The sequence below is a fragment of the Rhinichthys klamathensis genome, unplaced genomic scaffold (assembly GCF_029890125.1).
Source record: "Rhinichthys klamathensis goyatoka isolate OS25496 unplaced genomic scaffold, OSU_Roscu_1.1 h1tg000104l_1, whole genome shotgun sequence".
Classification (NCBI taxonomy): Eukaryota; Metazoa; Chordata; class Actinopteri; order Cypriniformes; family Leuciscidae; genus Rhinichthys; species Rhinichthys klamathensis.
In genome coordinates this window covers 3,501,550-3,562,905 of record NW_026606643.1, presented here as the reverse complement: position 1 = coordinate 3,562,905, position 61,356 = coordinate 3,501,550, and the positions used below count along the sequence as shown (strand labels likewise).

At 38.8% G+C, this 61,356-nt stretch overlaps 3 protein-coding genes and 1 pseudogene across 3 annotated transcripts; 2 read left to right on the top strand and 2 right to left on the bottom strand.

The window, feature by feature from the left end:
• Window positions 1-1,548: 1,548 nt before the first annotated feature.
• On the bottom strand, window positions 1,549-16,147 carry rbm18 (RNA binding motif protein 18). Its single transcript, XM_056253381.1, has 6 exons — window positions 15,955-16,147; window positions 15,116-15,229; window positions 7,162-7,288; window positions 6,625-6,705; window positions 2,810-2,898; window positions 1,549-2,636 (listed from the first exon to the last, which is right to left on the bottom strand). Exons 2-6 carry the CDS (start codon window positions 15,220-15,222, stop codon window positions 2,474-2,476), a joined length of 567 nt encoding a protein of 188 aa, XP_056109356.1. The 5' UTR covers window positions 15,223-15,229; window positions 15,955-16,147; the 3' UTR covers window positions 1,549-2,473.
• A 6-nt stretch (window positions 16,148-16,153) lies between these two features.
• mrrf (mitochondrial ribosome recycling factor) lies at window positions 16,154-32,799 on the top strand. The gene is made up of 7 exons (XM_056253380.1): window positions 16,154-16,275; window positions 21,892-22,067; window positions 22,389-22,541; window positions 25,857-25,975; window positions 29,258-29,349; window positions 30,991-31,150; window positions 32,205-32,799. Exons 2-7 carry the CDS (start codon window positions 21,908-21,910, stop codon window positions 32,280-32,282), a joined length of 762 nt encoding a protein of 253 aa, XP_056109355.1. The 5' UTR covers window positions 16,154-16,275; window positions 21,892-21,907; the 3' UTR covers window positions 32,283-32,799.
• A 12,889-nt stretch (window positions 32,800-45,688) lies between these two features.
• Window positions 45,689-53,462, top strand: anxa3b (annexin A3b). The gene is made up of 13 exons (XM_056253379.1): window positions 45,689-45,732; window positions 45,883-45,930; window positions 46,019-46,106; window positions 46,246-46,340; window positions 46,434-46,547; window positions 46,667-46,757; window positions 46,841-46,920; window positions 47,024-47,080; window positions 47,223-47,316; window positions 47,501-47,596; window positions 47,994-48,052; window positions 48,143-48,265; window positions 53,053-53,462. Exons 1-13 carry the CDS (start codon window positions 45,718-45,720, stop codon window positions 53,113-53,115), a joined length of 1,023 nt encoding a protein of 340 aa, XP_056109354.1. The 5' UTR covers window positions 45,689-45,717; the 3' UTR covers window positions 53,116-53,462.
• Window positions 53,463-56,587: 3,125 nt separating this feature from the next.
• Window positions 56,588-58,186, bottom strand: LOC130087056 (uncharacterized; annotated as a pseudogene).
• Between the last annotated feature and the right edge of the window lie 3,170 nt (window positions 58,187-61,356).

Here is a 61,356-nt window from a genome sequence, read left to right as displayed (position 1 = left end):
CAGGTTTGCAGCTTATTGTTAAAATGAAGGGTTGCATGAAAAGCCGCGTTTCCACCGCAATTGCCCGGAACAATTTGTCCCAGGAACTTTTTTCCCAGGAACTTTTTTTGCCCCAGACCGGTAGCTTTCTGCGTTTACATCGCGGTCTAAAGTACCGGGTAAACTGCGCGCGACTGCTCATTGCTTGCTTGTGACGGACAGTAGACTGTAAAAGACAGTAATCAGTTTTGAGCGCCACATTTATAATAAATATGGAAGAGATTCACACTGTGCTGCAGTTGTTTGAGATGTATTGGTTTACTAACCAGGTAATTAACAAAACGGCAGAAAAGAGACGAGCACTGATACTAAAGCGTGTTCAGAAAGCTCGTAATGCTAACGTTAGATCTAAAATTAGACAGCGTATGTTATCAGCTATTGCGGACATTGACCGTGAGAAGGCTGGGACGAACGCGCAGAAAATTTCTCTTCCGCAAATACGCTTAATAAAGCCTGAATCTCGTCGTCGGTCCAGCTGCCTTTTTTATTTTTATTAAATTCCATATTTGCAGACAGACAACTCTTACTGCATGGAACTTCATTACTGCATGAAGCCACGAACTGCAATAGATTCTAAAAATTCCGGTTAAAATAAAATGCTGCGCGGAGTTATCCAATCATAATGCGGCGTGAACACAACCAATCAGCATGTTCAGCGCACAAGCCCCACCCGCGAAAGTTCCTGAACTTTGAAAAAGTACTACCTCGCGAGCAGGGACTTTCGGAGGGGGAAATATCTACCCGGAACTTCATTTAGACCCTGGTTCCTGCGGTGTAAACACACCGAGTACCAGGCCAAAGTTCCTAGTTCCTGGGTAAAGTTCCTGCGGTGGAAACGCGGCTTAAGAGATTGTAAAGGAAAGCGTTCAGGTTGAATGCATAACCCAACTATTACTCTCTTTCATTTGTATTTGAACTGATTGTTCTTGGTTTGGAAATGTATTCGAATGAAAGAGGAATAATATTGACGTGACCTCGCGCCCTTTAACATCATATTAATCGACAGATTACACGGCGGAAACTTGGCTCGTTAGTCGATGTGACCGATTTATTTTATCACGCAGGAAAAATTATAGTGTCGAAAAATAAATAAACACAGTAATTTAAGAATAAATGATAAACAAATAAAACAAAAAGCAGACTAAAAGACCTCTTTTATTGGGTTAAATTCGCAAAGACCGCTAATAACTCATGTTAATTCGAATTCAAACCCGGTTTTAATTTAGAAAACAAAATATTTTAGGGTTAAATTGACATTTAATTAATTGAATCCTACTTAAGGCAAGAAATTAACTACCGTAGTATATACTCACTAGGCCTGTTCGTAATTGAAAACGGTCGCAGTTTAATTAATGTATTAAGAAAACGGTGATAGAAAAAAATCCACTATATTATCGATCATTACAGACAGCTCAAATCAACGCAAAAGCAACACAGCAAGATCTTACTGTAATTTAAATACGCACACGTCCACTTTAAGTGAAAGCACAAGAATCCAGTTTGAACATCTCAAGGACCATTTCTTTTATTTTTGAACACAACAGAAGCGAAATCTATCAAAATACCTGGATATTTACACTGGAACCAAACTGTCCTGTTGTGGTGCCCCACTCCAGGTCATGTGATAAAAGCCCTTATCTCTTTAGACTTAAAAATGCAAGATATAATAGTTAAATAAACAATGCAGAATATTGTGCTTCCTTGATATAGGACTCCAACAGGGTAACAAAGAATGGTAAAGTCTGATTTGTATGTAGATTTTGGATCATAAGACTCACAACAACGTTCGCAAGCAGCACATGGGGCAGTTTACTTCGTGGATTAAGAAAAACACACAAAAACACTATATTCTGGAAGAATATCAAGGAAGGGATGTAAATTGAAAAGGTACAAAAACTCTTAAAGGGATAATTCAGCCAAAAATGAAAGTTGTCATGATTTATTAACCCTCATGATGTTTCAAACCTGTACGACAAAATAGTATATTTTGAAGAATATTGGGGTTCAAACAACATTGGACCCCATTCACTTTCATTTTTATAAAAAAAAAATCAGTCATTTATCAAAAAAAATCCTCTTACAGGTTTGAACTGATATGAGAGTGAGTATAAATGAGTAAATGATGACAAAATATTGATCTTTTGACTGATAAATCCCTTTAAACTGAAATTAGTTGGGTAATATCAATATCAAAAAAACGAAATTCACTAGAATTTTGTGGTTAGATTCTGCTTCTATCAGCCGGTCTTTCAGTAAAAATACTCCTCCGCTGGCCGAGAAACAGAACAGCACTACAAATCAAAGGTGTTGGACTCGCTCTTCTCATGACGTATCACAGTCTCACGCTGGCCAAGACACAAGAACAGCTCATCAGCGCACATCTCTCAGTCTGTTCGTGTTGGGTGAAGAGACACTTGGCCAGTTGTTGAAGAGGTCATCTCCTGAATTTGCGAAACTGCTTGCGGTAGGGCTGGGACCTCTTGTCTCTGTTATCGGGGGGCTTGTTGTAGATGTACGCAGAGGGTCCGGAATAGTCATCCGGGTTTTCTTCCATCATCTGCAGCTTGGCTTCAATGGCACGAATCTTTGCATTAACACTTTAAACAGCAGAGGAAATAGAAAAGGAAACCTTCTTATCCAGTCCAAATGGGTCACTTAAGTCAATTTGAGGCTATTTGGAAAGAGTAGATGAGAACAAAAACAAAAACAGGAGGGAATCTGAAGGAAAAAGAGGGAAAATGAAAGGAAGCTGAGAGGTAATGTCCCAAACCTCAGTGTGGTTGGCATCTCCTCTGCTTCGCTGGACGAGGGATCTAAACTGGCCGGCACATTTTTGTCTCCTCTGAAGGGTTCGAACTTCTGAAAGCCAACAAACACACACCAGGATGGATATAAGACAGTTTGTACACGAGACACTGAGACAAAATGGGTTGTTTCATTTAAACACATTTGGTTGCATTAGAGAGCAGAGAAAGAGAGCTGGCTGCTTATTAGTCCTATGCTCTCATGGAACAGTGTGCGAAAAGTTGGGCTACGCAACGTCATAAACATTCATTCCACTCAAAAATGTCCCTCCAACCACCCTTGCGATCATGAGGATGATAGCAGCTCATGGGAATCTGTGGGGAATAAAAACAAAGAGTGATTAGAAAATGCTTTCAAATTGGAGATGATGACACATATTTAGAAGTTATTGAAATGAAAACAAACAAAAAATCTTTGGATTCCACACGGTATTAAAGCACAAAAAAGGACAATGTGAAATTGCTTTTGCAATGCCTTTAACTTCCAAAATGTGACGCGTTTATTAAGTTAACCTGATTAACTGGCAAATGGTGTGGGCTGGGACTTTTTATTTCTTTTAAGGATTGGAATTTGATCTGTTGGGATCAATTTGTTGGATCTTCATCTTGATATTATTAGAAGTGCTTGCTGTCCCAAAGTAAACTTTGGCACGTAACTACTGTACATGCTTAATAAATGATAGTTTAAAATGTTCCTTTTGAGCGGTGCTATTACTTTTCAAAGCAATCAGACCCGGTGGACGATAAAACAGGTGGAAAAAAACATGGGACTTTCATTGAATGACCACATCTAGGGACCAAATGATCAAATATATCAATATCACCCCTCTTTGAAAGTAGGAATACCTGAGCACAGGTATTTTTTTTAAACACTTTTTACAATTTATTAATTTAGGTTTAATTCATTTATTTTTTACTGAATAACTGCTGTGAATAACCATACATTTCCTGTACTTTATTTCAGCTTTATATTTTTTCAGATGCAATTTTTTTTTAAACAACAAAATATTTTTATTTACAACAACACACTGTAAACTGCATATGTTCTTTAGCTTTTCATTTTTTTTTTTGTTAAAAAAAGGATGAACTTGCATGACCTTTGTTAGCAGGGCAAAAACACCAATTATAATAATTTTTCCTTTAAAATTTTTTTTTAAAAATAAATGAATATATAGTCTTTTGAGTAATCCATGTCCTCCTCCCATTCGTGACTGTACACAAGAAGGTTGCACGGGTCGGGTAAGCATAGTTTCTTCTAAAAAATTTACAAATTATGTTTTTTATTGCTGGCACAGCCTTGGTTACTTTAGCAGAAAAATCTTGTGTAAAATAATGAAATAAAATAATAATGAATAATGGAACATGATTCAAAGTAAACTTGGATTTCTTCTCTTGTAAAATCACATCTTTCAAATACCGAAAACCATAAAGCAATGTTCTACAGTCTGTTTCTGAATCTATACATTACATTAAGTTACAAATTTCCCTTTTGTTTATTTTCCTTTCGATCGCTACACTCCACCCAAACAACTGCAAACCATATATACACCACATGATTCGACAGCTCCAGTGAACCCTGGGGCTTCGAAGCGCACAGCTGATACACACACACACACACACACACACACACACACACACACACACACACACACACACACACACACACACACACACACTCTGAGACCTGTGGGTGAGATCGGGCAGTGGTCAGGGGGACCTGGAACCAGAGCTGCCTGCTGCTACTTGTTGTCAACAACCCTGCACTGTTGACCTTGACCCCGGCCTGGTGTCCCTTTCCCCTCAGACGGGGAGGGCCAGAGGGGCGGGATTCTCAACCATACAGGATTTCCTCACTCCCAGCGGCAGCTGCCTATTGTTAAGGAGCAGGGAAGCCTGTGGAGCCCCTCTCTATAGCTTAACTATAGGTGTGATGATGCATGATCTTTATGGACTGTTTTGAAGTAGCAGCATCCTGATATTCCATAAAACAACTATAGAAGCATAAATGAATGTCATGGATTGACTGAAGTTACAGTACAGACTAGAAATGTACGCTTTCTGATGAAAAAATGTGAGTGTGGTGCACATGCAGAACTGTCCACACTTTTCTAGACTGACTGCTCCAACTGCACGTTATATGCTAACCTGTTTAGGTTCACCATGCGTGAGACTTTAGCAATGGATGATGTGCCATTAATTATGCTTTTCATGAGTGCAGTATTCAAACTCGAACACAAAAAACTGGGAAACGTTGGCCTGAGCTATGGTTGTTGCCGCTGTCACAGTGTAGTACCACAGTCAAGCAAGGAATACCACAAAATGAGAAATGACTGGTGGGAAGGTATTTATTTGAAAAAATGCGCTTCCAGTGCTGAGTACTGTTAGTCATCCTTTTACTATCTTTTTTATTCATACACTACACTTCAAAAGTCCCTAAGTAATTAACACTGTTGTTCAGCAAGGACACATTAAATTGATCAAAAGTGACTAAAGATCATTTGAGGCCATTTCTGAATATGCGTTCTTAAGCGATCTCGTGTCTTGTGTGCTCATACGTCATCAACCACCGTCGAAGTTCAATAGGGTTCAACAGTTCCTGCCCCCTTTTGTCAGCGGTGCTGGTTCCGGAAGTATTTTTTTCATTCATTTTTCCCATAGGGATTAAAAAAAGTCTTTGTTAAAGAGTTATGCCATGAACCAAGACATATCAGCTACGAGGTGAATCACAACAGTACAAAAGTTTTCGAAAGACTGTACTTAACGGCTTTAGTGAGGGAAAAACTACAACCCCATGAAGCATTGCAACAGCATTATCGAATTAAAAATTACGGAGAAATATAAAATTTTCATGTACAAATGTTTATATATATATATAAACAATATGTTTTTAAGTTTAATGCAAAATATGCATATTATATTTCTGTACAGCATCATGGTAATGTAGGTCTTCTGCTGTAAAATACGATTCTTTTAAAATTATTTCTTTTTCAACATTTATAATAATAATGTAAAATGTTTTTGTGCATCAAATCAGCATTTTCAGAATGATTTCTGAAGGATCATGTGACTGAAGACTGGAGTAATGATGCTGAAAATTCAGCTTTACGATTAATTTTTTTTTTTAAAGTTGTGAATTGTAATTTTTACTGTATTTTGATCAAATAAATGCAGCTTTAATGAGCATAAGGGACGTCTTACTTTCAAATGGAAGTGAATAACTCAACTTTTAAACTTCTCACTAAACTTTTAAATGGAAGTGAATATTTTTAACAATTTATTTATTTGTGAAAAAAACAGATACTAAAGTAGGATTACAAATCAGAATCAAGAAGTTATCTAAATAACCATCTATCTATATCTTATTTTCAATTTATTTTTTAAATCAAGCTCAAATAAACAAAGCTCAAACTAATTTAGCAAATATTATATTAAAGAATGTTCATTTTATTTCAGCAATGTTAAGTGTTATTTACTTTATTTAAATGAAATAGTGTGGTATATTTACACGCTTTACATCATCCACCCTGCTCTCTAAGACATCAGCGTCAGTCATTCAAATGTCAGAAAACAAAAGATCTGTAGTCTGAACAATGCCCATGATATTCTGGCTTCTAGATATGGCCTTCCTTCAATATAAGTCTATTGGATTTTGTCCTTTTTTATCATCTGTCAGGCAAAAATCGAGAGTCTGATCGCTTTGAAAATTGATTTTAACAAACCACTAACCTACGAGTAATTAGTAAAACAGTAATTGCTATTTGTGATACTTACTCACCTTTACCTGAGCATGAGCCCAACGCACCACTAACTTCTTAGAAAGTGCCAATTTTCCATTCAGACACTGAATAGCCCGTTCAGCCTCCTGTGATGGACAGAAAACACATTTTATGCTTTTATGATGATCACAATCATGCATGCATCTATACACGTCACTATTTCCCTCCTGATCATCCATCTACATTTGAAACCCTCTCTCAAAGATCGCCTCTCCCGAAGTCTCTGGATTCCAAACCTTCCTGTGTGTGTGTTTGTTTGCTACTTTCGGCTGTTGCTGGAAGCATGGCGTAATGATAGGGAACAATAATGGCTGATGATGGATCACTAGCTTTCCAAGCTCTCATGAAGGGTGTGAATGAGATCTATAAACACACATTTCCCCTTCAACAACACCCTTGGGACTGCCTCATATTACACTCTTTATCTCATCAGCTGTCTGGGTGCCTCTTAAAAACGTGCATATCATTTCTAGATCAGAACTGACACTTCCTTTGGTATTTTGGGTTGTTAATTAGATGTTGTAAAGAAGAACGAGAAGAACCTCTTTGGTGTGGAAGTTGACGAAGCAGTATCCTCTTGGCTGGCCCTCCAGAGGACCTGATTTATGGAACAGGAAGTCAAACTGCTTGACTTTGCCAAACTTCTCCAGGAGCTTCACTAGGTGGTACCTGCAGGAACACAGAGTGAGGTATTTTTACTTTGAAGTCCATTTGCCTTTTGCAAAATACCTCCAAAGAATAGGAGTTCAGCACTCACGATGAGATTTTCAAGGACAATGGATTCACGAGCAATTGTATTCATGACGCTTCCTTTAGCAAATGGCACAAATAACTGTACTGACCGAGAATAAAAAAATGAGTGATAACCATTATTAAAGCCACAAGGGAATAATGCATGTCATGGAATCATAATTCTTTGTAAGCAAGGCTTGATCAGAATGACAGGTCGCTTTACACCTTTTTAGCTGGCGTAAATCTTTTATTCACACAATACAAAGGATACAGCAGGGGGACAATGAGGATATAAAAAAGCGGAAGACTGAATTCCCTCAGGAGTTTAATTTAAGACAAACAATTACGACGAGTGCAGCTTCTATAACCTGCTGTACGGTAATAGCCAATAGAAGACATGGGAAATGACTACGGTTCGCCTTAAGCACCTTATTATTGCCAAAAAACACTTACTGATTAAATTTGTGTTTTGGACCCCATTGACTTTCACTAGATAAACACGTCTGTAATCACACTGGTCAATTTTCAAAAGCAACTGGTCAATTTTTTGATGCAGCTATGAGTACAAGTATAAAGAGCTTGTAAAACAGGATTAATGAATTTCTTTCCAAGAGAACTTCACGCTGAACCTGTGCTATTCAAACAAAGAGAGAGTATAAATAGGCCTCTTCAAACAACCATGTCCACAGCATTCAAGAGCAGTCTAGCATAAGACCGAACATTTGCAAGTACCTTTGCTTCAGCATGTTCACCTGTACGTCATCCAAACCGTTAACGTTTAATGTGACTTGACGCTGCATGAACAACTCTATTTGCACCCAATGTTTTTTTAGTATGTTGGCAAAACCACTTTTAAAGAACGCAATATCAACAGTCAATGACATGATGATAATTTTTATGTCAAGATCAAATATTTGATTCTAAAGCACATTAAAAAAATGTTTTTTTTTTTAACTTTATGCCCTAAAAAATATCCGGGTGAAGAAGAAAAGCCTCATTAAAAGGATGCAATTCTTAAAAAGAAAACATTAAGTTTTGCCTCTTTTTTTAAAAGGCAGTTTTTAAAATATAGATATATTATACATTTTTAAATCCTTGGTGCAACCAGTGTGCAGGAACATGAGGGGGGGGGGGGGGGGCAGGAAATAATATCACACGATATTGTGTCAAGTTCAGTAAGTCTGTATCCGAAATCTCCCACTACTCACTATATAGTGAGCTCGCCATTTTGTAGTGCTGTCCGAATGTATAGTGATGATTATTATACCCTATATAGTCCACTCAATGTATCCCAGAATGCATTTTGAAAAGTAGTGTACAACCGATGGTCACTAACCCAAGCCCTACATACCATCATGCATTGCGCTGATCGTAAAAGACCTATCAGCATCATCTTCATCTTTAACTTACAATTTGACGACGTCTCGCTAGCGTAGCAAGAACAGCACGTCGTTTTCTGTGTCTAGAAATCCTGTTTCTTTTGCCAATCCGCAAAATCTTCTGAATCACGAGAACAAACAAACAAAAAAGATTAATATTGAGTGGCATCTCCACAGAGTCTAAAAGCTGTTTTATTAAGAGTATTATGAGCAAGATATTTGATAACGTAGATCTGTTTTTTTTTCCCTAATGTCGACAGGCAAGAGAAAACTGTGTGGCGCGAAAATGAAAATATATGAAATATGTGTATTAATTTTATTTATGTTTATAAGTTATAATCATGTGTGGAGTAACGCATTATAACAGAAACGGACAGAAATGACTTTTAATTTTACAATTTTGGAGAAATAAGCTCAATATAATGTAATGTATTTATAAAAAAAAAAATCTATTTAGCCCAGAGCTGGCTCGGCACCAGCTGACAGATGATGGCGCGTTTAACGGCGCCGAGAGACGATCGAGTAGTGTCCGAAAGTGGTGTTTCTATTATGCTGGTGAGCTCACTATATAGTGCTCTACTCCCTACCCCCTACATAGGGGTTAGGGAGTAGTGGTTTGAGTGGAGATTTCGGACACAGCCTAAGTCTTTATCTTGGCTGCTCTTACTTGTCATTTACACTCTAGTACAGGGATAGGCAACGTCGATCCTGGAGTGCCGCTGTCCTGCAGAGTTTAGTTCCAACCCTAATCAAACACACCTGAGCAAGCTAATCAATGTCTTCAGGATTACTAATGCTTTTAAAGGCAGGCGAGTTTATATCAGGGTTGGAGCTAAACTCTGCAGGACAGCGGCACTCCAGGATCGATGTTGCCTATCCTGCTCTAGTAAATATGAATTATCTTGTCACTAGTGTTGACATTGTCTCCAATTATTCATCTTGACGTAGCGTGATGAATGTGGCATCACACGGGCATCACCTAAACCAAATTCTAGAGATTCAGTAATGCAACTCAGGAAGGCATCCAAGCATTTCCTACAGCTGAGCAAAGGCTGGGAAAGCTACCCAACTGAGTGTCAGGAACGTGCAAAAGACGCGCTCAGGATAAACAACAATGCATTTGTGGAACTACTAGCTTCTAGCATGACAGCCAGAGTGGTCTGGGAGTTGCCTCCTAAACCGAGACAAGGAGATGCCTGGGATTTCTTTGTTGTTTCAGTTGGTTGAGGTTATTTTTAGTCCTGGAAAGGTAGGAACGCAGATAGAACTGGGGGTCCCGGCTTCGGTATTAATGTTTTCCCCTCCTCTCCCAGGAGCTTTTCTCCAAGTAGTATTTCGCACTTTCCCAGCCACCACCCTCTCAGGCTTGGGCCACGGGATCTTCCTGACTTGCTGCAGATTGAAGAGTTGATAGTGGCCCGACTCAAAGAGACAACCTGCAGATTTTTTTTCAGACCACAATGCACGTCCCCAGAGGGCAATAAAATGTGCTGTGGGCAGGAAGAAGGGGTCCGTCTAAGGAGCTTGGAGTATTTTGTGAAAGTGTTGACATAAGCCAAGCATGTCATCTGTTTGGGCCAAAGTCGTCGAAACTCTGCCCACCCACCTGCAACGTCTCTCGTTTCAGTATCGCTGCGCAGAATCAAGAAAACAGCATGGATATCAAGGTCAAGGAGCGATTCCAACAGACACGTGTCTATTTCAGATGATTGGAGGGTGTGGTCTAAGGCCAATGCCGTTTTCCTCCTAGGCCGTCCCATCGGATAGGGCCTGCTGTTCTTTGCTGCCGTAATAACGGACAATGCAAAGCAGAGCTCCAAAAAGCACAAACAACCTGCGGCACATGGTAGATCCATCACCGGCCCTAAATGGGCCCCAGTGGAGCATGGACAGGTCAATATGTCAGCCTGTTATTACGACAGCAGCCCCTGCTTTGTGTGAATTTGTCCGCCACACTACAGGCCTTAACTGTGGGAAACGAACCCTGAAAGAAAGAGTTTGTATGTTTGTGCATGCATGATGGGGTGGAGCTCTGTAAATGTTGACGGATGTTTTCATTAGATGGAAATGCGCAGAAATGTTGTCATCACTGCCCTTATTATGGGTCATCAATCTTCAGCACCTGCCATAGGAATGTCACTCAAACTACAGGTTTAAAGGGTTAGTTCACCCAAAAATGAAATTTCTGTCATTAATTACTCGCCCTCATGTCGTTCCAAACCCATAAGATATTTTTGATGAAATAAGAGAGGGTTTCTGAACCAGCCATAGGCAGCAATGTTACGCCTCTCACGGTTCAAACTAAACAAGGCCGGGCAACAAACTCAAGCTCATCTTCTCTTATATCGAAATTCTCATTTTAGACTTCTAATACGTGACTGGTGTTTTGTTTTGCTCTATCCTCTGCGCTTCCGCATTCATCAATACGTCATGCGTCGGGTCAAAGGTCACTCTTCCACCAGTGATTAAAGTTACAGTGATTATTTGAGGTTGTGGATGATCCTGACATTACTCTGTACACACAGTTCATCTGGAAAAAAAACAATTTAACATTTAGTATTATTGTTTGGCACTAGATTATTTCAACAATTTGTATAATTATAATTTAAACAAAATTGGTTTATGAGCTATATGAGGCATACATGTTAAATAAAAACTATGAAGTGAACAGAATTACATTTCAAGAAACTTCCATTTAAAGCCACGCCCACTTCCGGATTTATCCGAATACAGATACAGTTATTGGCTAGTCTCATATCACTTCCCAGTTCCCTATAATCGGGAATTCTTGATATCAGGACACTAATAAGTAAGTTTCCAGTTTTAGAATGATTATGAGAAAGAGACAGCTCTAGAAGTGGCCGATTCCTCTGGAAGTGTACATCGACTTCGCTCACTAGCGGATTGAGACACACCCTAGACAGAGATTTGGAGCAGGGCTGATTTAACAGGTGGAAAGTATGAGACTTGTGCAATTTAAGCACTGTGACTTGTCATGGTGCCCAAGCACTGACTATCAGTATCATACATTTATAACACATTTCAGTGGAAAAGAAACGAGAGGAATTGAGCAACTGCTCAAATGTGTCCAGAAACTGTAATTTTCCATCTAGCTGCAGCTTGTGATTAATGTAATGATGATGGTGAAACTTACAGTCAAGTAAGGTAGATGGATTAGCACTCAGAAGAGACTGTTTACACTGAAAGAACAGAATGATTTTCTTTTTTGTCCGACTGAAATTTGTTGGTGACTACTTGCAGAACTGTAAATGTGAACTTCGCAGGCTTTTCCAAAACGGTGATGTATTGAGATCAATCATATTAAATAAATAAGGCTGTTTGTAAAGTGGCGAGCTGGAATGAGTGACAAATAAGTGTTTTTTAAATGAATTACTCTTACATCAGAATCTAAGCATCACAGCTGATTTTTCCTATGTTTTCCAAAATGTTACTTTAGCTTGCTACTTTATAGAAAACTGACAGATGATAATTGCTTTTACATATAACATAAGAGAGACAAATGGAGTGTTCGTATTGTGTTTTTGTTTTCAATGCCAAAAACTACTGGGTAAATCTCACAAAAACTGTCAACAAATGTCATATTTCACACATATTTTGCATTAAAGGTAGGGTAGGTCGTTTTTGGTCTAAAAAACTTTTTCCCAAATTTGTTTAAACTTTCTATATATATCAATGCATAATTAAAATGTAAGTACTCTGATAAAAAGAGTATAAAAATCGAGTGACTCTAGACAGTTTAATCTGCACTAAACACAGCTCATTATTTCCTGCCGGGACGAAACAAAGGATTGGCTTAGGCGACTGTCACTCTCTCGCAACCATGGCAACACCCCCGCTGCTACATGCGCTGCCCACATGCGCGCACTCGTTTGACTCGAGGTGGAGGGTAAGAGACTAGTAAGAGACACAACTACATGCAAAACACGGCGTATATGTTATGAATCTTACACGAAATTCACCTTCATCACAGTGTAACTGATTGTAATGGGAAAACGTGTATCAATGCAACCTGTTTTTAGCTTTGCTTTATGTTACTAGCTCGTTAACGAATCAAACTCAATATATTTTAAACTTTACCAGTATCGATATGCTAGCTTGATAGTGAGTACTAACAGCCATGTTAGTTGTTTATATTCATAATGATAAAGTTAGGTATTTTATTACATGCGAGTCTGACATGATGTCACTACATGCACTGCTCCTCTCCGCTCGGCGCTGGTAAGCGCGTCCTCCAGCTGTGAGCTGTCGGCATCGCGCGTTCATGTGTTTTGGGGGCGTGGTTTTGGAAGGAGCCCAGAATGGAGGGGGTGGAAGTGAATGGAGATAAGTAGCTGTGTTTATTACAGCCCTGAGAGGACTACAGACACTCGATTTTTATACTCTCTTTTCCAGAGTACTTACATTTTAATTATGCATTGATATATATAGAAAGTTTAAACAAATTTGGCAAAAAGTTTTTTTTTAAATCCTACCTACAATACCTTTAAGACATAAAGCTTGTATTTTAGGCCACTAAATTATTTTTTGCATTGTGAGATAACTTTTATTATAATTAAAGGAGAACTCCGGCGCAAAATGAACCTTTGGTCTAATTACACATTGTTACCTAGTCAACCGTTATCTGAGATTTGTTTTCATGATTATCGAATGTAAATAGTTTTATCTCTACAAACAGTTTAGCCTATATAACGCTAGTATATAGGGCATAGTGTAATGACAAATAAAAATCGCTTGTTAATACTTATTACTTATTAAAACTTATAATTTTTAAATTATCAGCAATGGCCGATAAGTTTTTCTGTTTCGCCTATAATTGTCTGAAGCCGCTTTTATTTAGACAACAACAAGACTCTTATTTTGACAGTGACAAGAAAGCCAGCGCCTGACCTTTAAATTAGTGGATGCGTCCGAAATCACATACTCTCTTGGGTAGGTTCTTATTTTGAATGAGAAATTACTTTACGACCACTAAAAAAGTAATTTCTATATAGTACGAATGTGTGTTGTATGAATGTAATCTGGATACATTCACCATGTTGTTATCATCATGTGACCTACCGGTGTCAGTTATGTCACTTCAGTGTCATTCATAAATGCTCTCCTGTGGCCTCATGGGATAGTAAAGTGTCCATCGTACGCACACTTCAGAATCTCACCCGGAGGAAGCAGGTCATCCGGGAACTTTTTGCTTACTCTATTAGAGTACTAAAATTAGCATTAACTGGTCTTTATTTGAGAAAATATTTTTCCAGTACTCACAAAGTTACCAGATTACTGACTGTTGGTTAGTTAATTTCTTTTTATTTATGTTTCAAATATTACTTTATTTGTGAAAAATACCATAGTATGATTACAGAATCAAGAAGTTAGTAAAGCATAAATTCATAAAGTTCAACTTTTTATATTGATTCATTTTACAATTCAATTTCTAATTTAGTAAATATGTAAAATAAATTTAATTGTCATTGCAGCAATTGTTATGCATGTTAGTTAAATTAAAATGTTGAAATAACAGCCACCCTTCTCTCTAAGAAATTGGTATCAGCCATCAAAAATGAGTTCGGATCACCAAACAAGGTTGATAAACAGGTGTAAACAAATCCAAACTGTCCAAAAGGTTATTGTGCTGTAACCAGTTGATCCATCACACTGAATCCCTCAAAGCTTTTACCTCATCTCCTCGGTTTCTTCATAAATCTCTCTGGTGATCCCTCCACAGCTGCTACAGTGCAATACCTAAAGTACCTTTCTACCTCCCTACTCAACTACTACTCTCAATTATCCACTTACTTGGAAACCCCAGGAAAAAACTGCCTTTGGGTGAACGCTGACCTCACATAGCAGGACTTCACCACTGTGTGTGTGTGTGTGTGTGCAGCATCTGCAGGACCCTGAAGTGGAACTCACTACTACAAACACTCCCAGCATGTGAACTAATTAATCTTCCCAATCACCAGCCTGTGGGCATCACGGCTGTTTTCATTCAAGCAGGTTATTTAAAGAAAAACAGAGGAGCGAGAGGGAAGGAAACGCCTGTCTAGACGCCAGCCCGGGCAAGCCGTACATTTTCCAGGGGCGCTCTCGCATCGTGTGCTATTTCTCTCGCGCTTCCCTTCCGTGTCACCCGGCCACCCCCTCTCCACCTTGAGCAGCCGCTACAGGTTCACAAAGTAAACACGCCAGGTGAATGAGAAATGATGGCAGCCCCTCAGCAAAACAGGTCTCCACGGCCGAGCGGCTCTCTTTAACACGGCTTGTCGTCATCTGCTCATTCTCCAGCACAAAGACACGCTCGGCTAATCAATCACCCGGGTCTGCCTCAGAGGCAGTGCAGCACTGGGTTTCTGCGCAGGCAAACACTCACTCTGTGATTTTGGGGTCAATGTTGCCGATCCAGAGCCGATGACCGTCCTGTGCCGAGCCACCTGACAGGATGGAGGCATTCTCCACAGTCTCCGAGGCAGACTGCATTAGGGGCCTGAGGAAAGTCAGAGAGCTATTTCAGTCATGTTCAGGTAAGTGTGTGTGTGTGTGTCTATCTATCTATCTATCTATCTGACTGTGTCTATCTATATATCTATCTGTCTCTATCTATATATTATCTACCTATCTATCTGACTGTCAATCAATCAATCAGTCAAACTATCTATCTATCTGACTGTCTGTCTGTCTGTCTATCTAGCTAACAGACTGTGTCTGTTTGTCTGTCTGTCTGTCTGTCTATCTATCTATCTATCTATCTATCTGTGTATATCTATCTATCTATCTGTGTCTATCTATCTATATATCTATCAATCTATCTATCTGACTGTGCATCTATCTATATACCTAACGTTATATCACATAACAGCTCAAATATACATAACTGAACTGAACACTTCCATAAAACTCTAATTTCATATCAAACGTATAATCACCCTCTGAGAGCGCGATGCATGCAGAACAGTTACAGTTTAGGTCTCTTGGTGTGAAATTAGCCATGCCAATTAAAATGAAGTATGAACATGATAACGTCAATATGATATTTTACAAACCATTTGTCGTTTAGAAACAATCACAGATAACGTTACTGTTATAAAAAAAATATACTGATAAACAATATAAACTAAAGCCGAAAAATAATTAATTATACACATCAATGGCTGTTGAGCTAACAACTAGCAAGCAGTCTTAATAGTTTACATACGTTAGCAAAACACTCACCCTGCTCTCGTATTCCTCTCCTCTGCTCTCTAAACCTAAACTAAATATGCTATGTGCAAAATCTGGTGGCACTGCCTCAAAACCTAAAATTCATCTCGTTTATATGCCACACGAACGAGTCAGACAAAAACATTGAGTGCAGCCAGTTAGCTTTAGCATCCCTAACATCAACAACGGCGCCATAAAGTGACGTTAACAACATGTTCTGATGACGCAAAACACTAAAATGCGATGACATGTGCCCTTGAGTTGCTCATGTTGTCAAAAAGTGAGTGTACTGCAAGCCATGCCTGCTAGGACACATTTTTCTACGTGAGGAATGTAAGTATGTGTGAATTACACTTGTATTGTTTATCACGCTAAATGGCTTAATGTATTTTTACTCGCTGTGTCTGTTTGAGTTTGTAGCGATATGTGGGGTTGATTTCTGCACTGCTCATAATGTAGCTAGTAGCATCATGGCTCTGCTGTGTTTCACTTCAGTCCCCGTTAGCTGACAGATGCTGGAGTACATTTGTCATGTACTGCAGTCTGTGGTAATGCACACTTGCTTTAAAAATCAACAGTTTGTCTGTGCTGGAAAAAATAATAATGGAAAATTCTTGTTCCTTGTTAATTGGGTAATGCTTGGAAACATTCTTATTAATGACAGACAGGGCATAAATGGAAGGCAAAGTAAAGCATGTGTTGTTTTTTAGTTTCAGAATAGGATATTCATATATCATTGGTAAAAGGGTTGTTTTAGGTTGCCCTACCAGATTTATTTCACTTTTACTAACAGTGTCTTCTGTTCTTTAAATGTTCCCTTTTAGGCACTTTCCTCTCATATATGATGAATCATAAACTATAAATGGCTCACTTCTCATCACTATGTAAATTAGAATCATATTTAATTAGCTAGAGATTTTATAGGAAAATAAACTTATTGAACTGGGTATACAGTAGAAACATTTAAATAAATGCATTTTGTAAGTTTTTAAAATCATAACATTTGTTAAATTAACACTCTTCATCCAGTTTTATATAGAGTATGGATATATATTAATTAAAGGCATATATCATGTCATAGTGGATGAAAAAAAGGTAATCAAACTTGTCCTAAGACAATTGTTCAAAATTCATGTAACTTTGACGAAAGGTTTTGATCCACTTTAAATATTGACTACTGTATTATAAATATAAAAAATATATATATTTTATTTTTTATTAACAAAATGTATTTCTTTAAAAAAAAAAAGAAAAGAATGTCAAATACATTAAAATACTGTTCATAAATACAATGACTTGAATAAACCGTACATGATACATTTGTTTTTAATTATAATTTATATTGATATTTTTAGAACATGAATACATCATGCTATATATCATAATTAAAATAACTCCTTTTGTAATATTTTTGTCATTTTTGCAGGAACTGTATTTCAAGGCTTTTTAATTAAAGGCATATCTCAATCAAAAAGGAATATCATCTTTATTCACCCACAATTATTCACGTTCATTTTGTCCGTTGAACACACAAGGAGATGTTTAGCAGAATGTTCATGCTGCTCTTCTTAGTACAATACAAGTGAATGGTGACCAGGTGGTTAAAGGGATACTTCGCTAAGAAAAACCCAATTCTGTCATCAACCTCATTGCTTTTAAACCTGAATGAATTTCTTTCGTCTGTGGGACTCAAAGATTTTTGAGTTTTGGAAGTCAGTAGGCTCATACATATAGGCTCTACGTACAACGACTCGCTGTAACTCGCTGCTTAACTAGTATACGATGCATCGCTAAAGAAATCAAGCTAGTCACTACTGTTTCCCGAAACCATATTTTCACAAAATTTTTCATTCAACCACGTTGGTTATTGATGCACTCTTCAAAAACAGCGCTTTAAATCTCATGACAAACTTAAAGATGTAAATGACATTAGTATGTATTAGAAATCAAAGATATAGATTGTAGTTAATGTTTATTTTGCTCAAGATAAGGATTTATTAAGTCCACATGTTATAAAAATAAGAAACTATGTTTCTAACCACAGGTCCAGAGCTGTCGTTCAGACCACACAACTTTGCGATGCTGATTGCGAATGTTCGTTGGAACTGTGGTTTTGGGAATCACGACTCGTTGAACGAATCGATGCTGATAATGACAGAACTTGCGGCCATAGTTTGCTAGCGATGCTTTCAGGAAACGTTTAGTTCCTGTCTCAGTGAAGCCCCTCCTTCTGAAAAGCACAATGTGCTCTGATTGGTCGCCTGGACCAGAGTGTTGTGATTGATGAAGCGTGTTTGGGAAATGTCCCTCCCCTTACCATAACCACAAGTTTCACACACTACTAAAGCCTCGTGCACACCGGGACGATTATCGCGTGCGCTTATCGCCAGCGTTTTTCGATACAATTTTTCGATGCGTCTTTGTGTTCATCATACCCTAGCGATTTTCACTGGCGATGCGCTGAGTGAAAGTGCAAATTCACTCCCTGACAGTAGATGCCGCTTATTGAAAAAACATCGAATCCTATTTGATCTGCAATTCCTCTTCATAACAACTCCCTCTTATTGAGATTTTTGTAGTCGCTGTGCCATTTGTCATAAAGTTCTTTGTGTTCAGACACCAAAGAGACCAGCAGCTCTACTGTACATTCATCTTGCCTTGTTGCATCTTCTTCGTTTATTACTTCCTCTCCGTCGTCGTCTTCTATCAATGTGTGCTCGGCAAGACCGTTTTGTGCTTGAGCGCCTCCAAGTACTGTAACTTCAGCAGCTCCAGGCACGTGAACAAAAGTGCCAATCTCATTGGTCGATCAGTTTTTAATGCGGGCCTCTTTTTTGCATATGGTGATGGCTGAGGAGAGATTCCCTGATATGATTGTAAAGCGCTTTGGGTGTACAGTAGTATATGAAAGCACTATATAAATGCCTCATTCATTCATACATATGCCTTGGGCGGGAATTATTTAAATGAGGAATATTGTGATGTGTTTGTTCCCGGAAGAAAACTCAAGACTGCAATTGGGGCGTTTCAGGGAGTTCAGAAACAGTGCGCACGTATATAGACTTTGTGCTTTGTAACTTTGCAGACCCTTTTCATTCTCAAACAGCAACATTACACTAAAGACACATGTAAAGAAGCACAATAAGATCCGTTTAACAACCCTAGGTTACTATTAATTTAATTTGTATGGAAAAGAGCATCATGATTATCTTGCTAAAAATCTCTTATGTGTTCAATGGACAAAATGGTGGGGGAGCTATGCCTTTAAATAAAAAATCCATGAAATACAGTTGCTTTTATCAATTGCGAGCCACACTCTCTTTTACGCTGGTGTGAAAGCAGTGGCCAATACATCATGAAATCCTACCGCGGGTTTACATTACCACAAGCCAATATGCTACACTGTGTCAGTTTTTACAGTAAGGACTTTTTAACGGTTCACACTGTAAACATTTCTTTCATGAGGTGAGCTCACGCAATGAGGGTATGCCAACCGCTGTCATTCCTACCGGTGTGAATCAAATGGCGGCGCGCTGTAACCCACAGACCACCTGCGCAACAGTTTTCTGCTTGACGGCCCCTCTAAACCCTCCATCCACACCCCGTGGACCAAAACACCCGTGTCGGACAACTCCCATCTCCTAAGGACGACAAGAAGAGTCACGCTTTTCATTTTTTTGAGCAGCATCTAACCATAACAGCTGCGACTCCCATTGAACCTGCAACATGCATCATCAAGAGCTGATAAAAATCGCGGTTCGTGCGTGTGTGTGGCTGCTATCAGACCCGTGCCATCGAGTTATCTTTATCACAGCAACTGTAAAAACACACAGCCAAACTTTTTTTCAATCGCTGTCCTTTGGAGAAGCACAAGCCAGGCTGTATTTTGACTAGTGGGATACCTCACGCTAGCCATAACAAAGAAGCACTGACGGAGGCGCAAGCAACCCGTGACGTATAGCTAGGCTATAGCTCTTTCCCAGAGCACCTGCGCTGTTGTTACAGTCCACGCTGATAAACAACCTCCAGTTGAAGAGTTATGCTACCAAACAGGGGGAAATCAACACCAGCAACACACACATTGCAGGACTCGGAGTCTCCACTAATGAGCTGATGAGTTGTATCAGATGTGTTGGATTAAGGAGACAGTGTTGGGGGACCTCCAGGACCAGGATTGAGGACCACTGCCCTAACCCTGAGAATTAAACTCAGCACTGTTTGTGCTACGGACATGAATGATACGGCAAATCCTGCGGCTTGAGGGGAGTTGTGCCATTACTTTACTAAGCCATCAGACTTACAATTTTCACCTGGTGAACTATAAACATGTTGGAAATTGTATAAACTTACATTGAAGGAAAGTCCTGAGACATATCAAGGGACTAAAATCATAGAAATTTGGGGGTGGATATTTTTTTTTTTTTAAACTTAAGCCAACTAAGAAACCACCCAGAACGCCCTCACAACATGATAAAAACATGCTAAAGTGACGTTTGCACACACATTTCTTCTGAAAATGTCTGAAATTAGTTTTAACATGGATTATGTTATATTATATATAATATTTTAAATGTGTATATTTAAAATATTGTTGGGAACAAAAAATAAAAAATATATTTTAAAATACAATTCATAAATGCAATGACTTGAATAAACCTTATCGTGTGATAATTTTGTTTTTAATATCTAGGTCAAATTTTATTTTAATATTTTTGTGAACACTTGCTTTAAAATCATACTAGGTTTTAATACAACGTAAGGTTTTAATTTTTCAAAGGATGGAATTCTTGAGGAAAAAACTGAGTAATTTGGCATAATTCTTTTTAAAATTAATATTATAAGCAGTGAAGTGGTTAATTTTATAAACATTGGAAAAACTTTTTTCGCCAAATCAAAGTCATGTGATAAAACAGGAAATGATATCATGTAGACTGCTCCTGCAGACCCTTATAACTGTCTGTCAAGGTCAATAAAGTCTCTTAAAATATCAGATAATTTGACCTTTCTATGACAATAAAAATGCTTTATTTTTTTTTTACTATATAAAACCAACATGAATACAATGAGTTAATTTCAACTTTGCACATGCATTTTAACTTTTTTGGACACTCTTGATTTGTCATTTACCCACTTGCTGTTAGATGTATTTGTACTAAAATGACAGTGACACTATTTTAGAAACTATTGCAATGCTTTTTAGTTTGTTAGTGTCTGTGTTTGATGAAACTGGTGTGCTTCCCAGTCTCTGCTGTGTTGTCTCTGCTTTCATATCTTAAAGGGATAGTTCGCCCAAAATTTACTCACCCTCATATTGTTTCAAACCTGTGTGAATTTCTTTCTTCTGCTGAACACAAAAGAAGATATTCTGAAGAATGTCGGTAACCAGACAGTTGACGGACCCCATTGACTTCCACAGTATATGGGGAAAAAAATACAATGGAAGTCAATGGGGTCCGTCAACTGTTTGGTTACTGACATTCTTCAGAATATCTTCTTTTGTGTTCAGCAGAAGAAAGAAACTCATACAGGTTTGAAACAACTTGATGGTGAGTAAATGACTGAATTTTCATTTGTGGGTAAACGATCCCTTTAAATCCCTCCCTGTTCTAGCTTGTAGTGTACTATTGTAGATGATGTTTGAAGCTTTCTATTGCTAGCACTTCTTGTGGTATTGCCTCGTTGGCTTGTTGTATTCCACTTTTGTAAGTTGTTTAAAGCCTAAAGCCTAAGTCGTTTAAAGTCAGATAAAGCCTCTGCTAAATGAATAAATGTAAGTGTAAATGTCTCTGTACTGGACTTTTTAGATTTTAGAGACGCCCCCTGGTGGCAATTTGAATCTTAGCCAGTGGCCAATACGTTTTTTTTTTTTTTACAGCTCTCAAAATCTGTATTTGATGTAAAGTTGCTCTAAACATCCTTGCATTAAATAATTTTCTTTCCATGATTTAGTATCGCTACCACAGACATGGCATTGAGTCATCTGAACCTCCTGCGGCCAGTTTTGTGCAGATTTGTGCCTTCTGTTGTGAGGACCCCGCTGGTGACTTGCTCAAGACTCCCCTTTCTGCCCCGTCCCGTGGTCCTGCCGAATTATGCCCGTCATTATGCCACAAAGAAGAGTAAAGGTGAGTGCAGGACTGCGGCTAGTACTCATCCCCCACAACAAAGAGCGTCCAGCATAGGGGTAGGAGTGGATGTTGTATTTGTTTTCCAAAGCAGAGCTTGTTTAGCTTCACTCAAGTGGGCTTTGAGCCCATATAAAGGGAGGAGAAATCCCCTCTTTTCCCTCTCTGACCTCCAAATCCTGCTTTCATTTGTAATTGCTGAAACAATCAGCCAGCATGCTGGTCACAATCTTTCATTTCTATCTCCAGCTTTTCTTTTGAAGGCACCAGTGATGAAGACGTTAATGTTTCTTTCTTCTTTGTTGCTTTTTTATATGTTAGCAAAGGCAAAAGGGCAGACGGCTAAAGTGAACATCAAGGCAGCATTGGTGGATGATATTATTAGCCTGGAGGATGTGAAGGAAGACATGGCAGCTGTCCTGACTACCCTGAAAGAGGATTTCAGCCGCAACCTCAGCATTCGCACATCACCAGGTCAGGACCTAGCAGGACACTGACACGCAAGGCAACCCTGTCCCTTTAACCCTATGCTGTGATGCTTGACTCGTTTGCCCCTGCTGGTGGATGTTATTACTACACCACAGAACTGCATCTTTGATCATTGAAAGCCATTCAAAAATTCTGAAATGTGCCTATTCTGACTATTATATGACTAGTTATATTTTGGAGAGCACTGAACTGGAATTGGCCGGACTTCACAGAATTTGAATTAGAATGACATGGACCGTGGAATTGACTAAATTGCAACTGATAGTTCTACACTTTCACACAACACAGGAATTACATAATTAATTTTGACTAATTTATTTACTTATATGTAGAATACATTTGCTTCTTAACAAAACATGAAAACAGATTTTAAATTAGTCTATAGCATTTCATCATATTTCATTTCAAAGTTTGACTCTATTCATTATTTAATTTATTAATTTGATGTACCATAATTTATGTTGACATGTTTATGCGTAATAATTTATGCTTAAAATAATAAATCTATTTTTATAGTGCTGTTATACCATATTTTTGGGATTGCATTCAACTTCCTTAAATTTAATTGAAGGAACTTCACCGCAATTTAAATTCAGTTGAGATGGGAAAGAGACAATTGGCAACACTTTAATTTAGAGTCCAATTCTAGTCGCTTATTAACATGCATATTATATTGGCTGTTTATTACTTATAAAGGATATATTAATGCCTTATTTTGCATGACCATATTCTACATCCCTTAATCCTACCCAGTACCTAAACTACCTTAAGACTACCTTAAGAGTTTCAGGCAAAAGCCATAGTTTAAAGTTAGTTAATAGTGAGAATTGGACCCTAAACTAAAGGTTTAATATGTGAAATAGCACATTGAGACTTCCTTTTTTTTAAATAACAAAGCAAACAAACAATTCAATCAGAGTTTTGAATCGGACCGTCTAAATTAATTCACAGAAATAATATGACTTCTGAAGCCATAAGAAGCTTTATTCACTGAGAATCTTCCCCCAGACGATCACATTTTCTAACATGCACTACTTTGGATAAAACTTGTGCATCACGATCAGTTACAAGACACAAGATCCTATGGTGTTTGGTGTCATTGACTTTAACCCACGTCATCTACATCAGGGCTCTTCAACTCCAGTCCTGAAGGGCCAGTGTCTTGCCGACTAATGTAACTAAAACTACCTGTTTGTATTTTGCGATTTGAACACCTTTATTAGCTTTTCCGTGTGTGTTTTGGTTAGGGGTTAGAGCCAAACTCAACAGGACACTGGCCTTCAGGTTACACAAGGCTAAGAGAGTATTGTGTTACCTCGTCCTCCCATGAGGATCAATGCACAGCGATCCACCTTTGCACATGTTCTGGCATTGACTATTGTTCCACAAGGTGGGGTCACCCTGTTTGCAATCCTACTTCCTGAAGTACATCCAGGTCGACCCCCGTTCACTCCAGCCCAATCCCTAAAGACCCAAAAAAGTTGGGCATTTGGGAATTGTGGTTGTGGAGTCCATGCTCTTCACTTTCACCTCCTGACCTTTGCCAGTCCTTTCCTCCTTTCTCCTTGATCCAGCACGGACTTGGTTCCATGGAACAAATATGGAAAGTCAGTGAGATGGCATGATGTTCTTTTAAGCAAATGATCAAATCATCTGGATTGAATTAAGCAGCGACTTTATTATGAAGGACAGGAGAATCACCTTGGCCGAGGGAAGGAGGTTGCGGAGTGCGGGATTAATGTGGTGACCCGGCGTCTGGGCACAATATACGAGGATTACGACCTGTCGGTCTGTCATCTGTAGGATAGACCGCTTGTGCTCGGCTCTCCGCAAATGTACATTCTCTTGTTCCAGATAAATCTACTGTCAGAGGATATCGCTTCACAAAAGCCTTTGTATTTTCCAAACACCTCATCTCAAGGACAGGAGTTTGGTGGTTCCAGCAGAGGCTCAAACAGCCATCATATGATGGTTCTTCAACAAGCAAATAAATCTAACATAAGCCAGTTTGCTTCTGAATATTGTCTAACCTATAGGCTCTTGAAACGGAGAGGGCAACAATTGGTACCATGACCAGGAAGAGCCCATTTGGCTAATAACTTCCCTGTTAATCTTCAAGGTTTTTTAGTGGAGGAAACAGCAAAATGTTTCACGGAAGCGTTAGCAGATGTGAACGCTTCCAGGTAGCACACACACAATCTGAGGTGGGTTCCAGGGCCAAATCTCTCCATACCTTTGCTCATGACAAGATAATGGTCGAAGTTTGGTCAAAGTCACATATGCACTATTGAACCCATCTGAAATTGGAATGAAGCTGGTTCGCAAAGTATGATCTTCTTTGATGTTACTGTTCAACAAGCTGACAAAATGGTACATATATGGAGAATTTGAAGTTCTGAAGTGTTTTCTTTGAGCAGAAAGGCACATGCAGGTTCTCTCATGAAAGATCAAAGTGCAGGGCAGTGCGTCTCAGCTGTTCTCCAGGCTCTCGTAAGTGTGGGATAAAGTAAGGTAAGACCGGGGACAAAGGGCGGGAGACAGAAACATAGCTGTGTGAGGTTAGACAGATGAGGGAATGAGACATGCTGGTGAAATGCTCTGGTTTTCTGTCTGGAGTGAAAGGAGTGGGTGCTTTCATCCCTCAAGGAGAGCGAGACGTGTCGTCACAACAGTCATCCGAAGGTGCCTCTTCTTTTGCAACCTTTCATTTTTTGAGACGGGTTGGGAAAGGATACAGAATGCAGGCAAATGTATAGTTGACAGACAGAATTATTCCATTGGTTTTCTTGAAGGGATAGAAAACTCAAAACTGTATCACATTACATTCTTTCTTCTGTGGAACAGACAAAGAATATATTTTGTTGAAGACTCATTTTCAGTTTTTTATCTACAATGGGATTCAGTGTTGGTTTGGGCCTCAATTATTTTAATTGTATGGACAAAAAACAGTTTTTCAGTTCAGAAACACGCATTTCCTGGGAGTTGAAGATGTTGCAAGACATCTTGTTGGTTACTTGCTTTCCATTTTTGTCGTGACTCACTAGATCATTGCTCCAGTATCTCATGGCAAGTAACTGTATATCAAACGTCACATCTTCTCTGATTGGTTGTGATTGATTTGGATGCGTTTTACATCTAGTAGGAAGTATGTGTTGTGATTCCTTACGATGTTTTAACTGGCATATTGCAAGTTTATTGCTATGTGTTTTGCTTATATTTTCAGTGGCAAATGGTTGAATAGCTCGCTGAATAATTGTGGAGAAAACCACTGGTTAACAAAGGATTGTGTAATGTGTTCAGGTGCGCTGGACCACATCATAGTCACCACAAAGGATGGCAAATTTCCCCTCAACCAGCTGGGCCAGATATCCATGAAGTCTCCTCAGCTACTTGTGGTCAACATGACTGGCTTCCCAGAGGTATGTAACCAAACTACAGATAGCTTCCTAGCAGAACTTCCAGTTCACACTGCTGCATGCAAAGTCAAGCACACACACACACCAAAAACACACTCTTTCTCCTACTGAAACCTGAGTGTGATGGACTCTTTCCAGCCTGGTTTCAGAGAAATTGATTGATTGTTGGGGGAAGCCCTTTGTTCTTGGAGAACGATTGAAACGTAGGCCAAGAGTCTGTGGTTAGCTGTCAGGCCAGGAAATGACCGCAAAGTGCCCTCTGGAACTCAGACCTGAGCTAATGTGTGATATCTCTCTCTCTATTCTGTGTCTTTTTGCCTCTCCACACATTGAGACGCTGTCTTTCTGTTTTCCATCTCCTCCTTCTCCCGTCACCACACTCTCCGCTGATGTATTTGAGTTCTTTCTGCGTGATGTTCAGATAACCCTAATGAGATTAATGCTTTCTCCTCTTGGCCTATGTCTACTCAATACCAAAGGCTCTGGTTTCCTGGTGACTCTAAAACCCACCAATCTACCTTTGTCATCCATCCTGGGAGACTTCAAGCCAAAACATGTAAGGGATAATGTACAGTCAGCCGGCCATTATTACAAAGTACACCTTGATAGGATGATCAAAACCAAAGCAGTGGGGTGTTGCACCCTGAAGGTTATATATAGATATTTATTTATATATTGAAATTTAAATAAATGTATGATTATCTGACTTAATTCTTCTGTTATTAGTTCATTACAACATATTAGCCTTTCAACGCTCCATGAATATTGCAATGTTAATTAATTGCATTGCATTTGTTGTCATGAAACGAGTGAAATATTCAGTTACTGTCAGTAGTCATTATACAAAAATATCTGACTGCTGAATGCCGCACTTGTCCATGTAATGTAATAAATCCAGAAATAGGACTAAATTTAACTTCCCTTGTGTGGGGGTCACACCTTATGTTAATGATATAATAATTAACCTTTTGCAAATGGATTTGCCTCTTCATCATAATACTAAAAAAGACCCTGCACAGTATTAAGGGGTCGGTTTTCATGCTCAGATGACCATAATGCCAGATGCGGCTGTTTAGGGTGTCAGGAAAAACTGGCCATTACCTAACAGGCCTGCAAAAAACAACACAAAGGTGACTGGCCCGGCCCGAAAGCAAACAGCTTCATGATTGTTCTAATCCATTACACACTCTTTGAGAAGACGGCGTTGTTTTCCATTCATTCATTAGAGGGCCGGAGAAGGTCCAGGCTGGTTGAGAAACCCCAGTGGCTGTTGTGTGTTGTGGTGCAGACAGCAGTCATTAGCTTTCGATCTCCGTGTGCCTGTGTGGGATCCAGAATCATTAAGAAAGCAGCGTTTTTTTTAGCCCACGGTTTCTGAAGCTGACTTTGAACCCTCTTTTTTTATATATATATCACAAGTACAGAGGGTAACTGGGCTTTTTTTTAAAGTTCCTAACCAGAACAATACTGGGTTTACCGTAAAATTCTGAACCACCAGAAATTAATGATGGATGACGTTCAGAGAGGAATCACACGCATACAATGGCTGAGTCACTGAGTCAGACCTCACAAGAAAGGCATTTAACATAAGAGGAGTGTGTGTACAGCTTTCTTTAAAGTGTGTGTGTGCAAAAAGGTAAAATGTTATGCTGATTATAGTTCCAACATGCTTTGAAGATTGTAAAGATTCCTTTACAGATGATTCCACTCTACACTTGGATTTGTTATGAATGTTAAACAATAATTAATAATGTTCTTGTGAAATATTTGATTGTTTTTTAGTATTCCCTTACATATTCACAACAGAATTTTGTTGTGTAAATTATTTACACATTGGCACGAACAACCAGAAAATAAATTGCACGAAATTAAAGGCCGATAAAAATGACGTGTGATGACAGTGAGGGAGTGAGTTTTGTGAATCTTTATGAATGGCTCATTAAAAAGAATCAGTTCATAAGAATCATTTCTTTGTTAATCAGACGTCACTTGCTCGGATGTGTGAACTCTAAGGCTACGTTCACACTAGCCGCGTTTCCATTACCGCTCAAATTGCGCAACTTGAAATTGAAACGATTTCACAAAAACTCCCATATATCGGGAAACAGTTTTTACCCTCGTGACGTAGTTTTTTATGCAATTCTGCAATGGAAACAGTTTTTGCGCATTTACATCTACTGTCAGTCCAAAAACAGTTTTTGTGCATATCCGATTGAAAACTGATCAGATGTATCAAGTGTGAATGGTAAAAAATCAAATCTGTTTCGAGCTACATGTGGTTTGAAATCCTATTCGAATCACATTTCTGAAAATCCGTTTCAGTCTGACCGCTCAGATCAGATTTAAACGTAAACGTCAGACGTTGTTATAGGAAACATCACTGCAGAAACAAGGTTGTGTTGTTGCAAAGTGACGGACGAGCAGAAAATGACAATATAACGGAGCCTCGTGTGTTTCTGCCGTTGCCTCAGAAGACGCAGGAGTCCAGCGCACGGCTACATATTGTAAACAAGACAACATCTGTATTGTTTTGCCGTATACCAAAATATTCCGGAAAACGAAAGAGTACCATGGGACACACAAAACGGATCTGAACAGTTGCGAAACACAATGTGGACAGTCAATAATTCAGATCAGATTCCAATCGGATACACAAATAATTGGATATAGACTCAGTGTGAACGTAGCCTAACAAGATGATATCTGATGAACGTGCATAAAGATGCACAGAAAGTTTGCAGAATTTGGCCAATGAAGCATTTTATTTATTTTTATATTTCAATCATATACTGTGCAGTATGCAGTACACTAGTACTCCAAACAGTCTATATCCTTATCCGTGAAACTTGGCGGCCCCCATGATGTATACTAGACTGCCTGCACACAAGTTCAGAGTGTAATCTCAGGCTAGTCTGGCCACAGGAGTTGTGATAGGTTATGAGGTGAACAGGCAGAAACAGGGTCACGTGGGTCAATGCCCTGCACTGCAACCTCTCAGCTCCATCCCACGGGATCTGGTGCTGACAGTGCCCCGCGGCGCTTCCTACACCACACACTCCTCCCTCTACCCCTCTCTCTGGAGCTCCATCATGGGGAGATGCTGCCCAGCTCCTTCTGGATCAAAGGGCCCGGGGTCGGGGGACTCCACTGATCTGGAAGGGGCTGGTCTAGTGAGATATGAGGGCTGGAGAGATGCAAAGGGTGCATGAAGGTTTGCAGCAGGTACCGCAAGCCCAGCTGGCTGTCATTAGCTCTGATGTGTGTGTTTGTGCGATTTGTCCTCAGGCCACGGCAGCCGTCACTCGGGCCTTGCAAGACAGCAGCATGGGACTCAACCCAGACGTGGAGGGCACCATCATCAGGGTGCCTGTTCCCATGTGAGTGTTTTACCGCCCAGGGCCTGAATCCTCATGACCACTCTCACCATCACTTTCTACAAGCTATGTTTGATTTCTCTTCAGTTCATGATGCAATCTGTGCAATGCTATTTTCCCAATGCTAATGTCTTTTGTCTTTTTAACTTAAGGCAAGCTTCACAATTGCTATGATTTTAGTGGGGTTTTGCTCACTTTTCAGTTGACCAGACTGGGAGATCATCTAGACCTAGGGATGCACGATATATCGGCCACCATATCGGTATCGGCCGATAAATGTTCATTTTTAATGTTATCGGCCCGATAAGAAACTTTGGCCGAAATATTAAAGCCGATAAATACTGGATTATTTCCTTCAGCTGAGACTCTTCAGATGCAAACTGTTCAACATGATGGTTTGAATTGCTTGAAATATGATTGGAATCACTTCAAAAAAGGAAAACATAAAATTATAATGAGAACATAATAATTGTGTGTTTGGGACATGGCTTTTAATGCTGAGACTTTTGTTTTTTTTTGTAATTAGTCTCTCAAAAACTATATAGAAAGATTTATCGGCTTTCAAATATAAAGAATTATCGGTATCTGTAAAAATGTTTGTATCGGTGCATCCCCATCTAGACCAGCTGAGAATCTGCTTGATCATGCTGGGAGAGGTTTTAACTTTTTTTCCTATCAAGGGGAAGAAGGGCCTTTTTTCACTTAAACAATCAGGCCAGATTGGGCCAGTAAACAATCACTAGCAACAATCACCTAGCATAGTAACACCCTAACAACCACCCAAAAATACCTTATCAATTGCATAGGAACTCCTTAGTATGTAACCACCCAGAACACTCTAGCAAGGGTTGCTTGCTTTTCTTCTTTCTTACATTTCAACCATATCCTGTTCTTTTACATCTGAAATATGTATTCAAAATGTATCTGCTGTCTGTTCTGTTAGAGTTTAAGATAACTTTGTATTGCTATTTTTCATGTTTTCCCTTCTGTGCTTCATACACTCGCTATTATATTTGATACAAAGAAGAAAACTCAGTGGTCTTCGATCTCTGACCGCCGCTCCTCTTCCCTGCCAAGCCAAATAGTCTCGCCGCACGGCCTTCATTCTGCAAACCACAAAACTCTTTGATTACGAGGCCGCGCAACAGCTACAGCAGCAGGTGCTTGTCTGGCAGCGCGCATGAAGGGGCCGAACGTCTCGCCCGTAATCAGCGCAGCCTCGTCGCATGCATTTGCATTTCTAAAGAGAGCGGGAGGCTTGATTGGCTCGGAATCAGTAATTATGAACATTGTTTGCAGTAAACAGACAGTACTCTTGGACTGTTTGCAAATGGCTGGCAGCAAAATGCCAATTATAAGATGGGGAAACTTCTACACCTACATCAAAATTCGGGCAAGAACAACAGTTTGTTGATTGTGAAACTTTTTAGTTTCAGATTATAGCTGTTTCTGGCTTAAGAATGTATCATAAACACAGATTGCCTGTCATAAGCGTCATATTATCAAAGTCTTAATAACATAGTCGGGACAATCAGATTTTCTCTCGCCTAAAAATATAAGTCTGCAAGACTTTTCTTCAGGAAATGATTATGATCTAAAATGAGTCATGTATTGAGTTGGTTTAACCGTATATTTGTCTGGCAGGGTGACGCGAGAACACCGGGAGAATCTGGTGAAACTGGCGAAGCAGTTCAGTAACAAGGCCAAGGACTTGCTGAGGAGAGTACGGTCCAACACCATCAGTCAACTGAAGAAGTCCAAAGAGGGCGTCTCTGATGATACCATTCACTTGATCGAAAAACAGGTCATACAAATGAGGATCAATAGAAAAAAATTGTTTGGATTTATCAGTTGGAGTAGTGATGCGGTATTTTGAAACTGTTGTAGAATAACAACAAAATTCAATATAGATATACCACTGTTTAATAAATAAATATAATTATAAATTGTTTTATTAGTAGTAGTAGTTGTAGTATTAATAATAATAAATAATAATGGTTTTTCTTATTAATAAATAAATATTATTTGAAAGTACTGTTGTAGAACAACAAAATGACAGAAATTCAATAAAGACACCAGTGTTTAATAAATAAATATATTATTAGTAGTAGTAGTAGTAGCAGTAGTAGTAATAAATAAAAATAACTTTCTTATTATTTATAAATAAACAAAAATTAATTTAAAAGTGCTGTTGTTCAACAACAAAATGACAGACATTCAATAAAGACACCAGTGTTTAATCATTAAATATTAATTATAAATTAGTAGTAGTAGTATCAGCAATAGTGGTAGTAATAATTATAATAATAATAATAATAAATAATTTAAATGTATAATAGATTAATATGTATTATTATTATTATTAGTAGTAGTAGTAGAAGTAGCAGTATTATTAATAATAAATTACAATATTATTAATAAAAGTTATTACTTAATAGTGCTGTCAAATCGTTTAATCGCATCTAACATAAAAGTTTGTAAATATATATATATTGTGTGTGTGTGTGTATATATATATATATATATATATATATATACACACACACACACACACACACAAACATATATATTTACATACTTTAATTATAAAGTATTGTTGTTATTATTAGTAGTAATAGTAGTAGTCCTAATAAATAATAACATTTTTATTATCAGTAGTAATAGTAGTAGTCCTAATAAATAATAACATTTTATTATCAGTAGTAGTAGTAATAATGATAATAAAATATTATTAGTAATTAGTTGTTGTATAACAAATAAATTACTACCCAAAAGGTATTTTTGCAGTTATGTGAATGTGTGACTATTATAAAGTATAACTATTCACAATATGCATTTGTTCTGTCCAATATCACCAGGTTCAACAAATGGCAGACAGTTACGCGGCAGACATCGACAAACAACTGGCCACTAAAACCAAGGAGTTGCTTGGATGACAACAAGGCCTTCCATGTCTCGCTAACATCAAGACAAAGGCTGTCAGCTGTTCTTAACTGGAACAAAAATCCCCCAAACAGAAAACCAGTTAATGATGGTGGTGATGGAAGCGCTGAAGGTGGTGTTTTGGACGGTGTTTTGGTGTTTTTCTCATGCATAAACAAATGTTGGCGTGGCACGCCAGTGGCTGATGGTGCTCCTTGTGTTCACATCTCCAAACAAACAAACGGAGGACAAATGAAGTTTTAATGTGATTTGGGGTACTCCTCCTAATCAAAGCAATGCCACAAACGGGGTGTTTATGTAAAAAGCACCGCACTGAATGTAAACTCTGTGTTCTTCACAGGACGGTGAAAGTCACACAGGGTGGAGAACGAGGGCACACGGCAACATGCTGCCAACATTTGTTTCGCATTCACTATTGGAGCCACCAAGCTAAAAATAGTCATTATTTTCATCTATATAATCAGATCTAGCAATGTAAACTGAATAAAATGCATTGGTTATTATTCTGGTGCTGTAGCCCACTCTGTTGTGTGTGTGTGTGTGTGTGTGTGTGTGTGTGTGTGTGTGTGTGTGTGTGTGTGTGTGTGTGTGTGTGTGTGTGTGTGTGTGTGTGTGTGTGTGTGTGTGTGTGTGTGTGTGTGTGTGTGTGTGTGTGTGTGTGTGTGTGTGTGTGTGTGTGTTTTTAATATTTCCACATCTGCTGTTTTTGTTTATTAATGTTGAAACGTAATGCCTAAGATTATTTTAGAATGGCAATTTAAAATATACCTTATTTTACCACAACAATTCTACACACTATAACAATGGTCCACTACAAAGAACCTTTTATGCGATGAAAGATTCTTCATGGAATCATAGATGCCAATAAAGAAACTTTATTTTTTTTCCAGACTTTGTATAACTTAAGCATGTTCTTTCTGAATTGTTACAGTTTAAAGTCACCATGAAATCAAACTGGACAATTCTTATTTTTTTACGGAATAATGTCGTGTTTATTATAAATGACTGAATAATTTTTCTTGAATTCATGTGCCCCTCATAATCTTGAATCAAAGTAACATCTCTTCTCTGATGATGTGTTTACTGGCGTGAGGGCGGGGCAACCTGTCACTCACATGAGATCCACCAATAGCAAACCACAACCATCCAATCAGTTCCCCATAGACAAAATCAAATCCCGCCCTACATTTGTTCTTGTTCATGAAGCCGTTTCACTCGGATATACTTCACAATAGGGAATAAAAGACTGTCGCAACTCCCATTTAATGGCGACTTTAAAATGAACTTAAACCATAAAAATGTTTATGGTGTTAATGTTAATGTCCATTGTCTCTAATGGATGAAAACATGGGGTCGCTAAATAAACAGAAGTTTAGAGGAGCTAGTTCGCAGACAGAGGAAATGGCCAGGTTTCCCCCGGTCCATATGTCAGCAATTTGGGGGCATTGTATACCTTGGCCTGAGAGAGCGGCTCATGATCGATGGAGGGGTGAAAATCCCGAGTCTCTGGCTCTGCACGTTGCCCCGAAAATTGCTTTCAGCTGATAGCTTCATTTCACTTGACATTTATCAAGTGGATTACTGTGCGTTTCTCTGTTTACCGCTACCATGATGGAGAGGATTGCGATAGCAGCGGGGGGAGACCGAATGTTTTTCCTTCTGTGTCACTGGAAATATATACATGTAAATTGGCTCTGTAAACTCTTGAATTGACAGTAAACTCGCATCGCAGAAATATATACTCGACGGGTTTGTGGACCGTCACCTCTTGACCTGCTGCGTCAGAAAGGGGTCAGTGTGTGTGCGAATCAAAACAACATCGCATCTGCTAATAGCCGACCTAAATGTCCAGCCGCCTTTTCTGTCTTGCGATGTGGAAATGTGTGGAAACCTCGCACATTCCCTGCCTAGTTTGCATGCAAATGATTTAGGACTGCACTGCATTATTCATTCTCACTCTTGTGACAATGCTAGGATACTGATATGCTGGTTAGGTGGGAATATGAGCACTTTAAAGACAACGGGGTCTCCAGGAGCAGAGCAGCGCTATTATGCTTTCCCTGTCCGCGTGCGCTGATTACGGTCCACGCACGCATCCGTACGCGGAGATAGTTACCGGGGACCTCGAGAGCGCGTTTAATCACTTCAGCGGCACCGAATTGGCTCCCGCGCGCTCGACGCGTCCTCGCCTGAAGTGCGCGAGACACCCCGACCGCCTCATCAAGAATCCAATCAGTTTAAGCGCGAGATGCACTTCGCTGGAGATGAAAAGAGCTTTTCCGTCGGGATGTCGGTGCCATGAGGGCATGATCACTGCATATGCAAAGTGGAAGGGAAATTAGCGCGGATTCTCTTTCTTCTGATAGTCATGCATATATCAGGGGAGCGTGTAAGGAGTTCAAAACGAAGCCTTTTCTGGCGAATGCATTATTCATTCTTGATCTCAGGTCAATCTGAACGCTTTTTAAAGAATTACACAACTTAATATACGTGGCTTGGTTGTGAAATACATTGAAATGTACACTCACCGGCCACTTTATTAGGTACCCCATGCTAGTAACGGGTTGGACCCCCTTTTGCCTTCAGAACTGCCTCAATTCTTCGTGGCATAGATTCAACAAGGTGCTGGAAGCATTCCTCAGGGAGTTTGGTCCATATTGACATGATGGCATCACACAGTTGCCGCAGATTTGTCGGCTGCACATCCATGATGCGAATCTCCCGTTCCACCACATCCCAAAGATGCTCTATTGGGTTGAGATCTGGTGACTGTGGAGGCCATTTTAGTACAGTGAACTCATTGTCATGTTCAAGAAACCAATTTGAAATGATTAGAGCTTTGTGACATGGTGGAAGTAGCCATCAGAGGATGGGTACATGGTGGCCATAAAGGGATGGACATGGTCAGAAACAATGCTCAGGTAGGCCGTGGCATTTAAACGATGCCCAATTGGCACTAAGGGGCCTAAAGTGTGCCAGGAAAACATCCCCCACACCATTACACCACCACCACCAGCCTGCACAGTGGTAACAAGGCATGATGGTTCCATGTTCTCATTCTGTTTACGCCAAATTCTGACTCTAACATCTGAATGTCTCAACAGAAATCGAGACTCATCAGACCAGGCAACATTTTTCCAGTCTTCAACTGTTCAATTTTGGTGAGCTCTTGCAAATTGTAGCCTTTTTTTCCTATTTGTAGTGGAGATGAGTGGTACCCGGTGGAGTCTTCTGCTGTTGTAGCCCATCCGCCTCAAGGTTGTGCGTGTTGTGGCTTCACAAATGCTTTGCTGCATACCTCGGTTGTAACGAGTGGTTATTTCAGTCACTGTTGCCCTTCTATCAGCTCGAACCAGTCTGGCCATTCTCCTCTGACCTCTGGCATCAACAAGGCATTTCCGCCCACAGAACTGCCGCTCACTGGATGTTTTTTCTTTTTCGGACCATTCTCTGTAAACCCTAGAGATGGTTGTGCGTGAAAATCCCAGTAGATTAGCAGTTTCTGAAATACTCAGACCAGCCCTTCTGGCACCAACAATCATGCCACGTTCAAAGTCACTCAAATCAACTTTCTTCCCCACACTGATGCTCGGTTTGAACTGCAGGAGATTGTCTTGACCATGTCTACATGCCTAAATGCACTGAGTTGCCGCCATGTGATTGGCTGCTTAGAAATTAAGTGTTAACGAGCAGTTGGACAGGTGTACCTAATAAAGTGGCCGGTGAGTGTATGTAGCCTATGTAAACGTGCTCATGTCACTTCACACTTGAATTGGACTTCGCGCTCGCTGCTGTTATTCGATATCAGCCTAACATACTTTTCATCCGTGATCATTTATTATGTGACCTGCGATAAAGCACAGTGCTGAAATCCCTCTTACTTAATTATTTGTCCTGTTTCTTCCAGTTTTCAGCAATTGAATTAATCTACGAGTCTCCCATCATTTTGTGGATATTTTCAGACATAGCCTAATGTGTTTTTGTAAATTGTGGGGTTTAAAAAAAAATTGCGCATTCGTGTCCTTGTGATCTTTAATCAAAATAACTTCCCCTCCCTCTTGCAGCAACATCTCTTGATCTCTGATGACGTGTTTACTGGCGCGAGGGCGGAACAACCTGTCATTCAAATGAGATCACAGCAGCAATGGCAAACCACAACCATCCAATCATAGAGTGATGCAGGCATGACGTCTAATCACAATAGCCTACTAATAATTCACAGCGGGTTAGGATTTTCCTGTGAGGTTTTATTATAGGGTTTTTCAATTTTTGTGTAAAATTAAGCCTATGGTAAACATAACTTGACGATATTATGACATTTTGTTTTACAACGTAAATTGCACACACTCCAAACTGTCTTATCTAATTATTTATTATATAGCCTATAATGTATAGGCCTATGTACATGTAATGGGGTTTTTCGAATGAGGTGTAAAATAAAGCCTATGATAAACTTAAACTGACTATACTTTGACGTTTTGTTCTACAACGTAAATTACACATACTGATTGCATGTTATGTTCATTTTTTAAAATGTACATATATATATATATATATATATATATATATATATTATATATACTTTATATATAGTAGTCATGGGCTATAAACCATGATTTGCTGCTTGCTATTTCTAGATTCAGGTGGTAGGCCCTATTAGGGGGAGTGACATATTCATTTTGGGGGTTCTGATTGGACAAAAACTCATCAATATTTTTGTTTTCCAGGAAGAGAAAATGTGAAATTTAAAGGTGCTCTATGTATTTTTTAGCGGCCTCTAGCGGTGATGTTTCAGGTTGCAACAAGAGGGCTCGTGCTCGTGTGCGTGCTCGATCTCAAGAGCGAGCATTCACTACCGGCCACACGGAGACTTTCAACGCAACGGCGAAAGCATCACACATCATGCTGGAAACTCATGTAAACCCCCACTACAACGTTACAATAATAGGCTACTTTTATCAGCTTGACGTTGAACTAATGCTCCATGCTCGTACCATGATAACGTTACATTGACTGCATTTAGCCGGCATGTGGTGTTAGCATAAGGCATTTCACTAACTATTCATGTATCTTATTCTTTCACAATCAGCAATGTCAACATATGTGAATGTATAATATGATAACGAAAACAGTGAACTAGACTGAACAATGTCAGTGTAACAGTAAGACAGTAGGAAGTAATATTACTGTACTGAACGTGTCTGGAAATGTTTATTATAAATAATATGATAGTAGTGGGATGAGTAACATTAGACAGTAGATCTAGTACATAATCACATCCTAAAGCACCAACTTTTTTTTATCCCTCGAACAGTCTTTTGTATTAATTTCATGTCTCATGTAGTTTACCTTGCTATTTCATTAGAGTTTACTAATAATTCAAAAGCTCTGCCGATGTTGATCCGTGTTTTCGTCCTGAGTCGATCAGAATCACGTTTGGCCTGACGAGCTTCAGCAGATACATTTTTGTTTTGTTTTTTATATTTATGTGGAGTTTGTGTTGTGCTGGAGGCAGGTCTTTTGGGGTGTTATCAGACTCCATGTCGTTAGCTGAAGTGCCGTCGGTCGCATAGACTATAAGGAGAGCGGCTCGGGAGCGCGCATGCACGTCACATCCGATGGATTTCGCGGTAAATCCGACCCGGAGACTTCACATATAAATATGAATATTGGCCTTCAGAGGTAATAGCAAAACCCGACAAGTGGATCATTGTAATGTGTGATTACAACCCCTTCACACACAGGCAATAAAAAAAGGATTCATTTTAGAAGAAAAGCTATAGAGCACCTTTAAGCTAAACTTTCACTTTTTGCTGTCTTGCACTATAAATGCAAATCTAGTTTTAGAAACAAATCTGTAAGTTTGGGAATTCCCAAAACGTGCCCTCCATCCAACCTGAACGGCCTAAACCCGCCCTATATGTGCAATTACATCCTGGCACAGGGTGCGCTCATTAGATGAATCCTATTGAACAGAAATGTCTTTGAGTTTGAAGTGGTTAAACTGTCATTTCAAATCGTCTGGACCTTGTGATTACCGGCACGGGAGGAATTATATATTTAGCTTTAAGTCCGTAGCGATTTCCTGCCCCTGTCTTGATCCTAAGTGACTGGAGCACTAGATACCCCCATCTCCACGGAGTCGTGATATTCCCCCAGGAGGACTGTAATCAACGGCTCAAAGCACGGAGAGACGCGAGATGAGGCGAGTGCGGGTCACGGCGTACATGCGCACGTGCTCAAAGCTGTCTGTGCTGCTGCCGAGCGCATATTATTCATAAGTCTTTACTGCACAAAGCAGAAGGGAGGCACCTGCCATGCAAGTTAGTTAGAGGGACACGCGACTGGGGTGAGAGGCCTTGCTGAGCCCGTGATCACAAGTGACAGTGGAAGGGAATGAAAGTGGACCGCAGTTCTGTGTGTCACGAACAGATCTAAAGATTGGGCAGTGGAGTGACTCGCCATCTAATAAGGCGCCATTCACACAGAATGCGTTTTTGCATTCTATTTCGCTACTTTTCCATTGGTTTTCTATATAAACATCTGCTATAGACGGATGTGTTTGACCGTTGTGCTCAAGTATTTTGCAGCGTTTCGCGCATGACCCGGCTTTCTAAAGTTAAAATGTAAAAAAACGCATTTCTACCTTGAAGGTTTGCGGGTTTTTTTCTTTCTTTTTTTCTTGAATTGCCCCTTTAAGGCCACCTTATGAGATTTCGCAATTACAGAATCGTGGCTGTATAGGTCATCAGGGGACTTTTTCTTGTTTTTTGAAAATATGTTTTCGGACACACTGCTCTTTTGGCATACTATTTTCCCCTACGTAGTAGGTAAGTATTACATTTTGTACATTTGTACGTTATTCTGGCCAAGATCTGCTCACTTACACAAGAACATGTAAGTAGTAAGTATGTAGCCTAGGCCTAAATGGCACAAAAATAATAGACCGTTATGGAAAACCTTGATATATAGTGTGCCACAAATGTTTGTGCGGAAGAAATGAGCATGTACAAATGATTTCGCAAGCAAAATTTTTGTCTGTCAAGGTCTTAGTAATGTATACTCTTTGTATTCATGTTGGTTTCATATGCCTTTGAAAAACCAAAATGAAGAAAAGTTTCAGTTTAATGACAAAAAAAATGTCATGTGGTGTAACCAAATTTTTCCTCACGCCATGAATACATGCGAATATACACATCTTAATCATTAGTATTATTATTGTTTTTTTTATATGTTTCCAAAGTAAAGAAATATTATTTTAACCGTTTTTCTTCATATAAAGGCTGGTTGTACACCCTGAACCCCCCACCACCTAGAAAAAAAATCAATCAAATCAAATCAAAATAACTTTTTAAACATACTCATAGAAGAGGTGTATTCAAGTTTTTGTATCCAAGACTTGCATTTTTACATGTATATTTGTATCATGTATAATTGATAGACCAAAAAAAATGCTATGCTAATGAGGCTATGTGCCCATCAAAGCTAAATGACATCAGAGAGCAGACTCATGATGTGTTACAGAGCCCCTAGCTCTTATCAAATGTTAAGTCACAAAAAAAGGATTAATGCATCTGAGTCGAATACATGATAATCTTCATTAAAAAGGATTGTCTTTTCGAGGGTAAATGCATGGAGTGGACAGGAAGTCTACTAATCTGTAACCTGATGCGCAAGGAAGGAAGGACTCAGGAACCAGCCTTCAGAGCTTTCACCAATCATATTCATCACAGAACCCAGTCCAGCCTCATTAGACCACAGCGCTGCACTTAACTAAACATCTTTTCCATAAAATAAATGCTTCCAGGTTACCCTCTGCGCAGGTCGCGCTCGCATCTGATCTCAATTATCGCCGTGCAGCGGTCGAGGATCGAGCCCAGCCAATGGCGGTGATGTGGGACCTCTGAATCCACCGGCTGAAAGCGTCAACTGTGGCGTACATACGTCCTGTATGTCACATTAAACAATGGGGGTTGGGGGGTCTTATTGAATAATTGGTTCCTCATGGGTTCTTTCTCGAGGAATATTAATTACGGGATGATTTAAACCTTTTTGGGGTCTTTGGGTGAGCGTTGTGAGGGGAAGTAAGGCCTAGTGCTGGACGGTGTAGCGTTTGATGGGTTTAACTGTCATTTTGTTTGGGAGGAGATTGGACATTTGGTGTGTAGTTCAAGAGGAGGCATTTCTCGTCTAGAGGATTTCATGTGGACTGAGGTTTTGGCAGTGTTTCCCAAATTAATAGAGTCTTTCAGCATCTAGTTTTTCTTACGGTCGATGGAAATGAAGAAAAGAAAAGCACAATGAGGAAAGCTGCGCAACATATGCTTTCTGCTCACACAGAAAGATAGCCTAGAAAAATAGCCTGTTTTTTCCTCTGACAAGATGCCAAAAAAAAAAAAAAGTGGAAATAGTTTGTTTGTCTACCTCTCCTGTGGTCCTTGGATCCTTAAAGACACATATCAATCTTCTATCTTTTTAGTCTAGCTGTGGTTAGTCTTAAAGGCAGCAAAGGCTTCGTTTTAATGTGTTTATTAGGACTGAGCATGCAGCATTTAGCCTACTTAATTTCAGCTAATTGCACTTTCTCCTGATTTAGACAAGACTCCACCATGTGGCATCATGTAGAACAACAGCCTGAGGTGATTCAAAAGCTCAGCTTGTTATCTATTAACTTTATCAATTCATCATAACGTAGCCTGTATATGACACAGATTAATGCTGCCTTCACGTGGTATCGTGAATTTCCTACTTCCCAATTCTGAAGTCGTCATTACCAGCTCGTCGCATTCAAGAGCTTTGTTGTCGGAAAGAACAGGAATCAAGGAGGACGCCAGATTTATTCTTGTTTATTTATTGGGAAAATCTTATTAAATCCAAAATGATATTTAGGGTCCCTTTCATTGACAACCAACATTTACCACTTTAGCCTGCAATAGACAGCTTGCTGCCGATTCTGGGATTTCAGTCAAATAGGCTACTATTCACTGTGTAGGCCTAGGCTATGCAATAGAATAGCTAGGCTATAGGCTACTCTTCAAATGATCATTCATATGACTATATGTAAATATCCAAAACTTTAACGACAAGGCGATCTAGCTGTTGTGGGGAAAAAAAAACTAATAAAATGTCAATCACTCACCAATCGTTCTCCCCTTCGCCATGTTTAAAGTTTATGGCCCACCCAACTTGGGTATCAAAATTATCCCCGAGCTTCATGTGGTAAATACGAATTGAGAGGGCGATAATGTCCAATTTTTAACCAGAATGAATAACAGGAAGTTTTTGGGGCTAGTTGTCACTTTGTAGCAGTTAATATTTGTAGAGTTAATTTTTGAACGTCAATTTCTCTAGACACACCTTAAATTTTTGCATACAAAATCGCTAATTAACATTTTCATTGTCATTGATCAGAGAAAAAAAAAAAAATGTAATACACATTATAATGTCAAGAAGCACTTTGTCTATTTGCTTTTTAGCTAAAAAAAAGCATAAAGTAGCCTACATAAATACCTATGTTTAGTCATAAAAATATTGTAACAAATACATTTAAAACAATACTTTTAGAATTATATATATAAATGTAAAAAAAAAAAAACGTATGTGACAACTTGACCCTGACATGACATTTATGAAAAAAATCTCTAATACAGTTAAACCTTAAGTTAAAATCTATTGTCATTATATAGTTGATTATTGTTTGAAATAGTGTAGTTTTATTGTTTTTCATCACTTAGCTTTAGCAAATAATGAGCATTCAAAGCAGAATATTTTAACATTTTTGCTCATTTTTAGCCTACACAAATTGTGAAATAATCTGTAAATTTGTTCTGTGTGAAACTATGTGGGCAAAGGTTGATTCATGTAGGGCTATGTTAGTTGAGATTTTTGTTAAAAAAATACAGAGAAACAGTCATTTTAAATGTTAATTAAACACAGACACGGCTAATATGGTTTTTGTATGCATTCATTTACCAGATAAACTCATCTTTTATGAACATCTAAAAAAGGCATATCAGTGTTACAGAATAAAATTAGCCTTAAAACTGAAATATGATTTATGAGTAAATGTTTAATACTTTTTCAGTAGGCTATACAATAAAATATGAATAAACGAAAACATATATATATATATATATAGTTAGTTAGTTAGTTAGTTAGTTTTATTTCGGGAATACACGGCCTCTCAGCCCATAGTTCCGAGTCACAATAGCATGACAGATGCTCTTTTTTTCATTCCATGATATATATACAATGCCAATCTCCATGCTTCGACTCACAAACCTGTGACACATCAACACAAACATCACCCACAAGTGTGAGATCACTCAAATATTTCTTACGCAGATCCGTGTACAAAGACCAATCATACAAGAAATGTTTCTCGTCTTCAATCACAGAGGTATTAGTTAATTTACAATAACTAGATTCTCTCTGTCATAGGTAGCCTATATAGGTAGGCTATATAAAGATTTGTCTCATTTTGTATGTTCCGAACACAGAAAATTACAAAAATGTATGAAATTTGAAATTAAATTTCAAGATATTTTTTTCTTGGTCCCTGTATTTTGTATCCACATATTCCATTGTGCTCACTTTATCCATATTTCATGGAAGTATTTGACTGGATTCTGTGTTTGTATGCTTCAGCTAGTGCTTAGTGATCTTCTCAGAGCACAAAGCTCTGCTGGTCTCTCTGGGAAAGACTTGGTATCCCTCGGTGTTCTGGATCAATCTGCACTTAAGACGTTATTCTGGCTTGGATCATCCGCTGCTTCCTTCAACCCACAATTTGCTCAAGTGTGCTGCAGTGGAGATGCGACTAGATAAAAGAGGGCTGGTGTTTTACATACACTCAGCTGGCCTCTTGTGAAATTGAAATATTAATGTATCTATACAGCAGTGGTGTGGAGAACAGGTGATTTACCGAGGTTGTAAACCTCAACAGCTCTTGACAAATGAGAGCTGAATCAAAAAACTAGACTTTCATCAAGCTCTTTGGTTTCCACGCTTTCTCAGTTTCTCAATCTCTGGAAATTCCACGAGGTCAAGGCTTTCGAAAAAATAAAGCTAACTTTGTATTTTCCCCAGTGACAACCAGCAGAGGGAGACATCAGACAGTATAACCGGCGGCTAGAAGCAGATATATAATGTCTTTGCTAAATCAGCCAGATATGGGGTAGTTGGGGCTGTATCTCAGTCAGAGTGAGTAAAAGTCTCTGTATATATAACACAAATGTGTTTTTTTTTTTTATCTAGCAGTGGTTTTGTATGTTGGTTTCAAACATCTTGGTTGAATCCCACTTAAATTTTGTTTTATTTTGTTTGTGAATTCTGTCCTTCATACTAAAATTACAGTATCTTGAAATAGCTGACCAACTGAACACAATTAAACCAAACAGCAGCATTCAGACAAGAGTCAACTATGCAATGAAGGAGCATTGTAAATGAAAGGCTAAACTATTTTCTTTAGACATTTATTTTTCTTTTTCTTTTTTTTTTTTGCTAAATTAATATCAAGTTGAGACAAGTTGTCTTGTTGTTTTATACATTTATGCATTTGGCTGAAGCATTTATTCAAAGCAAGATAGATGGATAGATAGATAGATAGATAGATAGATAGATAGATAGATAGATAGATAGATAGATAGATAGATAGATAGATAGATAGATAGATTTTTATTACTTTCTCACATCTTTCCATGATGTTGAAGTGACTTTTCCAACCCTCGATTCCTGCTTATTCTGATGGATGGTAACCTGCTGTTGTTATTGGTTCTGAAACGGTCATATGGTCAGTGGTTTCTGTGTATCTTCTCATCTGTCTCTTCATGCACTTTACGCTGTAGGATTCAAAAAGAGGAGGGGTACATGGAAAACAGACTTTGGAGACATCTTATAGCTTAATGTAATTAATACATCTGTCTCACGTATTGTTTGTTGGGCTTGTAAAGATCACGGTGATTTGGGATTGTTTCATATAAATGATTATGTAGCCTAATGTATTTTAAAATGGATATGTCTTTATTAGGGTTTTATACAATATATAGTTTCATAACATAGAGATCTTCAGTGCAGGACATGACATAACTTCCACAACTATACTGGATAGGAAAGGACGAAATGGATTATTTTATGGCTGAATATTGTAGCCTATATGTAACATTCATATTTGATGTTTCAGATTTGATTGTATGACTGTGCTTATGAACAGCTGCTGGTCCTGGCAAAATATGTTCAGCATTAATAATAGGCCTACAATCAGTCGACTTCCTTAATTCCATAGGAAATTATGAAATGCGGTTTAATTTGAGTTACGGTTATACAACTAACCGGATATGTTATTTCTTGCTCGTTTTTCTTGCTCATTTCTTGCCCACGCCAGCGATGACTCAAACTCATTAATCATCTATGAAAGTGTCCTGCTGGAAACAGCTTTTTTAATATGGGATTTAATTAGACTATTTATTATAGAAAGTGTAATGCAAAACAAAAATAAAGAAACATTATGATGTTAAAAGATGCTGCAATTTTCAATATTTAGTAATCAGTTTTAATCAGTAGGCCTAGTATATAGGCTAATAATAATTCGTTATGCTGAAAATACAACTTATAATATAGGCCCTGTATATTTAGCCTATATATGCTATTTATTTTTTAAAGCAATTGGGGAACAAATGCACTATAAGCTGAAACTTTAGGCTTCATTTTAACTAGTTTATTAACACACTCATCATCATATCTATGTGATGTTTGGCTCAGTTGTGGCCACGTAAACTGGCGTGATACACGCATTCGGGCCGAACTCATGGAGTGATCTCATATCCTTCTTCCCTGTGTAGTGTTTGGGTGTAGCCTCTATAGTGTAGCCTGGTCAGTCAGTCGTGAAGGTGTGGCTTACCGTGCACACACACACACTCACACAGACAGACAGAGACGCTTCAGCAAAGGTAAAGTTGTAAGTTTTGTTGCGAAATCTACTGAAATCAGTGTTTATGCGTGCAGTCTTCCTAGTCCTATTCCTATTTTGATGTGTTTGTGTGTTACAATGCGTGTTGCCAAGTATTCGTGTGTAAAAGACGCGAGAATCATCATGTTTTGGTGCGTTTGCTCTCCGCGAGCTCATGATGTTAACGGATTTTGTCATCCTGTAGTGGATCGCTTATAAAATTGCATAAAACAAACTTTGCTATGATGCGTGATCGGGATTTAACGTTAATCCTCCATTTTGACCAAATTCATCAATAATGCGTAAAGATACGCAGCGTTAGAATGCAGCTTTATGCTTTTGAAAACACCACCAAAGCTTTTGGTTGTGACTCAAAAGTTTAACTAAAAAACAGAAGTTAATTAATTTATATTTCTGTACAATACAACAAATATAATTATTATCTGGTTGCAGAGCTAAAAACCCAGCCACAAACAGCAGGAATGTCTTCTGTATGGGTCAGTACAGTTGTTTGTTTTACTTCAACCATTTCAGGATAGATTGACACTTCATTTACTTTCTTCTTCTGAACGTGTTTGTTTGTTTTTGTTTTTTAAAGAAGATAACAGTTTATTCAGAACATTTAATACTTTCTATTTTACTTTCAGGATGACTTGGATCTTCTCCTGGAATCCCCCTCCTCTCTGACTGTTACTGTAAGATTGACATTAGTAGTTTTATACAGTCAATATTGTATTTGAGCATATTTATTTAGTTATCATCAGCATGATCTGTTTTATTAAGTCAACAGCACGCGGCACCATTAAGGAGAAGCCTGGCTTTACTCCAGGGGAGGATGCTGCTGCTTTAAGGAAAGCCATGGAAGGCATTGGTAAGGAACTAACCTGGGTGTGGACTTTTAGTGAACTTACACTGCACATGTTCAACTGAGATGTTAAAATCCTGATCCTTTTTATTTGCCTGCTGTCATTGACCTAATGTCACAATGAGGAACTGTTTCAACTCCTCAGGCACTACTGAAAAGACTCTAATTGACATTCTGACTCAAAGAAGCAATGCCCAGCGCCAGCTGATCTGTAAAGCGTATCAGGACGCCACTGGAAGGGTAAAACACCATCGCTGACACACATTCCTTGCGCAAATGTTGCTAATAACTGTTGTCTGATGTTTAAAAACATGCATATGTTTTTCCTCTCAGACTCTTTGTGATGACTTGGAAGGTGATACACATGGAGATTTTGAAGATGCTTTGGTGGCCCTGATCACTCCTCCTGCTAAGTTTGACTGCCATGAGTTCATGCGTGCTATAAAAGTACACAATCTTGTTTCTTTTTGACTGCTAATAGTTTAAATGTCTTAAGTTAAATTTGCAGCTTTGGATGGAAACATAGCCATTGAAGTTCAATGCTAACAGAATGAGTTTCATCACAGGGTGCTGGTACAACCGAAAGCGTTTTGATCGAACTATTTGCATCACGCTCCAACCATCAGATCAAGGCTCTGTGTGATGCATATTTGGCTGGTTTGTATCTTTTTATGTTACTTATTTCTTTTTTTTTGTGGGTACTTTGTTCCTTGGATCTCATTAAAATGTCTATTTTCCAGAAACCGGAAAACCTCTGATTCAAGACCTGAAATCGGAGGTGTCGGGGGACTTTGAAAAAACATTGTTGATCCTCGCTGAGGTTCAGTCAAATAATTTTTTTCAGTCCTGCATCATATTTAAATTCATTCAAATGAGTTATGCAACTGTCATGCCTCCAATTTGTTTGTCTTTCTAACTAAAAGGGCAAGAGGGATGAAAGTACCAATGTGGACGTGGCAAAAGCTAAAGAGGATGCTAAGGTGAAGTGAAGACACTATTGCTGATCTTTTGTCAGTTGTTTAACCCCAACAAAATGTCCCAAGAAAGACTGTTCTGCCCTTCAAAATGGCGGTAACCATGTGGCGATTTTCTGTTATATCTACACTTGTTGTTTTTGTGCAGATCTTGTACGAGGCGGGAGAGAAAAAGTGGGGAACGGACGAGAGCAAGTTTATCGACATCCTCTGCCACAGAAGCGTTCCTCAGCTCAGACAAAGTACCTCCTGCTGGCTTAGACAGCATCATATCCCTCATTTTATATGACGCCGAAATTAATTTAAAGCATATGTAGTAATTTTGAAGGAATAAGTCATTCTGAAAGGATAATGTAGTTTCAGAATCACCCACTGTTCCTGTTCACTCTCAGCTGTGTGACCTTTGTTTCAATCTTTTTCTCTCAGCTCTGGTTGAGTATAAGAGTCTGAGCGGAAAGACCCTTCAGGAAAGCATTGAAGGGGAGATGTCTGGAAGACTCGAGGATATTCTGGTGGCTATAGGTGACATTATAAAGTTGTTGTTTTTTTAGTGGTGTTTGTTAAGGCACTATTAGGGGCCCGTTCACACAGAACATGTTTTTCCATTCCACTACGCTACTTTTTTCATTGTTTTTCAATGTAAATGCGCCAGACGGATGCGTTTGATCGCTGTACTCATGTCTTTTGCAGAGTCTCGCACATAAAATGTGGCGCTCAACTTCAAATAACTTTTAAAAAACGCGTCTCTATACCTTGCGTTTTTGTTTCACTTCACTGACCTGAAACTTGAGTGAACGGCCCCGTACTCTTCCTCATGCAATGCATGCGTATTTGAAAAAACAATTAATTTATTATATTTTATTGTTACATGCTGTAATTTTCCACTTGAAAAATCTAATTGAAAATGTCTCTGCTTTAGTGAAATGTGTGAAGAGCGTCCCAGCATACCTTGCTGAGCGTCTTTATAAAAGCATGAAGGTTAGAACTGTAATTCTGTATTTGCCATAATGACTCTACAACAAAGCAAGTAGTCATACATTTTGAACAGAAACTTGTTCTTGTTTTCAGGGTGCTGGAACCACTGAATCCACCATAACTAGAATCATAGTGAGCCGTTCAGAGGTCGACCTGCAGGACATCAAGACGGAATATAAGAAGCTGTTTGGCTCTTCCTTATACTCTGACATTGAGGTGAGAAGCATAAGAAGCATTCAATGAGAGCTTATAAGTCTAGAATGTCTTTGTCCGAAATCCTATTTTGTTCCTTCGCTTAAATGCTGACAATTGATTTGCACCTTTAGTAACATGTGAATGCCTCGCTTGACCAGTGTCTGGAGATGATTTACAGAGGAAATGATTGACATCCTCAGTAGGAGGAACTGATGATCAGTCCCCCCCTAAACTGAGGGCCCTGTGTGTGTGTTTTCTCAAGTGTGGGTATCTGCCCGTCGTGCTGAAAGGTAGTGGGTGTGCTGAAAGGTCTTTACAATTGGTTGCGAGGCTGCCTGTAGGGTTAGGGGTTAGTTTCTGTTGTTGCATTGTGTACAGGGATTGGACAATGAAACTGAAACACTGGCCAATATAGTGTTGTAGGTTTCATGCCTATATATGGCATGCATCGGCCTGGTGGCCAATCTTTACTGATTTTACATTCCATCAGTAAGAGCTGAGTGTGAAGGTTAAATTAGCAGAGCAGTTGCACAGCTGTACATAAAATATCGCAATCCACACAACATAATGGGAGACATATCAGAGTTCAAAAGAGAACAAATTGTGTTTTGCTGGCTCATCTGTGACCAAGGACTGCAAGTCCCTGTGGAGTATCAAGAGCTGTGGTGTCCAGGGTAATGTTGGCATTACCTAATGTTGGCAGGGTAATATTGGCATACCCCCACGAAGGACGAATCGCATCCAACAGGAGTAACTGTCGACGCAAGAGGAAGCTGCCTGAAAGGGATATCCAGGTATTAACCCGGATTGAATCCAAAAAACAAAACCACAGCAGCTGTCCAACTCACTGCAGAATTAAATGTGCACCTCGACTCTCCTGTTTCCTATAAACCTGTTCGTCAGAAGCTCCACAGAGTCAATATTCAAGGTCGGCCTGCTATAGCCAAACCTTTGTTTACTCCTGCCAGTGCCAAATGTCGATTTCATTGGTGCCAACAGTGCAATCTTGGGGTGTGGACAATGAGAAACATGTATTTTCTCTGAGTCCACCTGTCTGTCCCACATCCGTGGGAGTTATGATGTGGAGAATCATGGCCTTCTCTACTGTGCTTGATGGACGCAACACTGCCAAGGACTACCGAACCATTCTGCAGGACCATGTACACCTGATGGTTCAAACATTGTACCCTGAAGGAGGTGCTGTGTATCAGACACAGCAAGACTTGTGACAGAGTGGTTTGATGAACATCAAAGTGAAGTTGAACATCTCCCATGGCCTGCACAGTCACCAGATCTATATATTTTTCAGCCACTTTGGGGTATTTTGGAGGAACAAGTCAGAAAACTTGGTGACCTGGCCACTGTTCAGGAGGAGGAATGGCTCAAAATCCCTCTGGCCGCTGTGTGTGAAGGGCTTGTAACTGTCATTAATTGTATGAAGGTAATATGATGCCATAAAGAATCGCATGCGCAGGGTAAGATTTGTCAAAGTGTACATAAGATTACAAGCGTAAATTAAATTTGCATGTGCAAGAGAAGATTTGTAAAGGTGTAAATCGCCTTTCAAGTGTAAGAAAAAAATATTTGCTGCGTTTTACTGTTATTCGTAAGTGTAATGCTTGTATTGTGAAGCTGCAGCTTCATGCTAAGGCAAAATAAATGTGATCTGTATTCTTCTGACTTCCTTTTTTCCGCGCTTACACTTGGCACGTTTTTTGCGCACAAATATGGCCAAAAGCACTGCAGGCCTGTGCACAGCGATTTGCAACCGAAAACATCAGAGTCAGGAACTGCAAAACGGATTGATCGCGTAAAAAACCAACCTTTGTGTAAATAATAAACTGTTCGAATGTCTAAATGACTTGTTGTGTACATGAGGCAAAATTTCCCCAAATAACCCGATTTGTACTAGGGGTGGAACGGTACACAGAAGTCACGGTTCGGTTCATACCTCGGTTCAGACATCACGGTTCGGTACGATTTCGGTACAATGGAGTGAAAAGCAAAGCAAAAATGCAGAAGGCATTTTTATAAATGTCTTAAACCTTGTATTTTTTTAAATAAGTTTTATTAATAAAGGCATAGAACCAGTTTATTTGTAGTGCACTGACAGTAGTTTTATATAATTAGTTTATTAATTAAATTATTAAAAAGACGAAAAGACCTTGAGATATGTTTGGTAATTGTACCTGAATGAATTTAAAATTAATTTGCTATTTCAGATCAAGATATTTGTTTTCCTTCATTTTAATTAACTAACTTTATTCTCATCTGAATTATAAATAATTGATTTCCGTATAAAATAATACTACCATAAAAACTTTTGTTGACAGTTGTAGGTTACAGTTTGACAAGAGTTTAGAGTGTGACAAAAGCACAATGTTGTGTTTTATTGCCAGTGTACACAAATATAAGTAAACAATTTGCAGTTTTAATGATGTCCTGTATGAAAAAAATGACGGAGTATGTTTTTACGTTTCCACTGTTCGATCGCCCGTGCCTCTCTCTCTCACACACACACACACACTGTTCATCGCGCGATTCGCGCCCGCGCCTCTCTCTCTCGCACGCGCGCGCACACACACACACACACACTGTTCATCGCGCGATTCGCGCCCGCGCCTCTCTCTCTCGCGCGCGCGCACACACACACAGTTCATCGCGCGATTCGCGCCCGCGCCTCTCTCTCTCTCGCACGCGCGCGCACACACACTGTTCGATCGCGCCTCTCTCTCTCTCGCACACACACACACACTGTTCGATCGCGCCTCTCTCTCTCTCGCACACACACACACACTGTTCATCGCGCCTCTCTCTCTCTCTCTCTCTCTCTCTCTCTCTCTCTCTCTCTCTCTCTCTCTCTCTCTCTCTCTCTCTCGCGCGCACACAGACACACACACTCCTGCATTGCAATCTTGATCGCAGCCTGTTCATTGCTGCGTTAACAGTCACACCAAAAGCGAATAGAGCGAAATTTATCGCTATTTAAGAGGGTTTTTTTTTTATTTGTACCGTGTATTCTGCGTGCAAATTCGTGCACCGAACCGTGACGCCCGTACCGTTTCGGTTCAATACGAATACATGTACCGTTCCACCCCTAATTTGTACAGTTGCGTCTTTCTTTTAGCTGCGCTTACAGTTTTGCCACGATTCTCTCAATCATTGAGTTTTGCAAGCGCGAAGAGGAGGGCGGGTCCACCTTCTTCATGTAGCCAATCAAATGAGCTTCTTGATTTACTCTTATCTGATTGGTTCAATAAACACGCCAGTCGCATGCGATTCTTTATGGCATCATATTACCTTCATAGAATTGATGCTGTATTGGCTGCAAAAGGAGGCCCTACTACACCATACTAATAAATGATTGTGGTCTTAAACCAGGTGTTTCAGTTTCATTGTAGCCTGGTTAAAACCAGACCATTCTCAGTTGTAAGCAAAGCGTCATAGACAAATAATTTCCAGAGGGGCGTCACCAACGGACGTCGTGGAAAGACCGTCACCTAAAACCAATCAGCGATGAAGGAGATGACGTATGCAGAGCGGCAGAAACATCTCAGAGTGTTGTTCTTTGCTCCTTTTTTAACTAAAAGGAAACGTTCAAATCGCTGAAAACAGACGCGATAGCTGATTCGAACGAGTGATGTTCGACGGCGGCATCCATCTCTGTAATGTAGGCTACAAAATCTGCTTCAAAATCCCAGCGCTGTCGTCATCGTGTAAAGCCCGCCCCAACGTTTCTGATTGGTGCCGCGATTTCGGCGGATTGGAAATGGGCTTGAATGAGCTCTTTGCCAGACTAACTTTCAGAGCAAATCTAAATTTGACGGAAGTTGTCTGGGTTTTCCCAGGCTAGTTTCATTGTGCAACCCTGTACCTTTCTGCACGCAGGTAAAAAAAAAAAAAACATTGCTCGTTTAGGGGCAGGTTACACAACGTCTCAACTAAAAACTGAAAACTTGTTCTGCGTTTTGGCCATTTACACGACAACAGCGTTTGGGGTTGCGCTCATTTTTGAAAACGGGTTTTAAAGTGCTAGTTATTGAAAACGATACTGTTATCGTCTCCATGTAAACTACAAAAATGCAAAATTGTAAAAATAGTGACGTCATGCGCATGTGTATTATGCGTTCAGTCTATAGGCTTAGTGTTTCTTAACAAAGTGACATCGCTATCTACTGGCCTGACATGAATAATACAGTGTTTTTAATCGTTTTCACGGATCCCTGTGAACGGGATTGTGTTGACAACAGTGTCGTCTGTACGCGAAAAGCTTTTCCGTTTTTAGTACTTTGTTGTTGTGTAAAAATACCCTTAGTCAAAACTACAACTGAACAAACATGTAAAGTAGGACCTTCCCAGAGGACTTGAAGGCAGCATGTGACTGAGCATCTTGTGGAGGTTCATAAATTGAATTTGCTAATTCAATTGACCGCACGAAAACAACCTAAGCCATGTTGATTTTACTGAGGTTCTTTGTAACATCGTACAGCAGCGTTCTTTCAGCAGATTTGACCCGCATGTGTGCCTCTACACACCCTCTGTTAGACCATCAAACATGCTTTGCATTGCCCCATTAATCACAAATCTGCTGCATTGAAGCATCATGTTTCTTTGTTTGTCCACTTTCCATTGTTTATTTTACTTTACTATGAAGTTGCTATTTCCCTCCAGCTTGCCTCTACTACTCTAAAAGCACAAAGATACTAAACGTATTTCTAAATAATAAAGGTTCTAAATGTTTAGCAAGTGCAGTATGATGTTAAATGTCAGTAGTCCCATAAATGATCTCATCTGATTTTTTATTGTAGTCTGATGTATCTGGGGATTTTTGCCAAACGCTCCTGAAGATCTGCGGTGAAGATGGCAAATGAATGTATTCATCACAAACCCTTCGTAACAGAAGACATCACCGCAGAAGTGCTATAATGTGAAAGAATGTCCAAATATATTTCTTTTATTAAATCTCTAATAATAAATCATCAGCTTTATGAAATGTATTTCTTGTACTAACTTTTTTATAATCATAGATAACTTGTATACTTGGTAATATAATACCCTTAATCTAACGCGAAAGACTAATTTAGCTCCAGAATCTACATCTTTTGATGTGTCAGGACTTGATTACATTTTGTTCCTGCATTGTGGAGTAATAGCTTACAGTGACTGAAGAATGAATAAAGAAAATAAAAGTTCTATTCCATTTTGCTTTTTGAAATATTGTCTTCAATGTGTAGTTTTGTCCTTGATCCAGCAGGTGGCATGAAGTACATGTTTATGGTAGCCTAGTGGTCAACAATTAAAAATCTCTTGGGATTCCATGAATGGGATGAGCATTTAAGTGAAGCGATTGCTCATTTTGTCTAGTCACTCACTCATAAGTACATAAAACTACTATTAGGATGACATTTGGTCTTAATTCTGATACTGGAATTGGACTTTCAGCCTCATTTTTGGATTATTAATATCTAATCCCTCAAAACAATGCAGATTGTCATGAGAAAGTGATGTATGCAGATGCTGGTGAAACAGAAAAGATTCTTAGCCTCTTTTTCCAATAAGGATGCCACTGATAAGATTAGTAACAGGTTTTAATTTGCTCTAGAGCATCTGTGAGGTCAGAAAGGCAGACTGAAAATGATTGGAGGCCCAGAAGAATGATTTTGTATGAGAGAAAAAAAAAATTCTCATGAGATATTGCTTACGTCAGGGTGTAATGTTACATTTGGAGATAGACACAATTTTGTGAGCAGTAAAGAAATGTTAATTTAATGAAAACTGATTTAGGTCTACATAATTCAGTCTTCTATTGCGATCATCTGATAGTCTGCGGTTAGAAGTGAAAACTCACAGATTATTTCATTACTGTTCCATACCTGGCAACTTTTGAGTTTTGCTCGGCGTGAGATTTGTTGACGGGGGGGGGGGGGGGGGGGGGGTAGAGACGAGTGAGATTTGTTGACGGGGGGGGGGGGGGGTCTCGCTCGCGCAAGGTCTCTCGCTCGCTCTACGCGGTTTGGAGCACAATCTCTGTCTCGCATGCACGCTCGCTCTAGATAACGGGAGATTTTTAACGAATTTGCGGTATAACTAGTCGATCACGAGTGGCTCAACAGGTAGATATATAGATAAACTCATCTTCCAGGCATTTGACCGCCCGGGTTGACACTTCAGCGTGAGAAATCGGGAGTGTGGCGTGTGAGCGTGTGAAACCAATCAAATGCGGGTGTCTCACGGCCAATGCGTGAGAGTTGGCAGCTATGCTGTTCATAATCTGCAGCTGTTACAGTAAAACGCTGACCTAAACCATTCTCTCTTTTCAATTAGTCTTCAGACAGCAAAAGAACAATGCCCTGGAAAATCCTTAATGCCACTAGAGTAGGACAAAACACTCGGATTACAAACGATTTCAGAATACGATTAAGACAAATCAGCCCTCTTTTATGATGTCAAACTCCATAATGTAAGACATTTGATGGAATCAACAAGAGATTAGAGACAGACCATCCCAGCTAGCAGGGAACGTTCTCAGAACTTTGGCTAACATTCCCTACAAGTTTGGTTAATGTTTTAAAGAAAACATTTGAATGTAATGTTTAAAGAATGTTTTAAGGATGTTTTCTCATTTCAAATAATGTTCCTATCCACAAGTTTCCTACGTCCCATGAGGCATTGCGTCAAAAGTGGGCGCGACTTCCGGTTCGAAGTAAACAAGCCGGAGTTGACATTCATTCATTCATTAGTTGACCGTCATTCAAGATTTAGCGATCCAAACTTAATGATGTGGGAAAACAACCTCAACGAAATTAAAAGGGGTGATATAACAGTACCTTTACCATCCGCGGTAGATGGTTGGGAGGATGACGTGAAGAAGTGGCCTCGTATCACGTATGGTAACATTTTTAGCTATTTTGTAGATTCAGTAGCCTGTGATGGTAAGGCGATGAGCAACCTGAAAAGCTCAGAGGCATATCAATATCTACACAGTGATAAAGTCGGTCGAGTGTTGTTTAAGGACGTCGGAAACGACCTTGCGTATCTAAAAGCTGACATTGAGCCGAGCCAGAGTTTGCACGTAACACATCATAAGGCTTGGGTGCTAGTTTCAGTGGCAGGTGAAGTACAGACAGCGGGTTGTTCATGTATTGCAGGGCCAGGACGCTCTTGTAGTCATGCAGCAGCACTTTTGTGGAAGGTCAGTAAAGTTAGGACGATTAAGGGCACAAAATGTATTATTGTATTGTGTATTATTGTATATTTTTTATTAATTAATAAATGTACTAAACTGAAATGTTTACTGTGTGTCATTCATGTTCTGTATGTGTTGCTTCACAGTAGCCTTGACTTAAAATATTTATTTTAATATTGTTGGATAATAAAAAATTGAATTCAATTTAGGTTGAGAATGCAGTCAGGCAGGGAAAGACAGGGATGGCATGCACTGATGTGCAAAGGAAGTGGAATTCAGGTGCGAAGAAGAATGTAGGAATGAGGAAGGTGAAGAACATTCATTTTAACCATCACAGGCCATACCACATTTATCCAGGCACATCAACAATGCCTCCCCAACTTTTTAAGAACCACAGAGAGTTCATAGCCCACAGTAATTCATCAGTGATGGCCCCACTGTTTGTTCACATGCTACCGTCCTAGATTGGCTGATGATTTTGCTGACAAGAAAATCCATCTCTGTCCAACATACCTGCAGATGTTTAATGCATAGTTGGGGGAATGTTTGCACTGTTCTCAATATTATTATAATATATAAGCCATGTCTTTATATACCATGCCTATAAAGGCATGGTTACAGTTGTGGGGGAAACAAACCACAATTAAAATAAAATAAAATACACACTGAATAAAAACATATTAGACACTTAGTCATTGGCTTTTGAATTTATTTATAAGAATAAATTAATGTGTCATTTGCACATTTGGTTAACAGTTGTATTCAGAACATTTCATTAAATAAAAATAGCAATACTATACTGTGAAAGTACACACACTTCTCTCTTTTGCAGAATATTACGAGATTGAAAAATATTAAGAATTTAAATTTACACAGCAAAAATAAAATAGCTGTCTATGAAACAACAACTAAAAGAAAAGGTGTTGGTATATCAAGGCAAGGCAAGTTTATTTATATAGCACATTTCATACAATTCAAAGTGCTTTACATAGAAGAAATTAAAATAATCAAAACAAAAAAGAATAATTACAACAGTTTAGAAAAAAAAAATCAGTGCAAGTAAAAGTTGTGTATTGGTTTATACAGTTGATAAAATTATAGAGAGAATTGAACATTTAAGCTCAAGCTGATTGTGTAAGATATGGTCTATGTCTAGTCTATGTTCTAGAAATAAGCTCTCCTCGCAGATTTACAAGTGCTGCACAGATTTTTAATATTCTGTCGATTTTAGGGACAAAATGAATAGGCACAGTTTGAGAGAGGATCTTGTACACCTTAAGACGTCTGATTGCTCGCTCAATGTATGCGGACATTAGCAATGCGTCTTGTGCGAGTGACCTGCTCATTTGTCAGCTGGCATTTCTTGCGCGTAAAAGCTGGCATGATCAAACGAACATGCCGTTCCTCTAGCAGATCTCTGATGGTGAAGCCACGGTCGCCCATCACCTCATCTCCAGCACGCAAATGGTCGAGAAACCCAGAGTTCTGTGTGATGAATCTATCGCTACATTTGCCACCGTAAGCCTGTGAAATGTACATAACCATACCAGATGGAGCAATTGCTACTAGATACTTGACAGTATTGTTTGCATAGTAGTGACTATAAGATTCAGTTCTTGAGTCCAGATTTTTAGCCTTCTGCAAGACACTTTCTTTGCAGTCAATGACACAAGTTGTGTTGGGGAAATTGTCCTTAAAAATTTGCAGGCAAAGTGGCTTTTATTGTTTCGCGCGGCAGCCATGGAATGAGATCCTGGGTGTGCTCAGCAATCACATCTATCCAGAATGTCAGTGTTTTACTGACCTGACCAGGTGACATTTTGAAGCGTCTAGCTAAATCGGCAATAACAAAGTTCTGTCTAAGCTTCATTAATGTCAAGAGGATTTGGTCCTCTGCTGATGATGTGGGGGCAAAGTGTTGCAAGCAAGACACAAGGGTTTTGAATTCGAGAAGTGGAATCCCTGTGTACAGCAGACAGTCTGTATCGTCTTTCAAAACAACATCTGCAACAGACAGTGTCCTCTCAGTGGATGGGGCAGTTGTCATACCACATGTGATGGTAGGTGCTTTGGTGTAGGTGTGGTCATCCATTGTTGGGTCTGACCACTGTGTCTGGGCATCATGAAAGGTCTGTGAGGTAGGATCTGGGTCCCCAGAAACCTGCATCACAATAGGCTCATCTGCAGGGAATACATTAAGTACATATTTAGCTGTGGCGGTCTTATATTTAGCTGGTTAGTCCTTCAATGACGATTTGTTTAATGGCAGAAAAGAAAAAAAAAATTAGGGGGCATTAGAGTCTTGAAAAACATCTAGACTGCGTTTAATATCATCAATATAGATATTCTGTTACATCAAATGTTAACTAATAGAGGAAATTAAATTAGCATCTGTCACTGTGTACCATTGTGCTCTCCAAGTTCGTCACAATAAAAGTTTATGCGAGGTAAAAACATCAGGCTACCTGTCTACCATCATGGCACAGTTTTTCATATATTAATAATACGTAATTCAAGAAAAACTAAGGAAAAAACAAGCTAGTTGACATTAGATTAAATGTTAAGTTACCTGTTGTTGTTGTTGTTGTGACATGTCGAATCCTAGGTCGGCGTCTCTTCTCCGGTGGCTTCTCGTAACCCATAAAGAGCGTTGGATACGGGTTATCCAGTGTTGGCTGGATAGTGTTGGCACGAAGTGAAACGAGCACACAAACAGGTGTTTTGGAGGTGTTTTTAAGTTTAAGTTCTTCCTCCATATTCTATTTGATTCGTCGTCTTTTGGGAGGTGATGGAAACTGTATAATCGTTCACAGGAACACTCAGATTTAGTTTTAGGCTTATGTTCAAAACACTCACGTTTAAGCCACTGAATTAGTTTAGTGCGGTTATATGTACAACCTCGAACAGCACATGTTGTCCCTGAGCTCCGTAACGACATCTCTCATTAATGTTTGCGACTTTAAATAGTAGAAAAATGTACTCGAAAAATACCTAACCTCTTCGCTATGTAACACAAAATACCGTTGATTTACTACTTCCGTCACCTAACCGGAAGTTTCACCCACGTTCTATTTTACAGTAGCGCCCCCCGGAAACAGGTGGATAAGGTTAAATGTAAACTAAGATACACCGTTTGACTGTAACATTTTGAGGATGTTTTTGGAATGTTGTTGAGATAACAGATAATACAATGTTCTCAATAAAACATTGGCAGAATGTTCCATAATAACAGAAGAGGAACATTATCAAGTCAACGTTCTCAAAATGTTTTGAGGATATCATTGAGGCCTGAGATGAAAGTGTGCTTTTTATAAAACGTTCTTGTAATGTGACGTGTCAACAAAACTAGAACATTATAACTGTAACATGTTGAGGATGTTTTGGGAATGTTGTTGAGATAACAGATAATACAATGTTCTCAATAAAACATTGGCACAATGTCCCATAATAACAGAGGAGGAACATTATCGAGTCAACGTTCGCAAAATGTTTTGAGGATATCATTGAGGCCTGAGAAGACGGAGTGTTTTTTATAAAACGTTCTTGTAATGTGACGTATTAACAAAACTAGAATGTTTTAAATTTAACATTTTGAGGATGTTGTTGAGGTAAAAGTTTGTAGAATGATATTTTATAAAACATTGACACAATGTCCCATAATAACAGAGGAGGAACATTATCGAGTCAACGTTCGCAAAATGTTTTGAGGATATCATTGAGGCCTGAGAAGACGGAGTGTTTTTTATAAAACGTTCTTGTAATGTGACGTATTAACAAAACTAGAATGTTTTAAATTTAACATTTTGAGGATGTTGTTGAGGTAAAAGTTTGTAGAATGATATTTTATAAAACATTGACACAATGTTCCATAATAACAGAGGAGGAACATTATCAAATCAACGTTCGCTAAATGTTTTGAGGATATAATTGAGGCCTGAGATGACAGTGTGTTTTTTATAAAACGTTCTTGTAATTTTGACGTGTTAACAAAACTAGAACATTAACTGTAACATGTTGAGGATGTTTTGGGAATGTTGTTGAGATAACAGATAATACAATGTTCTCAATAAAACATTGGTACAATGTCCCATAATAACAGAGGAGGAACATTATCAAGTCAACGTTCGCAAAATGTTATGAGGATATCATTGAGGCCTGAGATGACGGAGCGTTTTTTATAAAACGTTCTTGTAATGTGACGTGTTAACAAAACTAGAACGTTTTAAATTTAACATTTTGAGGATGTTGTTGAGGTAAAAGTTTGTAGAATGATATTTTATAAAACATTGACACAATGTTCCATAATAACAGAGGAGGAACATTATCAAATAAACATTCTCGAACTGTTTTGAGGATATCATTGAGGCCTGAGATGACAGTGTGTTTTTTATAAAACGTTCTTGTAATGTGACGTGTTAACAAAACTAGAACGTTATAACTGTAACATGTTGAGGATGTTTTGGGAATGTTGTTGAGATAACAGATAATACAATGTTCTCAATAAAACATTGGTACAATGTCCCATAATAACAGAGGAGGAACATTATCAAGTCAACGTTCGCAAAATGTTTTGAGGATATCATTGAGGCCTGAGAAGACGGAGTGTTTTTTAGAAAACGTTCTTGTAATGTGACGTGTCAACAAAACTAGAACGTTTTAAATGTAACATTTTGAGGATGTTGTTGAGGTAAAAGTTTGTAGAATGATATTTTATAAAACATTGGCACAATGTTCCATAATAACAGAGGAGGAACATTATCAAATCAACGTTCGCTAAATGTTTTGAGGATATTATTTAGTCCTGAGATGATAAAATGTTTTTAATAAAACATTCCTTTCAATTGACTTTTTAACAAAAGTAGAACATTTAGCATGAAACATTTTGAGGATTTTTTAGGGATGTTGTTATCTTTTATAAAACATTGGCACAATGTTCCATAATAACAGATGAGGAACATTATCAAATCAATGTTCGTAAAATGTTTTGAGGATATCATTGAGGCCTGAGATGATAAAATGTTTTGGTAACACTTTACAATACGGGTGCACTAATAAGCATTAATTCATGCTTAACTAATGCACAGATAATACTGAATTAATGTGTAACTAATGATTATCTAAGCTATTCATTAATGATCACCACATTAGGAACTAATTAAGAGTCTGTAAGGTTAATGTATTAGTTCATACATGAATTGTTATTAATTAAATATGTAATTGTGGATTAATTCCCTAATAACTCATTTTTTTTAACTAATAGTGTTAATTAATGTTAATTACCAGAATGAGCCAAAGCCTTGTATTTCAACTTCCAGATAATACAGGTACACTAATATGCATTAATACATGATTAATTACTTCGTTGTTAGTGCAAATTCATGTGTAAATTACTACAATTTCTAAATGACTAGTTAATAATGATGTGCCTCAACAAGTAAAGTCATAACATAATGAGACCTTTGCAAATCATTAGCTAATGATTAATTAAAGCAGACAACTGGAAGTTGAAGTGCATAGCTTTGACTAATTGTGGTAAACTAGCCTGGGTTCTCCCAAGGTTTTTTTCTCCATCCAATCTGATGGAGTTTTGGTTCCTTGCCACTGTCGCCTTGCTTTTGGCTTGCTTAGTTGGGGATATTTAATATTCAACAATATTATTGAACTGTGTTGTACTACTTTCATGTACTACTTTCATGTTATCACTGTGAAGCTGCTTTGATGCAATCTGTATTGTGAAAAGCGCTATATAAATAAATGTGACTTGACATGTGACTTAATTAACACATTAATTTACACTATTAGTTAATAAAATATGTTATTAAGGAATTAATACATGATGACACGTTTAATTAATAGCAATTCATGTATTACTTAAACTATTAATCATATAGACTCTTTATTAGTTGCTGATGCAGTAATAATTAAT

Coding starts and splice junctions, on each gene's coding strand:
- rbm18 (XM_056253381.1), bottom strand. CDS start 15,222: ATGCAGTCTGCCTCGGAGACTGTGGAGAATGCCTCCATCCTGTCAGGT. Junction 2,899..6,624: donor TGCGTTGGGCTCATGCTCAG/GTAAAGGTGAGT, acceptor GTTGGCTTTCAG/AAGTTCGAACCCTTCAGAGG. Junction 2,637..2,809: donor GAGATGCCAACCACACTGAG/GTTTGGGACATT, acceptor TGCTGTTTAAAG/TGTTAATGCAAAGATTCGTG.
- mrrf (XM_056253380.1), top strand. CDS start 21,908: ATGGCATTGAGTCATCTGAACCTCCTGCGGCCAGTTTTGTGCAGATTT. Junction 22,068..22,388: donor TGCCACAAAGAAGAGTAAAG/GTGAGTGCAGGA, acceptor TTTATATGTTAG/CAAAGGCAAAAGGGCAGACG. Junction 31,151..32,204: donor TTCACTTGATCGAAAAACAG/GTCATACAAATG, acceptor CAATATCACCAG/GTTCAACAAATGGCAGACAG.
- anxa3b (XM_056253379.1), top strand. Junction 47,081..47,222: donor AAGCTAAAGAGGATGCTAAG/GTGAAGTGAAGA, acceptor GTTTTTGTGCAG/ATCTTGTACGAGGCGGGAGA. Junction 47,597..47,993: donor GGATATTCTGGTGGCTATAG/GTGACATTATAA, acceptor TCTCTGCTTTAG/TGAAATGTGTGAAGAGCGTC.